The sequence below is a fragment of the Tenebrio molitor genome, chromosome 6 (assembly GCF_963966145.1).
Source record: "Tenebrio molitor chromosome 6, icTenMoli1.1, whole genome shotgun sequence".
NCBI lineage: Eukaryota > Metazoa > Arthropoda > Insecta > Coleoptera > Tenebrionidae > Tenebrio > Tenebrio molitor.
In genome coordinates this window covers 21,077,893-21,149,981 of record NC_091051.1, presented here as the reverse complement: position 1 = coordinate 21,149,981, position 72,089 = coordinate 21,077,893, and the positions used below count along the sequence as shown (strand labels likewise).

The 72,089-nt window shown below is 35.6% G+C and overlaps 1 protein-coding gene across 5 annotated transcripts; it reads left to right on the top strand.

The window, feature by feature from the left end:
- The first annotated feature begins 11,916 nt into the window (after positions 1-11,916).
- Positions 11,917-40,368, top strand: LOC138134162 (uncharacterized). Of its 5 annotated transcripts, XR_011160661.1 has the most exons (6): positions 11,917-12,006; positions 14,133-14,252; positions 27,587-31,827; positions 31,884-31,925; positions 38,881-39,091; positions 39,180-40,368. XR_011160661.1 is itself a non-coding variant. In XM_069052262.1 (4 exons), the coding sequence occupies exon 3, from the start codon at positions 28,275-28,277 to the stop codon at positions 31,806-31,808; it is 3,534 nt and encodes a 1,177-aa protein (XP_068908363.1). In that variant the 5' UTR covers positions 11,917-12,006; positions 14,133-14,252; positions 27,587-28,274; the 3' UTR covers positions 31,809-31,827; positions 31,884-40,368. The 5 variants fall into 5 exon arrangements, 1 of the variants encoding a protein (XP_068908363.1); XR_011160662.1 differs by lacking the exon at positions 38,881-39,091 and having other exon boundaries at positions 39,226-40,368; XR_011160660.1 differs by having other exon boundaries at positions 31,884-39,091; positions 39,226-40,368.
- The last annotated feature ends 31,721 nt before the right edge of the window (positions 40,369-72,089 follow it).

Here is a 72,089-nt window from a genome sequence, read left to right as displayed (position 1 = left end):
AAATCACCAACTTCCATTTCATCAACACCCAATTGATCAACGCAACACAACCCCAACGATCCAAAGGTTAGTTTCATCAACTTTATTGTATTTGTTGTGGTTAAAAACGAGAAATGTTATGTTTTAGATAAGCCAACGGGAATCTAACATGGCATCGTTTATCAAGACACAACGAGATTGTCAAAAATTACTCTTCGAAGGCTACTCTTATAATATGATTAGACGTGGTAACAACGGCCAAAGGTATTGGCGTTGCGACGAAACAAGCATCAAGTGTAAAGGTTCCGCAGTTAGTGACAAAGCTGATAACGTTAAATTAGGCACACCACACACTCATGGTCTATCTCCTACACCTATAAATGTTAAAGTGATAAAACATAATATAAAAGAAGCCGCTGCACAGGGTAACATTACACCTCGAGATGTTGTTAGTGGAGCAATAAAAGGAATAAGTGACTCTGTCAAAACAAGTCTTCCAGAGTTAAGAAATCTTCAAAAGACAGTTTGTCGTAAACGAAAAGCAATTGGAATCAGTCCAGTGATTCCGCACTCATTAGCGGAAGTAACAATACCACAGGAGCTTTGTGCCACGAAGACAGAGAGAAGAGAAAATTTTATTTTAGGGGACACTGGTCCAGCAGATCCGAATAGAATTATAATATTCAGTTGCACTACTGATATTAATCGTTTGACACAATGTAAGACATGGGTGATTGATGGTACATTCAAATGTGCTCCTGATTTGTGGTATCAATTATGGGTAATACACGGAGTTTTTCACGAAAAAACTGTTCCACTCGTTTATTCACTTCTACCGAATAAACAACAAAATACATATGAACGTGCTTTAGAAATGATCTTGAACAAAATTGATGATGTTCGTCCTGGAACAAGACCTACTTGTCTTAATATTGACTTTGAGAAAGCTGAGGAAAATGCCTTTAAACAATTAATACCAAATGTCAGAATACATGGTTGTTTTTTTCATTTTAGCCAATCCATTTGGCGGAAAATAAAAGAATTAGGCCTTGTTGAGAGATATAGAAATGATGAATATTTTAGAATGATTATGAAATCGTTTTCTGCACTTGCTTTTGTACCTTCTCAAGAAGTTATAACGACATTTGGGTCATTGGCTGATGAAATGACTGATAATTTTGGTGAAGAAGAAGCATATAATACCTTCATCGAGTATTTTGTGATGACGTGGGTAGGACGCCAATACCCTCGAAGAACCCCAAAGTTTGACATTGATATGTGGAATTGCAACAATATAACTTTGGAAGGATTACCACGTACCACCAATTCAGCGGAATCGTGGCATCATGCTTTTGCAGCAATTTTTAGTAGTCATGATCCTAATCCTTATAAATTAGTTGGAGGACTGTTGAAGGAACAAGTGAGAGTTGACTTTATTTGCACACGTTTGGAAGCTGGACAGACAATGCCCCTTTACACCAGAGTGGAATATAGACATGCGAATGAAAGGCTATTAGCTTTGATTACAGATTTTCAAAACCGAGACATTGGTGATTTCCTTCGAGCATGTAGCCATTATGTCCACTTTACAGAATAGAGAAGTTTTGTTATTTTTTAATGTTTTTGAGAAGTTTTGTTATTTTTAAGTTTTTGAGAAGTTTTGTTGTTATTTTTGAGTTTTTGAGAAGCTTTGTTGTTATTTTTATGTTTTAGAGGAGTTTTTTTTGTTGTTATTTTTAAGTTTTTTTTTGAGTTTTGTTCTTGCATTGAAATTGTTAATAGCTACCTATACACGTTATATGTTTAGAAGAATTATTGTTTTCTTCAAATTTAATATACATACTTAGTTATTTTTATAAAGAAATACAGTTTATTTTTCGAGACCTTTTTACAAAGTTTTCTACAGAGTACAAATAAATTAATTATGTTTTTGTAAAACAAATGGGCCGTATTCACAACGTTATTAAAGTTGTCGATAACTAAACTCGTGATTAGTAAACAAAAACGATATAGATTTATGCAGTTATAACCTGCCAGAAAGAGATGAATTCGTCACCAAGGTAATTAGTCATGAAATAAATTTAATAAGGGTGTCGTGATACGCCCCATTGTGCTTTTACAATTCGTTGATGAAAATGCTAATTGGTGAGTTGGGTCGTTGATATTTTAGTGAATTGATAAATTTGCTGTTGTGAAAGTGGGAGTTGACGACTTGTCTGTTGGTCAGTTGGGCTGACCCGCAAAAATAACTATTCGCCATTTCGGCATGGCCTACTAAATCTGAACTGCGCTGCGCTTATTACGGCCGTAACAAACTAGCTGAATGATTGATTCGGCTAACCTCAAAAAATCTACCCTTAACTCGCGCCATCTCTTTAAAGATATTAAATTACAAATCAACTAAATTGTCACAATAATTTAATTTTCCTTGAATTTCATCACGGTTGAAGTACTAACATGGGAAAATAATGGGGTGCATGCGGAGAAAATAACAACAGTTATTTTCAAATTCCCAGCAACCTCCAAACCAAATCCAAAATTAATAAAATTATAAAAAAAAAACTAAATGAAACATTTCACTGTGATACATGTCTCTTCTTTATTATTTACAGCAACTCCAGGACCCTTGTTACGATTAGTTTGGCTTCAAGACCGTGGGGTCGGTAAATTTGTGGGGCTTTTAAAAAACTTTGCTAATATTGCCACACAAATTTTATAATATTTAATTCCAAAAAATCCTTGTCAACCACTGGTTACTACTTTGCATCCACATTTAATACAGAATTTCATATTTACCTGTGATAAACACAAAGATAAAATTTATTATCCAATTAGTAATGAAACCAAATTTAAACATTTGTTTATAAAAAAAAAACAGATTACGATAAAAACGAAATCCATTCAGAATAAACTCACAAGTAGGAAGGTTGTAAAATTATAAACTTACGAGAAAGGTATTGTCTTCCTGCAGATAGATAGTTTTACTTTTAATTTTTCTACTGTGCTCTATCCATTTTCAGATTTTGCAATTCCATTTTATATTTAAATATCATGTTTCATAATTTGATTATTGTAATTATTAGGTATTCTTACGTTCATGAAACGTATTCGTGAAAATTTATTTTGCGTCAAAATGACAAAATAGAAAGTGTTAACCTAACAAAATAAACACGTTATGTGATTGTGATTGGATAATTTCAATTCAAATTACATTTTTCTTTTCCATTTCGCTAACAGATGGAGTTGGTTAAGGGTAGATTTTTTGAGGTTAGCGGAATCAATTGCTCCATTGAAAATCTGAGCTTTGTTACGGCCGTAATAAGCGCAGCGCAGTTCAGATTTAGTAGGCCATGATTTCGGATAAGCAACATGACCTCTGGCGGTGGAAAGTCGAATCACCGAAAATTATCGCTTAATACGTAGCTAATGGCAAAAATAACATGATGAACGGCAAAAAGAAAGTAGATAAAACCAAGTGTTGTGTCCATGGTTGTCACACACGCAGAGCGAAAGACAGAGCGACCAGCTTTCATTACTTTCCACGCTAAAATAGTTGTAAAGTGCAAATCATAAACATTTTTGGCGGCAAGGAATATGTAGACAGAAGAAAAGCTTGGGAAGGTTTTGTTATTGAGAAAACCTGCAAGGCGGCATATGCGAGTATGTGGAAAACATTTTTTACGTGAAGATTTTATAAATCGTAAGTTCCACGAATTTGAGGTTAAAAGTTTGTAGTTTATTCTACTTTTTTCAACTCCACGCAGCATTTCCCAAAAATTGCGATTGAAGGAATTTGCTGTTTCTTCTCAAAAGTTATCCAAAAGGACACACGACACAGAGAAAGTTTGCATCAAAAATTACAGGCAAAGTAGACTGTAGTGCAATTGACATAATAAGTGAGAAGGTAATTGTATTAAATAAAAAGACATTTAGTTTATTGATGTATTTTTATTGAAAACTTGTTGCTGTAAGTAAAATTTAATTGAAATTTAACGAAAAAAGTCTAAAATTACCTATACTGTATCCCATCACACTGTACCACACATCGACTGTCAGCAGAAGCCTCCAAGTATTTAAAAATTGTAGCTAACCGAAGAAAAGCCTTCCTGTAACTGAAATATCAGCATATAGTATGTTTTCCACTTTTTAAAAGACTTTCAATGTTTTGAAAACAAAATATTTAATGCACCATAACCTATCTTTACGCCTGTTTTACGAAATTACATCATAATCTTTGATGCCTACATTAAAAAATGTTACTTTAAGGAATACACTTACCTTACTGAAAAACACACTGCACACAATTAACAAATAAAAGAGTTTTGGACACATAAATTAACATGTAAACAAATGGAAAATCTCAAAAGGAGGATTTTCGATCAGCTGATTGTCAAAACAGCAGCGCCCTCGCAGTAGTCGAAATCGCGAATTATTTGTTTACGTATTTTATTATTTATTTCTTACTTACTTTAAATTTAAAATTTAAAGTAATTTAAGTTTAAAAGATACATGTAATGGATACTTTACTAATTACCAGTGTTAGGACAAAATAGTACCGGACAGTCGACCAGTACAACTTTGTGTAATCCCTCGCTCGCACATAAACACGATTCAGCTGGTTCGCTTTAAACAACATCGTTTTTATATGTGAGTGGGGTATTACGCAACGTTGCACTGGTCGACTTATCCGGGACTATTCTGTCCTAAGACTGCTAATTACACTTCTTTCTTTATTTAGTAATCTTATTTGTCAAATACATTATTTAAAATCAACTATCTCTTTACATTTTTTTGGTCACTGATTACAAAATGTGTTTTAATTTTTTTTTTACTTGTGGATATTGAAACATTATACTTCCTTTATTTTTCTTCGATGAAACTTTCCTCCCTCATTTGGTGTATTGTTGGTTGCCGCATTCCCTCGGATGAAATTTTTGTAGAAAAATACGAAACAAAAATAATGAGAAAAGAAATATTTATAGATACTACGTTGTGTTTATTTTTCATTTTGTTTAATTGGGTTCTAACGAGAGGCCGTACCTTCGGAAGGTTTTTCAAAAAATATAATTAAAACGATCGAGCACACTTCACTTAAATTTTATTTAACAAATAATCGAGTGTGGTGGCGTTTGGTCCCAACAAATGATAGAAATAAATAAATGAATTTAATAACAGAAGTTGGTGGAAAATTGACCCAATGAAATTTGACTCACGACCCACGAATTGAGATCTGACTCATGAAGAAATGACTAAGCTAGGCAAATACAGAAGTTTCTGGCGCAAATAGCATTATACGAGTTTGCGATGCGAACTATGTGATCCGATTTAGATTTGACTTGTTTCCCCAATTAAATCGAACTGAGGCGATGCCCTGGAATCTCATAGATCACCCTGGTCTACTCCGGTGGTCGAAAATAAAAGGGAAAGAAGATTCTACCAGGGCCAAAGGGTACCTCTCTTCACGTGTCAGCTGGCCTAGTTTGGTCGCTGGCCCCCTTGGGGGTGACGCGGCTAATTTTGTGCTCTTACACCGGACCACAGCTAATTGAGTGCGACGGACACTGGCGGTAGCTTCCCGAACTCGAGACTCCAAGGCATAAATAATGAATGAAAATATTTTATAATGATTGTATACTATACTAAGGACAACGTAACATTTTATCTGCCCCGCCCATTTCATTTTCTTAGTTACCAATCAAATAGGTTGTTAAGACGATCTGATTTACACAGTAAAAATTTCTGACATTCGAATTGTCTTAATGACATTTTATTTTTTAGAACCTAAAATAATAATTGTGGACTTGACAGCAAAATTCTAACCTTAACTTTTTTACGTGGCAAATGTGATGAAAAGTTGTACAGATTGAATCTGGCTTTGATTCTGATTGGTCAATTTTAGTGGGCGGAGCAGATAAAAAGTTATAACGGCAATACTATAGTTCGGTAAATGCAAGAAGAGCACATACTTCGCGATAAAGAATTTAATTCAAGATTCTAAAGAGTCACGTGGTCGTCAAATGCTCAAAGAAAATAATATAATCTCTACTTTAGGACGATAAAGAACTAAATGCTGTTTGACTAATTAAATCGCGACTACAAATAATGTACAAGAATTAGAGAAATAATTTATCTTGTAAATGTAAAGCACGTGGTCACAAAATGGCTGCTGGAAGTACTGAACTTACCTCCGGCTAATTTGGAGATCAAACTCCGAGTGAATAAAAAAAACCTTGTTTTCCGTTCCGCATTTGGTTTTATCATTTCTGGCACACCCCACTTTCGCAAACCCTACTTGACCAAAGTGACCAATCAGCTCGGTTCTACTTTACGCCGATCGCGACACCTTTTCGATATCTCTAGAACTTTTGAAATTACAGTTTCCGTTTTTCCACCATTATTTTAAATGCAACTAAATTCCATTGACCTACTACTTCTAAAAATTGTTCTACATTGGTTTGATTCCCCAAAACTGTTCTAATTAATTCGTAATTTTCATTCTCTCTCTCTCACTCACACCTCTGATTTCTACGACTACCTGGCGTTACCGTTACCGTGTTGTTAGTGTTTTCTACCGACTCCCTTTCTACTTTGCTTTGTCACTTTTCTAACTAAAAACGATTTTAGTTATTTTCTACGATAAAGCGCTCTGTTTCTAATTTGCAATTCTTGCCCTTTAATTACAAATATGCCACAAAGGAGAACGCACACTTTATATGTAATTCTAAAGACCACTCAAATGGGGATATTTTGATATCAATCGACGCGTCTTAAAATGACAAATATTTGATACCATTGTGCCAAAACGCTAACTCTATAAATAAAGCCGCAATTTATAATTGAAAATCAAAAACTTCCATTTACTTTATATGAGTGTGAAAGAGAGCGGTAGATACCCTTCTCGGGTTAGTTTTGGGACTCCATAAATAAGGATAGTTATTTACGGGGGCAATTGACTTCTTTTGAGGGTTAACAGTAGGATGTATAATTGCAAAGATGACACTGAACCAGTAAAATGCCTTTAAAAGGGAATAGCCGGATCCGTAATCCCCCATAAATTACAAATGACAGTTTTATGAAGTGTTCTGACAGAAATCAGTTGGAAAATATTTCAAGTTTTATCGATTTTGTCGCTTTATTAATCGAGTTACACATTTGGCGCAATGATATCAAATATTCGTCATTTCAAGACGCGTCGACTGATATCAAAAGATCTCCATTTGAGTGGTCTTTAGAATTACATATAAAGTGTGCGTTCTCCTTTGAGAATGCTAAGAAAAGTAAATTAACCTAATGAACATGCTAACATGCTAACGTCAAATTCATGAATTCAATTATCCTCTCATTTTAACTGGACTCCGTAAATTGTCGAACGAGTAAATTTTGCAATGTTTCTTTTCCTATGAAAACTGTTATCTTTGTGTTGTGTTCGGACTGGGCGTGTACTTGCATTTTCAGTAAAGGTTGACAGATTTCACTTAAGTAATGTGGTACCAGTCTTGCCGACAAGCATCAATAAAATTTACAACTGACCAGCATTTCCGTCACAAATGAACGGTATTTAAAACATTTCGTTGAAATTATTTTAAAATTTAAAATTCTAAATTTATCGAACCTATTCGGACCGTTACAATATTTTAACGTCTCTTCCTTTCGCTCGTCGATAAGATGGTGAAAGTACGATGTGGTACCAGTTTTATATGATCAGAGGGATTCCTACTTTACGGTACCAATACAATGAAAATTTGCCGCTTTCGTAATTTATGGTGTTTTGAGTTTACAACTTTACCCAACATTTAAAATGAATGCCGTATAATAGTGCAGTGCTTATCAGCATAATTACCGGCGTCTCGCCTCCACATTTTGACTTTGTTGTGTTTTATTGTGTTCTGTGTCAATGTTAAGGGACTTCCTCACGATATGACATGAGTAAACTCCATCCATTTTCAATATACAGTACTGTTAGGGAATTTTCTATTTTTGTATTGCAATGAAAGTGTTTTATTTTTTTCTAATATTGCACATTCAAAGCGGGCGTTTTGAATTTGTCAAAAAATTTGACACTGTTAGATTATAATTACTGAAAAAAATGCGATTAAGTAGCGATATCATGGAGGCCACAGGCAGTGTTATAAAAAGAAAATGCCTCTCTTTAGAGATCAAACAAAGTGTCACCGATGTTTTAAAAACATTTGGGAAGTAAATGGTCCAAATTTGGGGAGGATGCCAGTTTACCGAATGGTTGGGGAAATTTTTGCCGTAAGTTGATAAATCCACTTTTACGAGTAATTTAAATTTGTTTATTTAAAATGTTAGCTTCAATCTCCTACAGATATCTGAAGGAAAAGTACGGAGTAATTTCTGGATCGGGGGCACAGGCACAGAATGGAAACGACATACACATAACCTGAATTATTATCTGTGACATTGCATTTACAGTAGAAACAAGTTATATCAATGCATACTGTGCAATAATCGGAAAAAAATGTCGGTACCTGAATTTTTTTTTAATAAATTATTTTGAATAAAAAGGATTGGAAATAATGCGTTTGTTTTCATTTTATTCAGCAAATAATCAGCCGTATACACCTCGTGCAAAATTTTAATATCGGCAAATTTTTTGCTAATGAACTCAAACATACATAAATTATTCGGTCAGAAGACCAATTATTAAACTGGTCAACACTGAGTTTTTTTCCTGAAATCTAATGAGCGTTCCTGGGTACATCCAAGAGGCTGATTACGAAAATAATATTAGTTTTTTTCTAACAGCTGTACTTTTTTTAAAAACTAAATGACAAATTGTCAGCAACAAAATACATATTTTCTTTAAAAAATCATTCAGAAAATAATAGAAACATCCCTTTAGTAAATTTTCTTGAATGTTTGCTTGAGGTAGATCTCTTTGCAGACTCTAGCAGTAATTTGCCATCATGTGGATGTCCAACCTTCCTTGATAACGCTCTTCCACTGTGCGTATATCTTGGTGAAAATTTTCACCTTACCCTTCGCTGAAATCGACCAGATTTTTTGGGAAATGATCCAAATGAGAGTGCAAATAATGTAGCTTGATAGTAATGTTGCACCCTAGACCTTTTAAACTGGATAGCATGCCCTCAATTAACCGAGAATAGTCATCCGACCTATGGTTTCCCAGCACCAAAACAAATGATCTTCAGGCGTTAGATTCCAATTCATTCATCGAATTGACAAAGTTTGAGTTTTTTATTGGGTTCAATTCATTTTGATTAAAAAGTTCTGATAATTGACTAGATGAGAAATCCAAATCCCTACCCTGGTTTTTGTCGGTTATATTCTCGTATTCAATTTCCATAAGGTCTGGTTCAAAACACGTTGATGTTTCACCTGAATGTGGAATAGGTCGTTGGACCGAAACCAAGTTAAGATGTGACCATTTATTTCGATTTCCAGAATTAATGTCGTTAATGTTAATAACGCAAAAGTAGCACCTGTCATGGTGATTTTGGGGTTCTCTCCAAATCATGGGTGTTCTGAATTTGAGAGCACGTCTTTTTCAACTTGACCATTGCCGCAGACACAGAACACATTATGGAGTACCTATGGCTCGTCTTGATTGCATAATTTTTTTCCAAAGCAGTTTTAACGAAGTCCGAGATAGATTTTCTATATTTTGTAAATATATATTCGTCACAAATACACATAACAAGAACCATCTGGATTGTTTAAACAATATCTGCGTGTCGTAGCCATATCGAAAATATTAAGCAAAATTAATTATAAGCCACACAAAACATAAAAATATTCCGCCTACCGCGTCAGCAGAGCTTTTCAAAAATATCTAAAAAACTAGAGCAGTTGCGCAAAAATTAATCTCATTTTCGATATCAGCGGCCTAAGATGAAACAAAAACGATAAAAAGGAAAAAATTAAAAAATACTATTTTGTTGGGAAGTGATTATTATCAAATAAAAGCCCTCGATTTCGTCAAGTGCTCTTATTTGCTAATAATTGGTCTTCTAATCTCATTTATGGATGTTTTCGTTCATTATCAAAAAATTTTCCGATAAAAAATTTTGCACTTGGGATATACAGGTGTCCCAGAACTGGCTCCCCAGAGAAAAAAGGGAGCCTTAGGGCGAATATATTAACGTGTATTTTGAAGAAAAAAAGTCCTATCTCAAATGATAACCGAGACATTCTGAAGTTGACCAATCAGAGTTGAGCACCATTAAGGTGGAATAATTGCAATTTTGCGTTGCCTAGGTTTCCTTTTTATTCGTAAACCTCTATAATTCTGTCCATTAGATTTGGTCCACTACATTTATGAGAATGATTGTTTACATGAGTTTGACATTTGTTATAAAATTTCGCTGCAATATTTAATTCAAGTGTATCATTTAACATGTATTCTTCCTCTGAGTACGTAGATATGATTCTTACTTTTGCACGATGTGGGAATAATGCACGTGAAGCAGTAAGGTTGTACCGTGAACAATTTCCGCAAAGACAAAATCATCCGGATCAGAAAACAATCCTGAAATTAATCGCTCGTAGTCGAGAAACGGGTCAGATGCAGCCAGTTCGAAGAGAAGTTGGGGGTGCTCCAAGAAATGTGACTGTCGAAGTATCGAACACGAGGAAGCCGTATTGAATGTCTTTGAGGAAGACGGCACCCGGAGTATTCGAACAGTTTCTCGTTTATCCAAGAGTTCGGTGCAGAGAGTTCTAGCTGATAATAGGAGGCATCCGTACCACGACTACAACATCTTCTGCCAGAGGATTATCCAATTAGGCGAGAATTTTGTCTATGGTTAATAAACCAAAACGATGCTGATCCACACTTCTTGTCACGGATACTGTTTTCTGATGAGTCGCTATTCTGCAGGGACGGTTGTTCCAATCAATTATCACAACCTTCATATCTGGGCAGAGAGAATTATTTCCCAGAGGATTTCAACATAGGTTTTCTGTTAATATGTGGACTGGGCTATTGGGCGATCGTTTGGCAAGTATAAGTGTGGTGGATCCTTCCATTTGTTAAAATTCCGAATCTCCCGCTCTAGATTGGACCGCAAGATTAACGGGGGCAAGATATGCTCAGTTCATTGGCACGGAGCTACCTGATCTACTTGAAATTGTACCTCTTGCTTATCGCATAAATGACTGGTTCCAACATGATGGTGCTCCACCACATTTTAGCAGAAACTTTCGGGAAATTTTGGATAACCAATATCCACAGCACTGGATCGGTCGAGGGGGACCGCATCATTGGCCTGCCACGTCTCCAGATCTGAATCCACTAGATTTTTTCTCTGGATTTTTTCTCTGGGGTCATTTGAAATCTCTCATTTATCGGCGGCCCATAAATTCAGAGGCTAATCTGAGAGTTCGAATTCAGGAGGCTTTTGTTTCAGTTACTGAAGAAATGATAACTAACGCTACTACAAGAAGTTTGTTACGTATAGAGCACAATTATTGTGCATACAAATGAATGGTGGTCATTTCGAACATCTGCTTTAACATTATTACCTATTTAAATAAATGGTACTTTTTAAAATCGCCATTGTTATTGTTTTATGTCGAAGTTATTATCTTTTACAATTGTCAAGTCTTGATGTTGATGACAATTAAATGTCAACGAATTTTTATATCGGAAAACGTCAAAATTCCAGTTGCCTAAACATTTTATTGATTTTTGCGATATCAGATATTTTTTGTTGTTGTTTAGTAACCGATCGGATTTTTTAGTATACCTGAGGACGACCTTCCGGGATTGGTGAAATTAAAAACTTTATAACTCGGTAATTTGAGCTAGCAGAAAATTTATTTTAGTCAATTTAGAGTCTCTTTTGATGTCGGCACATGCCTGTTTTCTCTTGGGAGCCAGTTCTGGGACATCCTGTATGTAATATGTGATCAAAACCATAATTTTTATCTTATCCGATAAGACTATTTTTTAAATATAAATAATGATATAAAATGAACGGCAAGTTCTATTCAGAAGTATTTTGTTTTAGTAATTAGTGTTAAAATAAAAATAAATAAATGGTAAGTGATAAGTAAACATTACTAACTATAGCAACAGACTAGTTTGAATGATGTCTTTAGGTGAATTAAAGATTAAGTCATTGATAATTATTCGTTTGATATTATTGATATTATCCCAATTCTTCTGAAATTGTGGAATTGTTGGTCTTTCGTTCTCATTTTTAACATCCCAGACTACTAAAGCTTCATCATAATGGTGAATAATAAGCTCATTATCCTTTGAATTTAATAATAGAGAAACAAGTTTTTTAACATCATGAATTGAAGATAGGAAAGTAGGGAGGCAAATATTGGAAATGCGGCGAAGTTCCAGTCCACCAAATCTAATCGGTAAAGTGGACTGACACCATTGTAATTGTTATTTTCACATGAGTAGCGCTGTCAGATCACTTTTCAGGAATGAGGCCGAAATTTGAAGCACGAGGCGTTAGCCAAGTGCTGCAAAACAAGCCGAATACCTGAAAACTGACAGCGCACGAATATTGAATAACACATTTCGTGTTCGTTTGGGCAAAGTCTTAAAAAACATTGATTTATTGTAAATTTTGAGGTTATCTTTGACAGATGTCAAGTTAGGTATATAACCGGGAAAGTTTATATATTTAGTTATATACCACTTTCCCGGTTATATATCTCAAGAAACGAACACGAAAATCAGTTAAACGTAAATTAAGTATTCTTTCTAAAGAAGACTTTAAAGAAGAATCAATTGAATTAATATACAGTGATCGGCAAAAGTATGGAATAAATTTCTTAAAAATTAAACAAAATTTTTTTCAAAAAAAATCTTTGGACAGGTCAATTTTAGTTTATAAAAATACATGTTTTAGTACCAAAGAAAATTCCAAGCAGTCATTTGTTTTCGAGTTATGACGTCATCGATAGATTTTTAAAATGGAAATCCCCTATTTTTTTTCTTGATTCTGATAGCCCTTTTAATTGTCTAAATGACAGTATAAAAATTTTGTTGTCTTACACTCACTGTGTTCGGCAGCCAATCTACCAGCCGCAGCACATAAAACTTCATTTTTGCTCCTCATAACATAATATACTATTTCGCTTGGTTTAGCTAAAAACAGCTAAGTAAATCCCGCGCCATCTGTTGACCGAGAATCTCACTAAAACCTCATCCCGATTCGCCTTAACATCAGAATTAGAACCTCTGTACATCATAAAATATATTTTACAGTAGATTTTACCAATGTCATTTTTCAAATTCATTTGTAAACTTTTACATTTGATAATTACAGAAAAGTGTTATTATGAAGTCTTAGTTGTTAAAATGCATCTAATAATAATAAAAAATTAGATACTGTCGCGAGCAAAAAAAACTGGTCGTCAAAATCATGCTTTGACGCAATGGAAAATGCTCCATTGTAAAACGGTCGTAAATATCATAACCAGAGATCGGATTCAAATAGGCGTTAAGTAGGAAGCGGAGTATCGGTTCCTAATATAATTGCATGCAAAAACGCTAACCAAGTAGCCCCAAGTACTAATCGCTCACAATCGATGTGGTTTCATATTATAAATACAATCAGCGTACGGAATAATGCTAGTTAATCCGACTTGCGATGGTGTTTATTGCTGAACAGGTCGACTGTATGGTTTTTGCCGAGTTTTTGTTCCGTTTTTATTCAGCGTGAGTCGGAAGCAATGTCCGGTGGCGTCCCAAGTGTTTAGCGAATTTATTTGAATTAAATTCGATAAGGTTGTAAAGTAAAAAATAAATTATCAAATAATAATGGAAACAATATTCAAACCATAAGACGCCAGGTAATCTGTCGAGTCAAGTACTGCTTCAAAAAACAGACAAACCATTATTAAATCGTGAAATTACATTGAGCCCGACGGCCTGCAAGTACGTTCATGAAATCGTCCCTCACTACTTAAATCGCCTAAATTTGTCCGAAGACTGATCATAACCTATCATCATGTTGTATGACATTAGTTGTCATTTTTTTCTCATTTTTTTTTGACACTTTGTTGACCTGGGCATAATCAGACAGGGAAATTTTTTAATTTGTGACAATCTAACCAAATTTTGGAATGACATTGACGACCAGAATTTTTTGCTCGCGACAGTACTTCATATTCAACTTAAAAGAAATGTTATATATTCCTAGGATGCAGAAAGAATACCTTTTCACAAACTTCAGTGGTAGTTCCGGACATCTTCTGAAATGGCTGATAATCTTGGAAAACAAAGTTGTCCTGATACCGCTACGAAAACTTCTTCTGAAAAGGTAAGAGGAATAATCTATAGATTAATACGTGAAGGAAAACCTTTGTACCCCTTTTTAAGCAAATTACGCGGACGGAGGAGTGTGAGATTTGGCATAGTTAAAGTTTATGTGGAGAAGGAGTGCAGAAAGATAAAATTTATGTATAATATACAGGGCGTCCCCAAAAAAAGAGACAAATCCATAGCTCCCTTATTTATCGGACGATTTTAATTATCTATACACCAAATTAAATGGTTGTGAATAAGCTACAAAATGGCATACTAAATTTACGTAAAACCCAAAGTGCTTCAAGGTTAAACTGTCAAAATATATTTTTTTAAATACGGACATATACTTTTTTTAGTAATTCAGATAGAGATTTTTATTCTAAAAACAACAATGTATGACATGTGTAACCTCATATAAGAAAAAACCTAAAAAAATAGCACTACATTTTGAAACAAATGACGAGCACGAGAAGCTATCAAAATTCATTGCGTTACAATGTAATAAATTAACCAAATTAAGTTAGTTGGAAAAACAAATGACAAATATGTAATAACTAATAACATTTGGGATTGCACGTACAGAGCGCAGTTTAAGCATCGACGACAGTAGCATTTTAAAACTTTTTTTTGTATTTTGGGTAGGTAAGTGTACACTTGTGATACAATGTTCTTTTTAGAATAAAAATTTCTATGAGAAGTGTTAAAAAAATTATGTGTTAGCATTTGAAAAAAATATTTTGACAGTTTAGCCCTAAAGCCCTTGGACCTATATGTGAATTTATTAGGGCTTTTTATAAGCTATTTAGAGCCATTTAATATGGTGCATAAATCATTAAAATCCTTCGATAAATAAAGGAGTTCTTTTTCGGGGAAACCTGTGTGTTACAAATATCAAAACATTCATTGTTTACGTTCATACACTGTAACAAATTAGTGAAGTAAATGCGGAGTGAATTTGGAGCGAATGCGGAGTGGATGATTTGTAATTGATTTAATCCCCCCGCAGTGAAATCCACTCCAAGAGGGAGTTTATTTAGATTATTCATAAAAAAAAACTCTTCGGAGTGAAATACAAAATTCTTTGACTATTAGTGGTGTGCCACCACATAAGTTAGTATTGAAAGTTAATTGCACGTTTTACTGATCAGAAACTTAAATACAAAGGAAGCATTAGTCTATGGAACAAGAATAGGCATCAAGTTTATGCATCGCAATGCTATTGATTGCGAAGTTTTTGACTGGAACCGAACGCAATAAGAGAATTTTAATTCAAAGAAGTCAATTTCTAATCATAGCTGCATTTGCGATGATAATAAATAAGTCTTAAAAACAAACATTCGTAAAAATTGCAATTTTATTGAGGCAGCCAGTTTTCAATTGTACGTCGCAGCAAGTAGAGTTCGATCATTCAATGGTTTGAGATTTTATATTTCCGAATGTAACGGCCAAAGGCATTTAGCAAACGATGAAATTTTATTTTAAGTTCAACGGAAAACATTTAATTTTTTTAACCGCCGGAGTTTTTTGTTTCAATAAAAAATATAGGTATAAAAATACGAAACACGTGTTCTTTATTTCATTTTTCATTTTTTGTATTAATTTTTTATTTCAATTTTATATAATTTGAAAAAGATAAGATAAGAAAAAGATTAACTGTGCAGCCTTGGCGAAACCTGGCCAGTATAGCAATAAAAAACCTAAGGAAATGTCAAAAAACGCGTTATTGTTTTTAAATATGGCATAGCCAAACTATACCTCATTTTCCCTATCGTTCGTATTTTTCAAATTACTCGAAAATTAGTGCATAATGACGTATTTGTAAACGGTCGCAGCTGACGTAATAGAACAAAATTAAAAAAAAATTATATGTGATTATTATGATTGATAAAAAAAATCTTAGTAAGGTTCAAACTTAAAAATTTAATGAAAACGGTCGAATTTCGACCGCTGGGCGACCTCTAGTCTAAATAAAATAGCTAACGCAGAAAATAATAATTTGACAAATACACACTTATAAAATGATGAGAATTTGAAAAAGCGCTGAAATAACAAAGTTAGGAAATTTAAAAAGCTTTATTTGAAAATAGAAAAATACGATGTCATCAAATATTTTTTATTCGGAATCGTATTATAATATGCGAAATCTTAACCTTATACGAGGGCGGAAAGTTAATCATTCCTTTTTATTTTTACTTCCCTCTTGGTCAGTAATAGGCCACTTCTCGCCCTCTTAAAAGTTTTTTCCAGTTGGGTACAGGAGTTGTCCATAGGGACCAGGAATCTCATTTTAATGATACACAGTGAGCGGCAAAAGTATGGAATAAATTCATTAAAAATTAAACAAAATTTTTTTCAAAAAAATCTTTGGACAGGTCGATTTTAGTTTATAAAAATACATATAAAAATACAATACCTTTAATTGTCTAAATGACAGTATAAAAATTTTGTTATCTTACATAAGGAAATTTTTGAGAAAAAAAAATAATAAAGTTGGAAAAAATAAATTTTATAATGAACAAAAACAAGTCAAAAAATCAAGTAGGTAAATGAAACAGTCAAATGATATGTCAATTTCATTCGTATGTTTGTTTTACAAAACGTTTTAGAAAATGACTCATTTAACAGAAACACAACGTATAGAAATTTTCATTTTGATTGGATACGATAGATAAAACTGAAACGGGGAATTTCTTCATAAACTTGCTTATTGTCAACAAACTGGGGGATGGCAATTCGAACATTTAATTCCATAATTTTAAGTACTTAGTAACACAGTTTTTGACTTGTTTTTGTTTGTTATAAAATTTATTTTTTCCAACTTAATTACATTTTTTTTTTCAAAATTTTCCTTATGTAAGATAACAACATTTTTATACTGGCGTTTAGACAATTAAAATGGTTATCAGAATCAAGAAAAAAAATAGGGGGTTTCCATTTAAAAAAACTGTCGATGACGTCATAACTCGAAAACAAATGACTGCTTGGAATTTTATTTTGTATTAGAATATGTATTTTTATAAACTAAAATTGACCTGTCCAAAGATTTATTCCATACTTTTGCCGCTCACTGTATATATATATATATATAATGTTTTCTGGATCCTCGTGGAGTGCAAATAAATAATAACGATATTGTGTTTCTCTGTAACAAGAGCATTTTTATTGACACCTAACAATTTTGCTTAATCTACCCATCACCAAATTTATTTACAATATAAAACAGTCTTACCTGTAGCAAGAGAAACGGCATTATAGTAACGAGTTTTATAAGGGTTGATTTGGCGCACGAGTCCCAGGTGTAGAAAACGACCCATAGGGGAGTTTTCTATGGGACGAGTGCGCCAATACCCTTATAAAACCAGTTTTTTATGTTATTTTTTAGAATTGGCACCCATGTTTTAATTTTTCAATAAAAAAAAAAAATTTCAAATTCTAGGGAATTTCGTATTAATTGGTAATTCAAGGTAACGGATGCAACTACATCTGCAACAGATGTTAAAAAGTAGAGTTTGAACATTAATATTGGAAGTTTTTTGGTGTAATACCACAGATTACTTATAAGTATAGGCACAGATTACTTATACCAGATCGGACACTCTTGTCGGAACCTTTGATGAATTGCATTCGCCATCAATGACCTCCACTAGCGTGGCCCTTTAAACGGGTTACTGCTGCTGTTACCATATTGAACAATATGTCAGCGATACAGTGTTGCAATGGTCGCAGATTTAAAATAAAAAAAATGAAAAAAAAACCTAAAGTCTAATTCCACAGGTTTATTTGAAACGTCGCGTCGGAGTGTTAAAAGACAGGTTTAAAAATATTTTTTAATCAAAATATGCTTAGACAATAGCGAGAAAGAGTCCTCCCTCCTTAACATTTTAAACTTATATACCCCCATTCTCAATATTTCACCCCCGTGGCCACGTACACAAAAATGTTGCCAGGCCAGGGAGATGACCATTATTTATGGCCATAACAACTATCACACCACCGTGTTTTCCACCACTTGGGCCGGAAGGGGTGAGGTGTTTTCGCATCATCTTCCACGTGGACATCCACGTCGACTTGATGACGACGACGAATTGTGTTGCATTAGTCGAAGATTTTCTTACAGATATGCTAAACAAAAGTGCGAATACTGCGATAAAGCAAGGATAGATCGAAATTGTCGTCAGACACCGACGGTTTTTCTCGCTACGGATTTTCACATAGCACATGATCCGAACATGCACGATGTACTCGTATATTATTTTGGGACAAGCGGCAGTGTTGCGCATGCCTACGGGACTTTTAAATTGGTTAATATTCTATCCTTTACAAATTTCTTAACATCTCTCTCGAGTGTCCGATCTGGTATAAGTAATCTGTGGTAATCAGTGTTCGGACAAATTTAGGCGATTTAAGTAGTGGGGGACGATTTCATGAACGTACTTGCAGGGCGTCGGGCTCAATGTAATTTTACGATTTAATAATGGTTTGTCTGTTTTTTGAAGCAGTACTTGACTCGACAGATTACCTGGCGTCTTATGGTTTGAATATTGTTTCCATTATTATTTGATAATTTATTTTTTACTTTACAACCTTATCGAATTTTATTCAAATAAATTCGCTAAACACTTGGGACGCCACCGGACATTGCTTCCGACTCACGCTGAATAAAAACGGAACAAAAACTCGGCAAAAACCATACAGTCGACCTGTTCAGCAATAAACACCATCGCAAGTCGGATTAACTAGCATTATTCCGTACGCTGATTGTATTTATAATATGAAACCACATCGATTGTGAGCGATTAGTACTTGGGGCTACTTGGTTAGCGTTTTTGCATGCAATTATATTAGGAACCGATTCTCCGCTTCCTACTTAACGCCTATTTGAATCCGATCTCTGGTGGTAATACACTGAAATATTGATAAAAATTTCATTAAAGTACAGTGTACTTTTATAAAGCCATAAACGACTCCTACTGACTGACGTTTATAGACGTATTATAAACGCAAATACTAAAAAAGCTATTATCGGCTTTGTTTGGTTTGGAACAATCTCGAAGGCTGGACACCCCTCTCTTGTTACAGGCTAACAACGACACGCCACCATCTTTGTCATCACATGCCGCGCGCGCCAAATTAAAACTAACTAAAAATGAACTAAAAAGAAGTACGACGAACTTTTTACATATATTGGCATTTGTTTCCAACGCTTACCTAGTTAGTGGGAATCGAAAAACGGTAGAAATGAAACTGCATCAAACTAATTGTTTATTTACTAAAAATGTAATGATTCCGAATAAAATAGAATATAAACCTCGGTGGGAATGTGTTTCATTCCTGTCTCGAGCATTAGCCCACCTCGGCTAAGCCTGGGTAAACTATCTTAGCTCTCGACAGGAATGAACCATTTCCCACCTAGGTATGTAATCTACTATTAAATGGATCCCCATACTTTTTTTACATCATTAAAACCCTAACCGTCAAGGTTCGTGACAATGTGTTACTTGTCAGAAAAAAATCAAAAACCATAGTACAAATTGGAAATTTAATAGTATATTTCAAACCAAGGTAAGAAAGTGGTTTCTTGCAGACCGCAGGCAAAGATTATAAACCGAGTCGTAGACGAGGTTTGTAAGTGCCTAAGGTCTGCAAGGACACTTTCTTAACAAGGTTTGAATACAATTTTTTTCCCTACCGGCACAACTTTGTTGAAAAAAGTAAAAAAAAATGGTTATATTCGTGATTAAAACGAAAATTTTGAGAATTGAATAGTAGCCTGTGTTATTTGTTTAATTAACTTGTCATCGCATTTGAAGATTTGAGGTTTGTTCGAAAATTTGATATAAACAGGGTAAAGTAATCTACCTACCTAGCTTATCTGTTTATTTTCCAGATTATATGATTGACCTACCAACTTACTTCATTGAATTGGCTTTCATTTATCAATAACTTATTTCACTTTTGACACTTTTGACATTTGTATTTTGGTACAGTTTTACCATAAACATTTCATGATTCACTTTCTTACCTTAGCGAGAAAGTTGAATTTTCTCACCTCAAATGAGGTATCCACAGCCTACATTTCTAACCGGTAGGGAGAAAAAGTCATTTTTTATTATTTTGAAATTTCACTAAGAAAGCTCTGCAGAAATATTAAAAAACTGTTAGTGTTGTCTAATACAATATTATTAACGTGCTGAAATTAAAAGTTTAAAAATAACATCCTTATTTTACCTTCAATTTCCTAGTTTTTTTATAAAAAAATACCACTTTAATAATTGTAAAATTTTTAATAAATTCGAGCTCGAATCCGATCTTTCAAATCATCTTTTTATTCGAATATTTGGTCAGTTTATGTACTGTCAACTTTTCACTAAATTTGACACATTTTGTTTGTATGTGGGGTGGGATACTTGGTGGTGGGCTTAAGGTCTTTTCAGCCTTGGGAATTAAAGATTTCATTTGACTATTCCATTCACCTGTCATTTGTTAAAAATGGACCAATAAAAACACAATTTTACACATTTGTTACCATGGTTTCAAAAAATTGGACCGAATATTCCCACTCGTGGAAATTGTATCGGTACCTAATACCACTAGTGATCCCAGCGATAATTTTTAACAAATGAATGCAGCCTTGAGAATTGCTTCCAAATGGACTCACGTGTCTTTTTTGTGTTGTTAGAAACATTTTCTTCGATTTCTGCGTTAATTTCTTCTTCCCATTTGCTGCCAAATTGCCAAAGTTGGTTCATGGAGTAGTCCTCCGAATACAACTCGTAGTCCAAATTATGTAGACTATTTTTCAAACTGGTTTCACTCATTCAATTGTGTTTGGGAATCTCACTAGTGCTGACGCACTCGTGGATTCATTCCCAAGCACAATTGATAATTCGTGACCGGTTTGAAAAATAATCGACATCATTTGGACTACTCGTGGTATTATAAATGACAATTGTCGATCTTAATATGACTAACAATACTAAAAATAAAAAAATTATAAGAATATAATGTGTTTGGTATGTTTTTCCCTGTTCTCTGCTTTCTTCTTGTTTTTCCTTCATGGGTCTTCGTCGGGGGCGATTGCTATCCGATATGACATTTTAGAAAAATCATAATTCGAAAACAACCGGACCATTTAACGTCAAATTTTGCAGATGAACTTTTATGAAGAAGGCATTCACTTACGTTTATTAGAAATGACCAAGACCAACTATTTATTAATATTCCCTTGTATTTTGACATTCCATACCCAAGTTCGCAAATAGTTATTTACATTAGAGTACGATAGGTGTATCAAAATAAATGTCAAAATTTTTGACATACAGAGCTGCCAACCAGATAGGTTATATTTTCTTTATTCGTATCCCACCTCCACCCGGCGGCACGGCAATTTTGCCGGAGTACATACACTATTACGGATATTACTATCAAGTAATAGTGCAGTGCTTATCAACATAATTACAGGCGTCTCGCCTCCGCATTTTGACTTTGTTGTGTATTATGTTCTGTGTCAATGTTAAGGAACTTACTCACGATGTGACATGAGTATAATAATATACCTTTTTGAATTTCAACTACCAATTTGTTATCTAAATCCAGAATTTTTAAATTTTTAAAAAGAGATTGCGGTACTATTCCCGTTGCTGAAATTACAAGTGATAAAATCGAAATTTTTTCTAAACACCAAAGATTTCTCATAGCAACGGAGAGCTCTAAATATTTATTGATTTTTGTGTTATATGTCTGTGTTATATTATGTGAATTTGGAACAGCTATATCTAAAAGATATGCTTGCTTTTGTTGTTTATTTAAAATTATAATGTCTGGTCTGTTATGCTTAATATGAATGTCAGTTAAAATTGTTCTATCAAAATATAACTTGTAACTGTCATTTTCCAAACAACTTTCTGGTGTATAACTATAATGTGGTTGTGTATTCTTTAATAAATTGAATTTAACAGCTAAATTCATGTGTATAATTTTAGCGACAATATATCGTGACGTTTTTTATATTCGCTTTGAGCCAAAACGGTGCAAGAAGAAATGATGTGTTCAATTGTTTCCCCTTCAGTTCCGCAAATCCTACATTTATCAATTATCGATTGTAAACCACATATGTGTTTTTTATAATTTCTTGTATTTATAACACGATCTTGTATTGCAAATATAAAACCCTCAGTCTCAGGATGAATATTTGATTTTTTAAGCCATGCATGAGAAGCTTGAATATTAATTTCTGGTTGTTCTAGTTCTTTAAAATATCTCCCATGTAAAGACTTTTGTTTTATATTTGCTATAGTGTCAGGTATATTTGGCTCAACAATATCTGAAATTATTTTATCGCTTAAATTTAAAGGTGTGTAACCTTTATCCGCTGAAACCAAAGCATTAAAAAAAGTGTTATCACGAGCTCTATTGAGGAAATAATTTTTTAGTGAAGCAATTTGATTTTTTAACAGTATTTCTAGATTTGAAAAACCCCTACCTCCGTTTTCGCGTGGTAAATTAAATCTTTCAATAGCAGATTTAGGATGGTGTTTACTAAATTTGGTAAAAAGAACTCTAGTTTTAATGTTTATGTTTTGTAAATTAGTTTTGGACCATTTTATAACACCGAAAGAATAGGTCAGTAATGGAACAGCATATGTATTAACTGCTTTAATTAAATTATTACCGTTTAATTTTGATTTTAAAATAGATTTAATTCTTAAATAAAATTGCTTTTCTTAATTTTCTTTTATAATTGAGTGTTGAATATGATTTGATTGATTAATACCTAAATATTTATAAAATTCTCCTTTATTTAAATTTTTAATGATTTCTCCTTCTTGAGTTATATATTCCAAATGTTCGTAATGACCGCGACATATTGACTGCATTTTACACTGATCAATACCAAAACTCATCCCAATATCATTTGAGAAATTTTCAGTTATTGTTAGTAAAGATAAAATGTGATTCTTTTTTGATGCATAAAGTTTTATGTCATCCATATAAAGAAGGTGATTTAATTTGGATAGTGTGGTATTATTAAGTCTAATATTCAAACCATATCCAGTGCTATTTAATAGATTTGTCAAATGATTAATGGCTAGACAAAACCATAAAGGACTTAAAGAATCTCCTTGATAAATTCCCCGTTTAATTTGAATAGGCTCGGATTTTAATTTAGTATTGTTTATTGATAAATTTAAAGTAGTTCTCCAAAATGTCATAACATGAGATAAAAAGTTAATCAAATCCAAATTAATTTTATAAATTTTAAGAATTTTAATTAACCATGAATGTGGTACTGAATCATAGGCCTTTTTGTAGTCTATGAATGCGGTATAAATATTTCTATTATTTTTTCTAGCTTGTTCCATTATTACCGTATCTATTATGAGTTGTTCTTTACAACCAAAACACTCTTTAACACAACCTTTTTGTTCTTCATTAAGTATATTTAATTTTTGACAATGGTCGTAAATTATTACTTTAATGCAAGATGTCATAATTTTATAAATTGTAGGTAGACATGTGATTGGCCTATATTCTAATGTATTTTTAGTATCGGAATCTTTTGGTTTCAGATATGTTATACCATGGGCCAAAAACTCTGGAAATGTGTTAGGTTCCCTAATAAATCCGTTAAAGTGATCAAGTAAGCATTTATGAATACAAGTAAATTTTTTTAACCAAAAGTTATGAATTTGGTCACCTCCAGGAGATTTCCAATTATGTGAACTATTAATATCTAAAATTTCAAGGCTAATTTGAATATGATGTCGATTATTACTATCTGGTATATCATTTCCTAAATGAGGAATCCATTCTGCCTGATTATTAAATTGAACTTCATTTGACCATATGTTTGACCAGAATTCTTTAATTTCGTTTATATTTGGTGTACCATTATTAGTTTGAGTTTTATTATCTGTTAAATTTTTGTAAAACAACTTCTCATTATTTCTAAATAGTTTGTTTTCAAATTTCCGTTGTTTATTATTTTTATATCTTTTGAGTCGTTTAGAATAAATATTTAACTTCTGTAATAAAGTGTCTTTGATTTCTATTAATGTTTTATTATATTAATTATATTTTAAACAATGTATTCGGTTGTTATTTAAAATGGATTGAATACAATTATTTAGATGATTAGAATTTATACCCTTTAAATATTGAGTTATTCTACCTAAATCTCGTCTGATATTGTTAATGCGTTTATTTAGTCTTCGTTCCCATTTTGGTAATTCTTTAGCCTTTATATTATTTGTCTGGTCAATTTCTTTTGAACCATTTAATCTGATAATTGTTAAAGCTCCACTATATATAATACTGTGTAATTTTTTAAAACTTGTCGTGTTATTTACAAATTTAGGTAAAATGAATTGATTTAAAATTTCAATCATTGCAAAGAATTTTTTGGAGCTTTGTTGTTTAGGTAATAGTGGTCTATTAAATGGTTCTATATGTTCAAATTCGTTCAGAGTTCTATTAAATTCATCTTCAATTTGTTCTTTAAAATTTTGATGGTAGTAAAAATTTTGATTAATAACATGTATATCATTATAACTCAAGTCTAAATTATTTATGTCGTTTTGTATCGTGTTGTTTGGTGTTGAATTATTTTGATAACAGAAAGAGTCATTATGATTTGGTAAACTTTGTAAACTTTGCGGTTCAACAGAATTTTCAACTAAATTATTAGAAACTTCATTATTGTCAATAGTAATACAACGAGTGGGTACGAAATTGCCGGAAATTTTCGACCTCAGATACGAGTATTTGTTTCTTAAGACAATTTTCACGAGTGAGCGAAGCGAAGCGAGAGAAAATTTCCGACAATTTCGTACCCACGAGTTTGTATTCGGCATGACAATTCACTGAGCGAAGATTGAAAAATTCTATGAAAGAAATACTTGAATAGTCGTTCGTGATTTAAAAAAGATTGTTATTGTACAATTCGTCAATAAATAGTGAAAATGTCAAAAAATTTCCGGCGGCAATTTTCACTAGTGAAAATTTCCGCGGCAATTTTTTTAAAACAAGCGTGATTGGTCCGTACTGACCAATTTCGTAAATCTGATTGGTCGAGAGAATGTGAGTTGAATTGTCAGAATAATTAATTGACAATTCTAACTTTACATCATTTTTGATCTTTTCTAAAAGTTTTTCTTCATAGTTCTTCATAGTTTTTCTTCATAATGGCTCTCCTCTGGTCAGCTAAATTTTGAATAGTAACAGGAAACTGGGGGTACTTACTTTGGAACGCTCTAAATAAATCAAGCCTGTAAGTACTCACAACATCCTGTAGTTTTGTGATCCGAAAATATTCCCGTATAATGAAAATATTCATTTCCATAGTCCATTTTTTGCGTTTTCTAACTTCCGTAGCACCATTGGATTGCAGTGACGCACTTGCAACAACATTTGGCGCATTTTTATTAGAGAGCGAATTTATTGACATTTAGACAGTTGTCACGGCACTCCTATTATTATTAATAAAAATAATAGTCACAATAATTCTTTATTATGACTATGATTATTTATTAGTCAATAAAAATTTAAGAAAGCATTTATCGGAAAAATAATACATCTAAATGTGTTTTTTTACACTAAATTAAAGTAACGTATGAACACTTTAATTTTAAAGCAACTGTGCAAAGAAAAAATTAACCGTGCGTTCTACCTCACTCTCCCAGAAATTTATAGCATCTGTCGGTAAATGGCAGCAACGTTAACCTAAATTAAAAGGTAAAGGTGTGTTTTACAGTTAGGGAAGCGGAAATAGTATTTTATTTCATAGTGTCCGGTAGATATTCGATTACATTATCAATTTGAGTCCGGTAGGTAGGTAAGTTATACTTATAAGTTAGGTATTTATAACAGTATCAGAGCTGGGAAGTGCCGCTAAGCAACATCGGACTTCTGAATCAAATCTGACATTGAAAAGTGAAAAAGTCAAAAAATATGATATGTAAAAAACGATACCAACAGCCGTTGCCACAGGAAAAAAGGTGATGCGATTTTCACAATAGTATAATGTGATTTTTGAATTTTTGAAATTAAATTATGATACAGAACAGTAAAGTAAGGAACAAGATTCATAAGCGCGTTATCTGATATTTTTAAGAAAATCGCTCAGACACGTTAATTTTATTTTGAAAAATGCGCAGTTTGTTTGAATGACATCATTGGTTTTTGCACAATGACATCACTAGCAATTTTTTTTTAAATGACAACCCCCCTTTGTTTTCTCTCTTTCTGATAGACCTTCCCACTAGCTAAACGATGAATGAAACTAAAATGGTACCTTACATACAAAAATTGTATTTAATTTTTAATGTAAAAATTTTAATTGACCTTAAACAAGAACAAATAAACATCTCAGGTTAATAATAAAATTGAACGCAAATGCTGAAATTGCCCCTTCGCCAACCATTTGGCACTCACCCGCTCAATAATGCCAGGGCTTATTTGTTCCATTTCAGCGTGAATTCTCTTCCGTAAGTAAATCTTCTAAATTGTTTGATCTATTAAAAAATATCTTCTATTTTAAATAAACCCATACAATAGTAGTTTATTTCACGAGTTCGTGTGTAAATACAAGGTTTTTTTGTTCGACAAGTCCCTTAAAGACTCCAAATCGCTTAAAATTAGCTTGAGGTTTCGTTTTGACATTTATCAAAATCCGCCCACACAGGAGAAATTTCTCAAATTCTGACAGTGTCGAACAAAAAAAAATTTTTACATGAAAAAGTGTTTACATAGTACACTTCTTTTCAAAAAACAGCGTGCAAGTGCTGAGAACGATTTTTGTAATATTTTCCTGGTGTAAATGGCCCGCTATAAACTGTTTCTAGGCAACATAAATTTCATACGCTACCTTCCTTCTAGTTTAGTGATGATTCGGAATCAAAAATACTATGTGTAATTCGTACGGGTGTCTGTTATTGCCCACTCGCTTTCTGCTCTCGTGGGCAATAGGCAACTTCCCGCACTTATTGCACAATACAATACAATTAACTTAATAAAACTCATCAAGAGCAACAACTTTTCTAAAAAAAAAGTTTTTTTGTAAACGTTCTCGTTAATGAGTTAAAGTTGTTTACAATTTTCAACAAATTTCCCTACCCGCCACTGGAGATTACGCTGCCTGATCGACAGGGAAAGCCGACTAAACAAAAACTGACAAACAATTTACAATAGAAAAATCTTGGTGTTTCCAAATTCATGGCCGCCACTGTACATAGAAAAATTGTTAATCATGATGAATTCTGTTACTGGTTAAAATTAATGTACTTATTTCTGTGACACCTTGTATATTATAATTGAGGGTAATGCATGGATTTGTCGTTATTATTTCAGAAATTTCTAAAGCGGCAGGGCACAACTGATCTAGGAAAAATGTACGAAGAATTAGTCGCAGCCAATTTTATTTTAAAGCTACTTACTGACGAGAAAGTAAATAATTTTAATTTATCATCAAATGATGCAAATTTTGGACAATTTGACGATATTGTTCTTGAAATAAATACCGACCACAAGGAGACATACGCTATCCAACTTAAACATAACAACAAACGTAAACCGTTGACAGCAGACCATTTGACAGCGCTCGAAGGAAATTTTAGTATTAAAAAATATTTCGACTCATTTAAACAACTATCGATGACTGATACTTGTAAATTTATACTATACACCAACAGACAATTTAATGAAGGTAATCACGAAGTAAGGATGAATAACGTTACTCTTAAAATAATCAAATGTGATCCGATAGAAATTTTAAATACTTCTCAAAACAACTGCTGTTATAAATTTGACATAGAAGAATGCAGCAGCGACGAAAAAACACAGGAATTTAGGAAGTTTCTGCAAATTTTTTTTCTTTATACTAATCAAGCGGACGCAAAAGACATTGAAAAGATGGTTAAGAATAGATTTCAGGAAAAGTTTTTTTTGTGACGGTGACTTGGAGTATCAGAAATACTTGAAATTCATAACTAAGTGGAGTCATCGTGAGGGTAAAAAACTAAAGCTTGAAAGGACATTCATGCAGCAGGTGACAGCACTTTGTATATTAACACCATTTATTCAACAATTTTCAATTGGCCCACTAAATGACAAAATGAAAGTTTTTCGTCAAGCTATTTCTGCGTTTGATATCACGTTTTTTGAGGAAAATGTTTTAGACCACGTTAAGAAAATTTGGGGTGACATGAAAAGTGAACTTTCTAACATGGAAGTAGTCGAGGATATCAGAAAAACTTATTGGGATCTTAGTGAGTTCAGCGACGAAATGTGTTATTGGTTAATGGATAAAAGTCCTTTAATTGTCTTTGAAAATAAGTCCACATATGAAGCAATTCGACTATGTAGAAAGAAAAAATTCGTTATAATTGTAAAGAAGTCCGACCAAAATGACGAAAGTGATGATAAACAGCTAGAAGAGTTTTCGGTATTTAGAACGTTATCGGATTTGAACCCCGATTTAGAAGTCTATAAAGAGATGAAAAGGACACTTAAATGTTCGATACAGGAAAAAAACGATATTACTTTAGAAACATTAATTCAAGAAAGCGAAGAGTTTGAATCAATTGTAACAACAAACGATTTAGTAAAGATGTTGGAAGATTCATATCAAATTGGTGATATAAAAGAAATAATTCCACACCCATACATCGATCGGTACTTTGCGAGAAATCTAATTGACATTAAATATTTTGAGAAACTCAACGATAATACATTAATTGTACTTGATTGTGTAGACAAAATTGATTTAATTAAGAACCGAATAGGTAATTTTAATTTAATGAGGGTTGACGTTTATTTACAAAACGAAGCTGTTAAAAGTAAAGAATTTAATTATGAAAACAACATAAATTCCAGCCATCACATTTCACTTTTTCACTCAAGCCTCGACTTGAAAAAATATGTCACAGGACCTGATCTTTTTGTAAGTGATACTGAATGTTCGAAGGAGGATTTTATCAAAATATGTAAGAACCATTCGGAATCACATATATGCCATCTTTTTCGAATTGTGAATAATGAAACCTTAGAATGGATACGAAGTGATAGTGACATTACTGATCTACAACGGTTTCGCAGAGAAAATCAATTTGTCAAAGAGACAGAATTCTACAGTACTCAACCAGACAATAATATAAATTTAATAATTGGGGATCCTGGGATGGGCAAGTCTGAATTACTAAAAAACGTTAAAAACAATGTACTTCCAACGTTTTGGTGTGTCATTTTTTACCCGAAAGATATTTCGTCTTTATGTCGACATCTTGATGGAAAATTTTCTGATTGGGATAAATTTGTTGAATTTCTTTTAGATGTAAAATATAATAACCTGAAACATTTCGACAAGGAAATTTTAAAGATATTAATTAAAAATAAGAAAGTGATCTATTTCTGGGACGCACTCGATGAAGTATCTACCACTGAAATGGAATTTGCAATTAATTTTATAAACCACTTTTCCAGAAAAGGATTAGTACAATGGATATCCAGCCGTTGTCATTTACAACAAAAATTAGAAAAAGAATTCAGAGTACTTTCAAGAAATATGCGTCAGTTTAATGATGAAGAACAAAGTGACTTTATTCATCAGCGTCTTGAAGGCTTGTATTCTGAGGAAGAAATCAATGGAGTAATCGACAAAATTAAAAAAACTGTTACCCTACTTAAGTATAATGATGTTCTGGGAATTCCTCTGCAAGTTTTTATGGTCACTGAATTATTTCGTCAAAATAAAGACAAATATCTGAATTTATTGAATGTATTAAAGATATTTTCTCTAACTGACCTCTATCATCACATAATAGAAGAGAAATTTAATTTCTACTTTGAAAAGAAAGCAGAAATCCAATCTCCAAATCGAGCTTTATCAAATATTCTTGAGGAATACAAAAGAAACATGTTCGAAAAATACGAAAAAGCAGCAATGAAAACATTAATCACAAATGAAGTTTTAAGAAAATTCAATATCAATTGCGACGATTTCTTGAAAGAAATTCAAGGCAGAGATGATTGTATCGGCCTTGTAACAGAAGTCACCAACAATTTTCCTCAGTTTCTTCACAATTCGTATGCCGAATATTTTGTTGCAATGTATTTCAAAGATCATTACACGGAAATAAACGATTTTGACTCAATAATTCTGGACAGAAGATATGTCAATATACGATTCTTTTTTGATTTACTGACAGCAAAGGACTCTTCTGCGCACATTGCAGTTTTATACAAGAATCTTGAACTACTAAAAGAACAGGGACCAGGTCTGAAAGACTGTAAAGATGCAAGTGGAAGGAATGTTTTACAGTTGGCATGTTCGTGGGGTCAGAGATATCCCGTTTTATCTGTTCAGAATAATGCCGGAAATTTTATTATCGACGATGAAAATGATGATTCGGTTGTAGGCGAAACACCTGAATACGCGGAGATGTTACAGTACTTGCTAGAAAATTGCGATGCTTCAGAATCTGAAAGTGCATTGCCATATGCTGAAAAAATGAAATGTCAACTGGTCAGGCTGAAAATTTTACAATATCAGGGTTTAAAATTTGGCAAATTACACAATGACAGTAGCGACCTTAACCTTTTGTATTACTCAGCAAAACTTGGATACTACCAGGTTCTGGATTTGTTTCATGAGTTACCATTGATCAAAACCAAGAAAGACAACTTCTCGCTATTACATCTAGCTGTGGTACATGGGCAAGAAAAGTATTTGCAAAAACTGCTAAATTTTGATGTTTATATAAAATCAGTCGATGATCGAGACAAATCGGGAAGGACGTCGCTTTACATCGCTTGTCAAGATGGAAATGAAAAGATTGTTAATTTGTTGCTACAATCTGGAGCAAATGTTAACATTGCTGCCAACAATGGCTCCACACCGCTTCATGCAGCTTCTTTGAATTCTTATGTTACACTTGTGCAGTTGTTGCTAAAAAGAGGGGCCAAAATTAACGCAGCAGCAAGTCATGGTATTACACCTCTTCATTCGGCATGTTGGAATGGACACGATGAAGTCGTTGAAGAGTTAATTCGTTGCGAAGCCAACCTCAATGTGCTTGCCAATGACGGATGCACCTCACTCTATGTAGCATCTAGAAACAACCACAATAGAGTGGTTAAGTTGTTACTGGATGCTGGAGCAGACAAGAATATTGCTCAAGAAGATGGTGTTACACCATTGTTAATCGCAAGTCAAAAAGGTCACAAGAAGAACGTTGAGATGTTACTGAAATTTAAAGCCGATGTCAACATTGCGTCAGCGAGTGGTGAAACAGCTCTGTATGTAGCTTGTCAAAATGGACACGCTGAAGTCGCTCAGAACCTGATTGAGGCCGGAGCTGACATTAACGCTGCCACAAACAGAAATTGGACACCTCTACTTGTAGCTTCTCAGCAAGGACATGCTGAGATTGTTGAACTGTTATTACGATATGGTGCTGACGTTAATAAAAAGGTCGATCCAACACCCTTCAGTGTAGCTACCTTTCATGGTCATGATAACATATTTCGGTTGTTAGTCGAATACGAGGCTATGCAGCAACAAAATATAGAATGATTACCCAAGTAATTACAAGGTAAGTAGGTATCAAATTAAGGGAGAAATTATAAAATTAGATTTTTATTTTTACAGAACTCGTTACACTGTCAACACAAAACTGCTCTACCAAAAAGAGTGAGTATTCATCATTTTATCTCTCTCTGTCTAATTCTCATGGGGTGGTGGCCACTGCGACGTCATGTATTATATCTTCCCATGTTATTCCGTCTTGTGCTCCTATATTCAGTGTACGAGTCTAACATAAGCTTTCCACTAATTGTGATTACTTCATCTATTCATCTGGTTGTTCTCTTTCTTTCCTCCCACTTTCTCTGGTGTAACTAGTCTTTCTATATTGCCCGGTTCTTTTCTCATGATATGTCAAAAATATTTTAGACTCTTGAGCTATATTTCGAGTAATAATCATTTCTTTATTTCATCCTGTGTCAAATTTCAATACTTTACATCATCAGTTTGAATCCGGGAAAACGCAAAAAACGGCCGGACGCCGGTTAAGTGTTGCTATTGGAAACACAAAAGTAACAATCGCAATAACAATTATTCAGGTTTAAGAAATGTTTTATTCAAAACTACATCTAAATGCAAATTAACAATTTAACTATTTCGGCCACAAAGAAGATGCACTTACTTTCTCAGACTAAAAACATTAGTTCACAAATAAAATAATACAACCATTTAAACCAAATCTAAAAAATAGGCCAGCTAGTATAACCTCTTCCGTAATTTTCTTCACATTATTTTCTGATTTCCATTTACAAAAATGGCTGAATTGTTTTTGATTCCTTTCACCAGACTTGCTAGGTATTAATTCAGCACAGGCTTCTGCAGATTTTCTTACAATTTCTGGAGGATTTGCTTTAGAAGTCATTTTGACGCACAAAATTATTTCAACAAAATAAACAATTGCCAAACAGCCGTTGCTAATCATGTTCCAAAAATGTGACTAGATTTGGAGCTTTTGTTGAATTATTTTGAAATTAATTTCATTGTTTCTTTCAAACGAAATTTGAGGCAGGATGGAATAAAATACATAACGACATTCGTCCGTGAACTCTTTTTACAGTACTCGTTTCGAGTTTCAAGACTCGGCTCCTTCGTCGCCTCGTCCTTAAACGTCTAACTCGTACTGTAAACTATGAGTTCCCGGACTTATAACGTTAATTACCAGTGTCCGGACGAAATAGTACCGGACAAGTCGACCAGTACAACTTTGCGTAATCCCTTGCTCGCACATAAACACGATTCAGCTGGTTCCCTGTTATTGAAAACGAACCAGCTGAATCGTGTTTATATGTGAGTGGGGTATTACGCAAAGTTGTACTGGTCGACTTGTCCGGTACTATTTCGTCCGGACACTGTTAATTACTATTATATCCGTTAAATATCGTAAAATTAATAGTAGTTTATTTTACAAGTTCGTATCTAAATTGGGCTTTTTGGCATGAGTGGGCCAAAAAAAAGCCCAATTGTGTGGAAATTTTTTTTTTTTTGGCATGAGTGGACCAAAAAAAGCCCAATTTACACACGAACAAGTTGAATACAACGTTTTTTTGTTCGACGAGCCCCTTAAAGGCTCCAAATCACTTAAAATCTTTAAAATTAGCTTGACGTTTCGTTTTGACTTGTTGACACTTTTTTTGTGACATTTATCAAACTCCATTCACACAGGAGAAAATTCTCAAATTCTGGCAGTGTCGAACAAAAAAATAGCGGAAAATTTCTGCGGCATCCATTTTCATTCTTCCTTTCTGTCTGATAGTCATTGACCTTGACATTGCATAATTTCCTTTTTTGTTCGACACTGTCAGAATTTGAGAATTTTCTCCTGTGTGAAGGGAATTTGATAAATGTCACCACTTGTCAAAACGAAACGTCAAGCTAATTTTAAAGATTTTAAGCGATTTGGAGCCTTTAAGGGGCTCGTCGAACAAAAAAACGTTATATTCAATTCGTTCGTATGTCAATTGGGCTTTTTCGGCACTCGTGGGCCTTTTAAACTGGCCCACTCGTGCCAAAAAACTCCAATTTACACACGAACTCGTTAAATAAACTACAATTGTCCCTTGGATAAGTTTTTATCTTTCCATATTCGTGTCGTTCTACTAATTTCACATGTTTTTTGTTGATTCTGTTTCGTATCTGTTTATGTGGTATATGTATCACGGGTCTATTACCATTCTAGTCTCATTTGCAGATTAACTCCTATGTGTTCTATGATGTCTGGTGTTTCTTCTTTGCTGTTTGCTGTTTTTTAATTTTATGGTCCATTAATTGAGATACCGCCTTACCAATTTTCGGTGGCTCGTTTAATGAAACGATAATGATCCAGGGTATTTCACGAGTGATAATGAGCCCGGCGGAATTGAAAATACAACCCAAAAACATTTCCAAAGTTAACGTGGCTATTTTAAATATCGTATTGTTTTAAAATGAAATCGTGAATCCATGATAGCTTTGCTTCCAATAATTTGATTTATGACGACTGACATTTACGAAAAAGTTAAAATACGACGATTAAAATGTTGTATTCGAACGATGAGAAAACAGATATGATCCTGATTTAAGGCAAATGTAATAAAAATGCTTCTGCCGTTGCGGGTTTATGCAGACAATAAAGATTTTTCCAAAAACTCTTTGTTTATTCCAAATTTCATTTAACCAAGCGAATATGACATTTATGTCAAAATTTACGAAACTGCACAGTTAACTATGTTTTCGTTACGTTTCTTAAATCAAAAAACAAATATCCACGTTAACTTTGCAAATGTATTGTGAGTTGCATTATCAATTCCGTTGGGCGCATTAGCACTCGAGAAATTTCCTGTATATTCTCTATATACAGTGTGTCCAAAAAGTCTGGAAACACCTCAATAAAATAGAAACGAATGATTTTCGAGAAAAACGCAAAATCAAGTAAACTAGCGTTTTCATAAAGTTTTCTGTTGATGGCATCTGTTTGCTGTTTTTGATAACCTTGAAAGAGTTACGATGTCATCAGAGGTTTTTTTAAATGGCAACGTTCCATTTTTACTACCGTTTTTAACAGATCTTTAACAGGTCTACCTAACCTACCCGACCTAATTTTTTTTATATGATACTTTATAATAACTTTTTCAAGGTCATCGAAAAGACAAAAAAAAAATATCAGCAGAAATGTTTTTTTTTTAATTAATTTTTTTTTCAAAAATTATGCCTTACGTTTTCATTTGGGTGTTTCTAGTCTTTTTGGACACACTGTATAGTCCATTTTTTTAAAAATCAATTGTCAATGTCAAAATTACCTCAAAGACCAGGCTGTACCACCCTAAAACCTTTCGTTTCGGGACACGACACCTCTATCGTAAAATCTCCCTAGATCAGGTTTCAGGTTATATCAGTAATTTATATGATTCTGCGGAAGAGGAATGTCCTCAATTGGTAGATTTCCCATCAATTTTTTCCAGTCCTCTCTAACCAGTTCCTCGCAGTGACGAGCATACACTTCTTTTCCAACGTGTACCGACCAATGACCGAGGGTGGATGGAGTTTAATAATGGCGCGAATTAAAAAAAAAATTAATGTGTTTCATTTAAAAACGTGAGCATTGCTGCTATCACTGACAATTAATAAAAAATAAATTTTTAGATGGATGTTTAAAAAAAAATGGGAGTCAGAAAAAACACAAATTTCATCACAAACTGCAGTAGAACTTTATATGTAAAACCAAAAAAATGTTAAATATGGTTAATTTATTTTTATTCTTGACTTCATTTGATAAGGGAGTCGGATCTGTCCCTCCACCAACCCAACTGAGACCATTTTTGCTCATTATTATACTAGAAATTTAGAAATGAAATATGTATGTATCTTCAAGAATTTTGCAAAATACTCCCTACTCATTTCTTGTTAGGATAATACAATTGCTTCTCTATTTTTCTTTTTCTGCATACCTAATTGATTATTATTTGTTTCTTTCTCAATATTTTTCTTGCACTCTATTATCATCCCTTTCACTTTATCAAATGCTTCTCCCTCTAGATTCTTCCCCCAATTAACAAAATCTGCTAGTACAATCTGTAAATATCTTTTACAGATAAATAACATTACTTCTAGTCCATACACTTTTAACGTACTTCCTTTGTCCTTTCAGAACTAATCAACTCGTTTCCTTTATTTTTTAGATAATTCATTTTACTTGTTGAATACAATACTCAATACATAAATCTTCCTCAGAATTTTTTTCTTGTAACTGCTCGACTATCAGTGTCTGTTCCTTCTGAGACAAACGTTTCGTTCTTAATTCATCTTCATGACCCACATGTGTTTTAATACATTTCACATTTATCGTTCCTTAAAAGTTTAACAGTAACATACATTTTAATTATTAGGTAATACATACTAGAAAAGACTTATTAAAAGTTAACATTTCCAGAGATTTTAGCACATATTCTTGATGGGCATATTCCCCAAATCCGAATGCTACCACCAGTCTTCATAGCTCTCTTAGTACAATTACTTTTTTTGTTCGACACTGTCAGAATTTGAGAATTTTCTCCTATGTGAACGGATTTTGATAAATGTCACAACTTGTCAAAACAAAACGTCAAGCTAATTTTAAAGGTTTTACGCGATTTAAAATGGCCCACGCGTGCCAAAAAAGGTCCAAATTACACAAGAACGAGTTGAATACAACGTTTTTTTGTTCGACGAGCCCCCCCGAAGGCTCCAAATCGCTGAAAATCTTTAAAATTAGCTTGACGTTTCGTTTTGACAAGTTATCAAATTTATCAAAATCCGTTCACAGGAGAAAATTCTCAAATTCTGACAGTGTCGAACAAAAATTTTTTTTAATTACTTATTGTCGTTGAAAATTGATAAATCCCAACCTTTTGAGTTAGTGCTTATTCACAATGGACATAACTTGACATAAGACATAAGAAATACATAAGAGATACCTAAGAATAATTTGTAAATTTGGGCAATTGGAAAATAATGAATGTGTCCATATAACTCGAATATGATTCTTCATGCCTTTTTGTACACAACAATAATGTTCACTGAGGTCACTTCTCATAAGTTACGTAAAAATTAATAGTATATCCACTGAATTTCTTATGCCTTATGTCAAGCTTATGTCCATTGTGAATAAGCACATACTACGATTACAATTGTAATATACCTATAGACTTTTCACCATTAGGACGGTTTACACTTGTAGTATAAGCATAATCCACTTCTCTACCTTCCTGTGTTCTCCAAGCTTCGAATTCTTCCATATTCCTAAAACTGGAATTATATTGTTCGATACTTACACTGTGTACCTTCGTTATATGTTGAATAAGGCTATCATGATTTGCTAAAAGTTCCTTTCTCTCATCAGAGCACATTGGGCACTTAATGTGTTGCGATTTTCTTTCTTCTACCTACTTTCTCATTATGCATTGTCTTCAAATGTCGATTCTTTGTTGAAACGCAAACAAATTTCTTCTGACATATATGGCAAATTAGTTTATTTTCACTGAAATAAAAACTATAATGTTTAAACGCTTCTTTTGTAGATTAAAGTTAAATTCACTTACCTCTCCATGACCCTGCTGTAACATAACCTTAAAACGAATAGGTATTATAAAAGTTATTACAAATCAAATGAAAGTTTGCAATGAAAATTGCAAATCAAAATAAGTCGTGAAACGTTAGGATGAAGCCAAAAACCAGCAAAGTACTGTAAAAAACAGCAAAACACTGTAAGTCAAGGCGTCAAGTAAAATGTCAAACGACAAGTGAATTGTGGTAACGGTTTCTTTCCAACGTTCCTTTCGTAATTCGAATTCCTAAATTGGCGCCATTATTAAACTCCACCCACCCTCGGTCATTGGTCGGTACGCGTTGGAAAAGAAGTGTATACTGCAGTGACGCACCCATATATTAAAAGAAAATACCTCGAATATGATGTGTGCATCTTTACTGCAATTTAGCATGGTCGGTTTTTCTGTCTGCATTTCTTCACATAATCTAATCATAGCCAATTTTTCTCGTTGTGTTAGATCCTTGTTTTCGGAAACTCATTTAACTTTTCAATAGCGCAAGCGCCTTCACATCAAAATAACTGACATACAGTTGACATTTTACGTTGCCAATCTAATAAATAACTATCAAATAACCAGTGGCTTATACCAACATGACAACATTTTGACAATTGATTTTAAAAAAATGGACCATATGTAAGTTGAAAAGTTGAGGAGACATGATATATCCTTGTCTAGTACAATACTTATAGTATTGCCATTATAACTTTTTATCTGCTCCGCCCACTAAAATTGACCAATCAGAATCAAAGCCAGATTCAATCTGTACACTTTAAAAAAAACGCGAACTGAAATTTGACCTAATGTGAATTGGAAATTTAATTTGTCAATTTATGTCAATTTGTGTTTGTTTGACAGTAGTATTTCTGACACATAAGTGCAGTTTTTTAACCTAAATTCTAAAAAGCCGTTTCAAACTATAAAAATTTAATAAAATCTGACAGAACTTTTTTCTGACAGTTCCCGTTTTTTTTGAAGCCAACTGTACAACTTTTCATCATATTTGCCACGTAAAAATCTTAAGGTTAGAATTTTGCTGTCAAGTCCACAATTATTGTTTTAGGTTCTAAAAGATAAAATGTCATTAAGACAATTCGAATATCAGAAATTTTTACTGTGTAAATCAGATCGTCTTAACAACCTATTTGATTGGTAACTAAGAAAATGAAATGGGCGGGGCAGATAAAATGTTACGTTGTCCTTAGTATAGTATCGCGCGTTCAGATGAAATCCTGGGCTGAATAGGCCTTGGAAAAAGTAAACCGTTTAGAACAGTGTAAATTTTGAATTTCCCGCCGTTTGCCACGATGACATTGGTTTATGTTTAATTCAGGACATAATTGAACCTGTTTGTTTTCCGCAAAGATAGATATTTGATTCGAGCAGAGATAACGTAGAGATCGGCAAGTGGATAGAGGATTTTGTCCGCAAGTCAACAAAATATTGTATGCTTGCTCTCTCTGTCACTAGCATGGAATTTACCTATTTCGATCTCCCTCCCACAGTTGCAGTCCACGCGTAGGTGGCAGCACCGTAGCTGTTTACGTCTGACGTCAACTACATTTGACAGTGACAAGTAAATGACAATCCACAACAACAATTTTGACATCTGTTAACACCTGTGCTAAATTTTCAACAAATTACTGCTCGTCTACGTTAACAACATTTTGATTTTGTTTCTCGTGTGCATCAAGTGATCAAGTGCTTTCATTATCCGTAAGTAGACTTATCTAAAAGTTATTATTGTGTAACGGTTGAAAATATGCACGTGATAAAATAGTATTCGTTTATTTCCTTAAACTAGAAACAACGTAGACAAATGTGTTTAATAAAGTCTATTCTTATTTTAGTTAAGATGCCGTCTTCGCGATTTTGTCTGGTCTGTGAGTCATCACAGGATGAAGTGCAGAGTATGCATCGTTTCCCTACCAAGATGGGACAGGTACCTAATTATAGTATTGGAGTTGCATGTCTAATATACATACTATGACAATGACAAAATATGGCAGGAAAACTTGGGCATTGAATACTGGTGATTGGTAATGGGTTTATACAGGGCCTTCATAAATGGTTCGTGTCACAAGAATGCTGTGTCGCCATTTTAATACATGAAGTCACAGCCATCTGATGTATGAACCATTTATCTACTCTGAAGGGTGTGCTTATTCCTTTCCTACCCATAGTATGTATAATCAGAAAGCAAGGTAACTGGTGGTTGTTCACTCCAGCTCATATTGTTAGACATCTGCTTTAAATTATTATCATTAATATACGCTTTCATTGGCTCTTTCCTTAATAAATGTAATAAGTTATGTTGTACAAATTGCAAGAGTAATTCCATTAGAATTATTTTATTTGGTAATTTTGAAAAGTTATACCTCAATTTTTTTTTTTTTATCCAACAAATATAACCATGGAAGTTTGTGCGCCCCAAATGGCTATATCTGCAATGCACTCCTTGCTCCCAGCACACCGAAAGGGTCTGTTCCACAAAATTTATTTAAAGGAATGAAGGATATATCCCGAGCAACTGCTGCGCCAAGGAAATTGAAGCTAATGGATACGATATGCAGAAAAGAAGATCACGTGAGCAAATTGAAGAAGATATGCAAGAAAATGTAATGACTTCAAAGCCTTATGTGCCTTTGACAAGTCTCAAGTGGTACAGAAACTATTTACGGGTATAGCTATGACCACAGTGAATTTTCTTGTGTCAGAGTTGAGGAATGCACGGCGCGAACCCAGGGGACGACGATGGACCATAGAGGAAAAAGTTGTGGCCTTAGTTCTAATGAAGAGAAGTCGCAAGGTGCTTCAGATTTTTGAGCAAAATCGTCACCATGCCAAAATCAACAGCGGTTGCGTGAGCGAAGACACCAGGGCTGAAAAGACGAAGCTTAAAAAAATGGCTCATAAATGAACATATGTATACTTTTCACCTTATTTGATAACGTTTAACAATAACACTAATAAATTATCTGTGTCACTATTGATGAGGCTGAGTTTTATTTTATATTTAGTTATTTCATCCATATGGTAACATCAAATCAATCAAAATTTTTGATAAATCGTGCAGATTGAGCTGTTCTTAATTTGGACGATTTTTCAAATTTTTTGGTTGATCGATGTTACCAGTTTAAATTACGATATTTAGAACTCAACATTTTAAATTTGGCGCCCCCTATCCCACGCTCGTGGCGCGTGGCTAAAGTTACATATGCAGTTATTGTATTAACTTTAGCCACACGCCGTGATCGGGCGCCCTCTACACGTGGATCATTCTTTCCAGTCGCCCAATTTAGTAGTTCGGATAGTATTTTACCACGTACTTGACCATCTCTACGTTATCTCTGATTCGAGAATAGGAATTGTTAAGTTATTTTATTTTTAATGTAAAACATTGCAAAGAAAGAAAAAAGAAAGATTTTTTGGCTCTAAATTAGGTTAGCTGTCAACATGCTCCAACTAATCTGCACTTTAAAAAAGCACAACAATTGACGGTTTCCAACGGCTTCCCAGCCCAGGATTTCATTTGAACGCGCGATAGTTTTAGAATAAACCCTCTTACAATGAATTTTTACTAATGATACTATTGCAAAAGTGAAATGTGCAAGTTAGGAAGCAAATAATAATTTTTTCTGCTAATTGTTTTTACCAAGGAGCCGGGTGCCCTAATTTACTTTTTTATAACTGTTTATTTTTTTATTTCATCCTGTGTCAAATTTCAATACTTTACGTCATCAGTTTGAATCCGGGAAAACGCAAAAAACGGCCGGACGCCGGTTAAGTGTTGCTATTGGAAACACAAAAGTAACAATCGCAATAACAATTATTCAGGTTTAAGAAATGTTTTATTCAAAACTACATCTAAATGCAAATTAACAATTTAACTATTTCGGCCACAAAGAAGATGCACTTACTTTCTCAGACTAAAAACGTTAGTTCACAAATAAAATAATACAACCATTTAAACCAAATCTAAAAAATAGGCCAGCCAGCACAACCTCTTCCGTAATTTTCTGCACATTATTTCTTGATTTCCATTTACAAAAATGGCTGAATTGTTTTTGATACCTTTCACCAGACTTGCTAGGTATTAATTCAGCACAGGCTTCTGCAGATTTTCTTACAATTTCTGGAGGATTTGCTTTAGAAGTCATTTTGACGCACAAAATTATTTCAACAAAATAAACAATTGCCAAACAGCCGTTGCTAATCATGTTCCAAAAATGTGACTAGATTTTGAGTTTTTGTTGAATTATTTTTAAATTAATTTCAATGTTTCTTTCAAACGAAATTTGAGCCAGGATGAAATAAAATACATAGCGACATTCGTCCGTGAACGCTTTTTACAGTACTCGTTTCGAATTTCAAGACTCGGCTCCTTCGTCGCCTCGTCCTTAAACGTCTCATTCGTACTGTAAACTGTGAGTTCCCGGACTTATAACGTTAATTACTATAATTGTAATTCAGCTTACTGTTTTCAGAAAATAATGATATGCACCCTTTTACGGCCACAAAATACCTGAACAAAGTTGACAATAAATGGAAAAAGAAGGAATACATATTATTATCAAATTATGCATTACATTCACATGGATTGCAGTTTTTCAGTGTAGTTAGTTTTCTTATAGGTATAAAGTGTGTAGTTAGGTATTGATTTTCCAATAATTTGTTACTTAGTTATTTGATAATTTGAAATTACTTACATATTTCGAAAGTTCTGTGGTATTTTTATTAGTTTCAAGTATTTCATGTTTTGTTAAAATAACTGCCATAGGTATTATATAAAAACCAATAGAGAACCATAATTCGTATAAGGTTAATTAAGTAGGTACCTTACAAAGTTTATGTAATTACTAATTACGTAGATATGTACCATGGCGGACAAAAATTTTTAGCCGTCACTACTTTGACATTCACATACCTAAAGTGTAAATAACCCTTTAGGAATGGTAACCCCACTTTCGATTCTTGTCATTTTGACAAGGATATTGTTATTCTGTCAATCAATTTAAACCGTTTAAAGCTCAGATACTCCAAAAATCTGACATGAATGAACAAAATTAGAGCAGTCGTAGGTACATAGATAACCTGAGATAAACGTTCTGTGTAGTAGACAATGACAAAATAATTTCGAGTTTTGAAATTTACCACCCAAAAAATACCAATCAGTAATCATAATCAAGACGGTGATCATAATGAGAATAAAGTATGGATTACAATTTTTTGTGTGCAACCGTACGCGAAATGAGCCCTTCGCGTGCATAGATCAGGCCGCGAAATTGAATTTCGCAGCCGTTGCCTTGATAAAACTAGAAATCATTTTAATATTTATAATTTATTATTTTTGCTTTTATTAATTTTACTTGTTCATTTTATAATTACAAATTTTCGGTTGCACACAAAATGTTGTGTACACCTTGGCTTCGATCTCGAGATTGTCATGCCTCGGCCGCAAGCGACCTCGGCGACAATTTTGTCTGTTTGATATACAAATAGCTATTTTTAAATGACAGAAAACGATGGCTAAACTTTTTTGGCCGCCATTGTAATGTTAACATTCGTGATGATGTACCTAACACTGCAGATTTCAAATGCAGGATTTACCTCTATAATTTTTGCCAAAACGAAGTAACCACCAACAATGCATTATACCCAAAAAATCAACCGGCAACGTTGTGTACTTAGATTTGATTGGTCTAGGATTCTAGTAATATCAAAATTGCTATTAGGTATACACTTAGTGTAATTTTGTTTTCACTAACTTAATTCAACAGGTGGTGGTTATTTGGTTTTGGCACGGCGTATAAGTCGCAGTAATCCGGGCGATAGAGGTTATTTCAACCCTGCGTTCTACATGACACGATCAGTTTTTTTTTTGATGATATACCGTGAGATCGTTTAATTAAAGCAGGCTAAGGGTTTTAAATTAGATTGGCAACACTGTTGAAAACTTGATTTGAATTGTTAAAGTGACGCTTCAAAATTCAATACAAAATATGAAACGACGAGTTAACAGTTGCATCCAAACCGGGGGAGCACACTGAACATTTTCTATGATTGTCAATAAAACTAAGTTTTATTTCCTAGTGCTTCATTTCTTTTAAATTAAAATCCTAAACGTCAACATCGTTGTCAATCTAATTTAAAAGTGATAGCCTACTTTAAGTATAAATTTAACTGATCTCAGGGTATTTTGGTATTGTGTGGAAAACTGAATTTTTGGAAAAGTTATTACAAATTGTAATTTGTGCATGTTTGCTTTTATTTTATTAAGTATATGTATAACTTTAATTAATATGTAGAAATGATTAGAAATGATCATCCATTGCATTTTTTAAATCATTTATTTTCTTTGTTCTTTAAGACTAAACTTATTTTTTTATAACATATTCAAATTTATTTGGTCTAAATATTTTTTAGTTGTGATGCTTTTACACAAATAATTAGTGCAATTCTGTTTCAAAATTTAGCAATATTGTTATTGAACAACATTGATTTTGCATAGATCCAACCAATCAACAGCTTCATATCATATACTATTTTCAAACTAGGAAGTCTGGTCAGTTGTTAAAATGTCAAAACACCAAAAGGACTAATCAGGGTGCAGGGTGGAGGTGGGTTCGGTTTTCCGTAAGAACAGTGGTAAACGAAAGTCAAACTTACAGCCACTGGTTGTAAAATCTACAATTCAATACAGTCGATCCTTATGGCAAAAGTGGTCATGAATATCTCAGAAGTTTAAAAGACAGAAGTTCCAAAACAAAAATGTTTTTTTTAATCTAACAGCAGTATTTGTTATGTATGATATGTAGTACAAAAATATTATATCATATCAACAACACATATGTACCTACAATATTTACAATGAGATGCAACCATACTTGTACCTGTACTACCGAAAAAGGCAGATTAACTTAATCTTTTCCAAACCCTTTAAGAAAAGGCAAATTTCTTTTCGAGACAGTAGGCTTTCAAATCAACTTAATCTTTTCCTAATTATTTAATTTTAAGAAAAGATGAATTTATGGTCATAACGGTGAAAATAGTGTGGGGATGAAAGTGTAAAGTCCATTTGTTACATCGTTGGAAGAAGAAGACTCCGACGAGTATTATTCAGACTCCGAAGATGAAAATTAATTTTATTAACTTTTATAAAATTCAAAGAAAACCTATATTAAACTTACTTTAAATTTTAATTTTTAAACTTCAACTTGATCTACTGTTGGGTGCCGCTGAAATAACTCGGGGCGCTTTCTAATGTACCTGGCTTCAACCCACCCACGATGGCCAAACTTCAACTGCAGGCCCTCCGTAAGATCCGTAGCAACGAAAAGTGGACTCTATTGTTAAAAATATAAGGTATACAATGTTTTCAAAATTCAGCTTATGGGAATTTGCCCCTCCTTGATGGCTTTACAATATATCGGACTTCCTTGGTTGAAAATACTATAGCAACTACAACCTTGTTATAAGTATAGCAATATTGATAAATTTTAAAACAGAATCGCACCAATTAGTTGAAATTGTAGGAAGATTGTTATCATTATTGTCATTGCTTAATATTGCTACACAAGAGAAATCGAGATCTTTCAATGTTACAATTTTATAAAATCTTTGCATTGATAGCTTAAAAACGTCAGCCATATTTTTTATAAGTACATATTGAAGAAGTTTATTCATTTAGTATTTTTAGTTCTTTTAAAATTTGTTATCTAAATATGTATTAACATTATCATTGTAATCATATGGGTATTTTGTATAAATTATATTTTTGTGTTAAATTGGATGAAATAACATTTTTAATTTACAATGCGAAAATTTCCGATAATAATGCCGAATCTGGAAAAGTGCCCCAAATGCTTGCAGCGTTTCCACATTGAATGGCAAGGGAAATCCTCTCAAAAAGGAATTTCTTACATTTGGAATCCCCTGATTCCGCGATAAGTCGGTCTCCGATGACATTAATGAAATCTATTGTTTCTTTGCACCAATGGCCTAAGGTTTCAAAGGCTAAACCTTTAAATATGTAGTTTGACGAAATAATTGAACTATATTTGTTATGTTTGCGTTTGCAAGCCATTTCGGCGGCAAAACCTGAGACTTCAGATGTTTTCAATACGTAACTGTCTGCAAGTGTATCTACGACAGTAACGTCCCAAACCAAAGGTTGACCTTTAATCCACGGTACTAAAGTCATCCCATCAGGGCGTTTTCCGTTATCACGAGATAGTCCGTTTGGTTCTAAAGTTGAATTAACATGAATAGAAGTCAAAGACCGGTTGATAATAGAATTAATTTCAGTGTGTCTTGAAAATCTACCACTGCTTTTGGAACAACTTAGACCGTGAATACCAATTTCATCAACTTTCGCATTGCATTTGCAAATATGAGGTGTACAAAGATTACAACCCAATCTTAAACCAATACAAACTTGGAAGGAAGTGTTATCTAAAAGAGTACCAATATTAGGAGAAGGTATTGCATGTAACCAAGATCCTGATTCTCTGCATTGCAAAGCCTTAAAACGAGCCAAGTCCCTAAATGAATTAAAGATTAAGTCATTGTCAATTATTCTTTTGATATTGATATTATCCCAATTCTTCTGAAATTGTGGAATTGTTGGTCTTTCGTTCTCATTTTCTACATCCCAGACTGCTAAAGCTTCATCATAATGGTGAATAATAAGCTCATTATCCTTTGAATTTAGTAATTGAGAAACAAGCTTTTTAACACCATAAACTGAAGATAGGAAAGCAGGGAGGCAAATATCTGAAATGCGGCGAATTCCCAGTCCACCAAATCTAATCGGTAAAGTGGACTGACACCATTGTAAATCAGTTAAACGTAAATTAAGTATTTTTTCTAAAGAAGACTTTAAAGAAGAATCAATGGAATTAACGTAATTAGAAAATTTCCAAAAAGGAGTTGTTCTTAATAAAAAATTAAATTTTGGTATGAAAAGACAGTTCTTGATTAAGCTATAAGCCACGTGTCTGCTAAGAAATTCAGCTTTATTTAAAAGATTTTCAACTGTAATAATAGTTTTTTCGACCGTGTTTTTGAAGCCTTGGCCAAAGATTGGAGAGCCTAAAAGAGATAAACTTCCTCGGTCACAAATTTTAATACCTGGTGCTAAATTTTGAAATTTCTTTATGACTTTTAAATCTGTGTCTCCAGAACAGCAAAAGATCTCGCATTTGTTAAAGTTTAATTCAAGACCAATTTTTCTGGATAAATTGATAACTTTCTTAAAGTCGGACAAAACTACTTCTGGGTAATCAGCTAGGGTTCCATCATCTAAATACCAAATATTCAGTTCAGAATTCAAAGATAAAATAATTGGTTGAATGGCAAGACTAAAAATCATAGGACCACAAGGATCTCCTTGTTGAGCTCCAACAGAAGAAGAAATTAAATGATCACCAAAAAATAAAGTTGAAGGATTCCTATAGCATTGATAAAGATAAGGGTAAAGAAGTGGGGTATGACATTGGACTTCTTTTAGAATACAATCTCGTTCGACTGAGTTAAATGCGTTTTTGAAATCTAATTTAAGAAGAACTTTGCCACGGTTTTGGTCGTAATTCACAAAGGTACGTGTAGTATGAATTGCTGCTTCGCATCCTAGCTTAGTTGCCACTCCAAGTTGGTGTGGAGATAAATACGAATTTACAATATTACGACTTTAAAAACAAGCAAGCTTTGAAGTCAATCTTCGTAAACAGTTTCCTATAGCGATCGGTCTAATTCCTCCATCTTTCTTATGAAGGGCGCATAAAGACGCACCATATAATAAATGACAAATTTCTGAAGGAAGTTGGCCAGACAATAAAAAATTGCACAGTTTTGTTAAAGCTCTTAGTGCCCGCTGACCTGCTTCGCCCGCTGATAAAGATATAATATCTTTTAAATATTGTGGTCTCATGCCATCTAAGCCTGGTGAAGAACCGGCAGGAAAGGAATTGATAGCTTCTCGAACGTTTTGCTCATTAACTATTAAAGAAAAGTCTCCCGTTTTGAAAGCGTCTGGAAAAAAAAGTTCGCGAGATGGTGAAGGATGCTTTTTTTTTAATTCTTCAGCAACATCTTCATTGAATGAAGCTAATGAGCCATCCGAGGACAATAATTTAACAGCTCCTTTGATATCAAAATCGGCTACTTTTGCTTCCACTTTCTTAGCTAGTGATAAATGTGTTCGTCTCTTAGAAGATGTTCGTATTTGAGGTACTTCAAAATTAGAAAATTTTCTTTTATATGCTTATTCCACGACCTGCTGTATTATAACCGGCCTGTTCAAAAGTGTAAATTGAGTGATCCCCGCAGAGCGCTAGTGTACGGGCGCTTTTTGGGGATATTATTCATCTTAAGTTTTTGTCACCGAGAGTTTTTCTCGTTCAAATGACATTCGAATTTAAAATCAAAAACACAAAAATACGGTTGTATTCAGTATTGTTTTAGAAAGAAAATATGAACTTACTGTGCTCAATCTTAACTCTAAAATCATGTCTAAACCTATTTTTCCGCATTTTTATTCTTCAGAAGCGCCCGTACTGTGGCGCCCTCATCGGCGAAAATTGGCTCTTTCTCGGAAACATTTTCACAATGCTTTTTTAATGAAATGAACAGGCCGGTTATTATACAGCAGGTCGTGGCTTATTCAATGATTTATCAGATTTCTCGGCTACATTGAAAGCTCTATAAGAGAATAGCAAAAGATCCTCAAATGAAGAGATTGATTTAGTCGAAAGACAATTATTAATAATTGAACTTAATTTATCTGCAGCTAAATGTCTACAAGCTTTAGGCAATCTTCTAATAGTTCGTAGCTGCTGTTTTAAATTAATAAGCAATTTTGTGATAGAATTGGATGAAAAACAATAAAACAAAAAAATTATTTCAATGGCGACGAGAGATTTTTTATATTTTTATTTAATTGGAGATTAGAAAAAAATGTCTGTTTCTCCTTTTCAAATTTGTAGGTACTATCGCGGCCACCCAAAAATGAACGGTTTTTTTTATAGTTTGATTTTTACTTTAAATCATAGGCGTCCTAAAATGTCAAAATTTGACACTAGCGTTAAAAAAATTATTTAAACTATTTTTTTAAATGCGACATCTCACTCTGATTCAGACAGCTAGGGCTTTTGCAAAGCTAGAAGAAAATTGGTCGTTGGCTGCTGTTGCGAGAGAATTACATTGCAGTAGGACTTGCATCTTCAATATAAAGAGGCGTAGGCAAGAAAACAGGCTTGAGAGGCTAATACGAATAGGTGTTGTAAAGGTTTCTTTACTAAAGTTTACTTTCATTTTAATAATGTATTAATTACTTTTCAGCCTCATTTTTATTAAAAATTATTTATTTATTTATTACAACTTTTTATTATTAAAATAGTAACGCCTGCTGCACGAACGTCAATGAATACAGCCTGATTTAATCTAACGAAAAATACGGAAATTTTCGCAAACTATCGTTCACTTTTGGATAGTCGCGATGGTACTTAGTAGGCCAAACATTTCAAAGTTTTACAATGTTATCTAGTGTTACTTATCTGTGTTGGGAATTTTGTCTGACCCGGGTGACTTTTTCACCTTCAGAAGTCCGATAATTGTGATTGGGGTGTCATGCTGTCCCGAAAGAATGTCTTCGACTTCGTGCTCGATCTCCTCGATGTGATCCAGGTTGGCGTCGACGATGTTTGGTCTGCATTGCAGTTCCAAACTATTGGCGAACGCCTCCGCTTTTTCATCATTCGAGAAGACGAGTCCGTGTGTTCCGTGTATTGGTGGGATCGGTTTCGCGCTTTCGCCATTATCCAGATCGAAGTCGTAAGTGACTCGAGTTTTGGTTCCCATCGATCATTCCGATCCAAGCAAGGCGCCGGGCACGATTTTTCGCTCGAATTAGATCGATGATCCATTGCGGCAAAGTCTCTTTTTGTCACGGCTCGACCCGGGTTCGAGTTGAGTTTGTCATGGCGGTTATGATTTTTTCCTCGAGAGCGCCGGCTGCGTTTTCGAGGTCTTCGACCGATTCAATCCGACGAATCGGTCCGAAGTCGGTTTCCAGAATTTCCGCGAAGAGCGGCCAATTTGTGCATTGAACTTGTGTGTTTAAGTTCTCGTCATTTGCCTCGTCACCGATGTGCATCAGTACGGGCAAGTGGCCTGAATTGAGCGCGTTCACGACGCGAAGTCTCCTTTGAAAGGGGACGTTCTTTGAAAGATCAATGTCGAGTGTGTTGGCGCGGTGGCCACGAGGGTCGTGGTATGTTGGCTCTGGTAGAGCCTCAACCAAGAGATCGATCGCGTCCACGAGCTCGTGCAAAATTCGGCCGTTGCGGTTGGCCACACGGCTACCCCAGCTTGGTGCTTCGCGTTGAAGTCACCAGCGGCGATGACCGAGATGCCGGTATCTAAGATTTCGGTGAAGTCATTTTCCCGCAGCTGAAGTCGCGGTGGCTTCCAAGCTCTGGAGAGCGGGAAGCGCGATCTGATAGTGTGGGGTTGTACATAAATGGCTGTTCCTCCTCCAGGATCGCGATCGCGGTCGCTGCGATAGAGCACGAACCCCCTGATTTTGTGGTCCGCGACACCGGCTTGCAGTTTGGTCTCTCCGACCAAAATCAAGTCGAGGTCGCGGTCGTCTGCGAAGGTCTCCTGCTCGTTGCGGCAGCCTCGCAGACCGTTCGCATTAATAAACGTTTCCTGCAGCGACCTAACCCTCTCTTGTACTGGCATTTAACAGTCCGAGAGAAGATAGGGAATGATCGCGAGCACCTTCTTGAGGATCTCCTCGGTGGAGTTCGACGATTGAATCGCGTCCAACAAGTCGAAGATGATTTTTTTGATCGCGGGATTGCGATTTTTCGGGGGTTTTTGCGTGGTTTCCCGGGGGGTTTTCTTGCCCAGGTATCCTCTTGGGAACCTGGGGCAAACTCGGTAACTGGCCGTGTGGGGGCCGCCACAGTTGGCGCATTTGGCCGCGGCATCACGGGTCTTTTGACAGGCCTGAGACTCGTGGCTCTCACCGCACTTCACTCACTTCGGTTGGGCGTGGCAGTGACGTTGAGTGATGAAATCGCTGGCACTTGTGGCACTGACTGGGGGTCCTTTTCTTGTGGGGCCGCTCAACGGAGATAAGGAGGTGGCAAACCGTTCTCAACTGGAAAATCTGCCCCTTGTCCTTAGGCACCTCAACGAGGACCAATGGCAGGGGCTTCTATGTCCTGGTGAAGATCATCCTGGACACCTTGATCGGTTCCAGGCCTTGGTCCACCAGGTCAGACTGGACATCCTCGAGACCGATCTCGACAGGGACGGTTCTCAGAACGGCTCTGAGTGTTTTCGCCTCGGAGAGAGCGGAAGAGTGAAAGGACACTTTCCTCTCCTCGAGCAGGAGGCTCAGGGCTCGGAGGTCGTCGGAGGTACCCGGGTTCACCCGGATACCATCCACGCATGGCTTCGCCTTCGTGAAGGCCACTTTGACGCGTCGCGAATGACGATGGGCGGAATTTTGTTTTCCGCCGGGGGTTTCTGCTGCGCCACTGGTTTGGCGGGCGCGGACCCGGGTGGCTGAGCTTGAGGGGCCGGGGATTGTCGCGTTTGACCTTCTTGGGTGCCTCCGCTGATGGATGCTCCCTGCTGGGACCAGACTTGGCCGTCTGGATCTGGGGGTGGAAGGAGAGGTACGACGCTTTCGGTACTTACATCTGACTTCCTTGAAAGGGGGCTTCGGTGCAGGCACGACTTCCTCCTCCACCTCAATAGAGGATTCAGCCTGTTCCGGGTGGGCTGGGGCTGGTGAATTCGGGGGGAGATATCAGTCACCTTTTGTCCCTCCTCGAGGCAGTGGATTCTCGCGTCCGAGATATTAAGGTAGTGGTGGTACTCATCCTACTCCTGGCGGAGAGTACGTACCTCCTGTCTGAGTGCTGCCACCTAATTAAGCAGATTCTGCAGGTCCTCCTGCGAAAGCTGGATAATGGTTGGGGCTTTGGTTGCCATTTCAGGCGCCCGAAACATTTGGAAACACACCGAAAAAGTCGGGCTCCCGGGCCAAATCCGCCAAAAGACGGACTCCGCTCGCGGACCAATCAGGACGACGAATGACGGTCTTGAATCTGAGTTATGCATATATAAGCCACGCTCGGCGCGGACGGACGACTAAACACTAAACCAGCGGGGTCGAAGTGTTACCCCCGCGACGACGGGGCCTCCGTTAATACTTAAACAGGTAGTCTCGCGACACCCGCTGGGCGGGCGGCGCTTAACAACAAACAGATAAAAGCAACCAGCGGCGGTCGTAATGACAGTTGAGTCCAGGCTGTCTGAAAGGGAAGACGTGTTTTCTTTTCCTCTCCCTGTTCTTATCAGAGCCAACTCCAAGCAATTACCTCTGACTCTTCGACGACGGTCCACCGGGTCCACCAGGTTCAGCTTCCTCCCGTCACACCGGATCATTACGGTCGTCCGGCCCGTAAGCCCCGAGGTGACAAATTGGACCCAACGTGGGGCCCGACTTCGACAAGGCATCGAGAGAGCCCTTCAAGAAGCCCCCTGATTGGAAGCGTCGATGATCACAAGAGCCCGTTCCCGTCAATTGGTAGGAGTTGTGGAAGAGCTCGCCATGGACAACGCTCAACCGATACAGACCAGCACTGAAGGTGAGTCAAGTCACAATTTGCAAGTAACCCCGCAGCCAGTAGTAAACGGGTGAAGGCGAAGATCGCCCATCGACAACTGCGTGGGCAAACCGCTCGGGTAAACAAATTCTTCGCCACTCGAGACTGATGCCTCAGCGACCTGGAGACACGTCTGAGGGAGGAGTTCGGCGTGGAGGCCAACTTCACCAGCCTCTACCAACAATTCCAGAGAGGGAATCTGGGATGGGAAGAGCCGGTGGAAGTGTTTTTCGCTAGGCAAGCGGCCCTCTACCAGCGATAGTTCCCGGAAGCACCAAAGGTCCGGTTGGTGAAAGAACTCATCGGACAGATGCCGACTCAGGCATGACCCATTTTGGCCGGTCAAGGCCTCCAGAGTTGGCTGCTAGTTGGCTACCAAAGAGGTCATCACATATTTCAAGCCAGCAGCCAAAAAGCTGTAGCATGAAAAAATGCCATTGGCCGGTGTAGGAGGCCCAAGAGATCATATAAACGCTTGCGGGACCGTAACAAGGCTGCTCAAACACCTGCAGCTACCATCGAGAGCAGAAAAGGCATCGACGACAACGTCTGACGCGCCCACCTTCCGTGACATTTTTGCGTCGCTCATTTCACTTCCGTTCAAGTTCTTTTCGTCTGTTCAGCCAGATCTTTGTGGAAACTGTGCCAGCCACGGGGCGGCGGGAAGAACACGTGTTTGCCCGATAACGAAAGCGGAGGTGGCTGCACGCCTCTGGGTTGTCTACCTGCGGCCCATCTTTTTATCGTCCCCATTTTCTCCTTCTTCTTTCTCTTTTCTCAATTCTTCCTTCACAGCTCAGATGCCCGAACGACAAAGTTAGTCCCTTTTCCCTTTTGTAACTTGTCGGGAACTTATCTTCTTCCTTTCTCTAACTTTTTTCCTTTCTCTGTGTCTTACCTTTTACGAGCCTGCGGAAAACGACTGTTACCATCTGACGCAAAATGCACGCGGACTCACCGACGCTGTACCGAAAGACCATCTGTAAATTTCCCGGTCGGTGAAATCGAAAGGTAAACAAACCGACGCCATGATGAATCACCTGTCAATCGAGAGCGCACGTGTAGTACCGCCGGAAATCGTCATTTTGATCCGTCGTACTTTCGAACGGTTCCATGACAAATCGGCGCTGCCAAATCAGCGCCCGACAATTTAGCGCATGACAATTCGGCGCTACGACAAATCGGCGCAATGACAACTCGGCGCAAAGACAAATCGGCGCAACGACAAATCGGCGCTAATGTCGAATAATCAAAATATCGAATATCAGCAGAGTGCACAAAATGATGAAGCGCGTTTTCTCGCAAGTCAGTCAGCATCAAAATTACAAGTCTTGTAATAGCAGAAAGTGAGGTTACGAATACCGCTACACTTATTTCCATTGGTTTAACTCATCGAAGTTATTTTACCTAACGGTCAACATCTTTGTTGTCTCACAGGACGCAGAATTCCTTTACGCAGTGACGTCACTGTGCGACAAAGACCATCCTTATTTGTAAAGGTCCATTACCAATCGTTCCTATATTTCGGTACATCTTATGAAGATGCCTATATTATAATTCAGAATAAGTGGCATGGCGGTAGGCGTTGGAAATTCAAATTTACGTTGGCAGCAAGACCCTCGCTAATAATACCCTAGTTTCGACGCTGTTGGTATCCTTCGCTGTCAATTTGGTTTTGACATTATCGTTGGAATCGTTTTGTGTTTATTTTCTTGTTATAGTATTTGGAATTTCTTTGTTTCATTTACGAAAACTCTATGATTTTTCTGTGGGTTAGCTCTGCTGTGGATCAAAACCATGTCAAAATAATGTGACGCAGAACCTCAAAATAAAGTACCTAATGAAGGTTTCACATGTTTAGTTAATTTTTTGACATAATATAAAGCTCACTTTAGATAATCCACGCCTACCGCGATGCCACTTATTCTGAATTATACTATAATTAATTTTTAAAATGTCAGCATAACGCATAACCTAACTTTTTTAACGTTAAAAGACTGCTGTCATTCTGCCAAACAAAATTCCCCGAAACTGATGTCTTCCTCGTCGCACTTACGACATTTGCATTTGTTATCTTTGTTTCACAATAAACTCACGCCAGAAATGTAATGGCGCTACCTTAACACGTACTGTGTTGATCTAGTGACCTTAGTGCGCCGATATGTCTTAGCGCCGATTTGTCTTTGCGCCGAATTGACGTAGCGCCGATATGTCAGCGCCGAAACGACGTGCGCCGAATCATCCGCGCCGAAATGACGTGATACCTGTTAGGTTACGTCACGTTACGTAATTGGTTACGTAAAGCTATGGGAATGGTATTGGTCCCGCACCGTACCGTTGGAATTTGATTTTGCTGCGTATCGTACCGTCTTGGTCGGATCTTCCGTCTGCGACTCCGTGACTCCCTCGAACGTCCGGATTTTGGGAAGCGATCGTTCATCGCAGCATCACCAGTTAAGCGAGGACACCGCCGAGGATTCATCCCCATTCATAATTCATTTTATCGTTTTTCGAATCGTACGACGCGGCAGCGACGTATATGTAGGACACGCAATTCCAGTTTCCACGCCGAATAATTGTTAAATTAGTTAATTCATAAGCATAATCATTAAGTTACTGGTTACCTGTGAAAGGAAAGAGTTTCTTAAACACCAAATAAGTATATTTTTCATTCTCATATGAACTCGTTCGAGTACTTTCATTTTACTTAAATTCTTCTTCCAATGAACCAGTTCATAAAAATTAATACGCATTTTTCATTTTAATTCATTTAGAAAATTCATTTCTCTTTCTAAAGTTTTAATCCTTGTACAAACAATTCATTCATTAAAGAACATCATTTTATTTCAACACGAAATAAGTTTTTGAAGTGAAAACTTCTTTAGACGGGCTACATACATTTTATTCCCGGGCAGTGAATTAGTTTCATGCGACACGGTAAAATCGTTCGCAGCACAAGCCAAAATCGCTCGCAGCACAAGCAAAAATCGTTCGCAGCTCAGCGACAATCGTTCGCAGCAGGACACAGCAAGCTGAAATGAAGGGAGTCGAGTTTTTACCGGAGCGAGCGAAAAACAATCACCTGTGCGTCACTTGTCAATTTTAAATTTTCATTGTACGTTGTGTTGTGACCTGACTGACCTCAGTGCAGAGCTGCAGGAGTAACTGTATGTACATACAGGATATTTCACTAGTGATAATGAGCCTGACGTAATTTAAAATGCAACCCACACTATATTTCCGAAATAAGCTGGCTACTGAAAGTAAAATGTCCGGCTTTTTTGAAAATGTATTGTGGGTTGAATTTATTATTCCGTCAGGCTCATTATCACTCGTGGAATAGCCTGTATACATCGTGTTATTGAAATGCGTTAAGAAAATTTAAACGGTGATAGAACTCATCAAAACAAATTACTTTTCTATTTACAATTTTTTCGAAAACTCAAATTTATACTTACATTTATTTTCACCGTATTCCGTGTCATCGAGTCGTTTATGGATGGCAAGGTTAACGCAAAAAAAGTAAATACGGCAAAAACCCAGGCGGATAGGTCTTGCAAAAACTTACTGACACAATTTAGTCACGTCCTTCGCCTGCATGCGGCCGTGTTTACAATTTATTGGAAAGTGAATTTCCAGTAATTATCGTCAAAAATGGTGCAGTACACTAATCCGGAGTTAACAGACATGGTGCTGATCTACGGGGAAGCTTTATCGAATGCTGGTGCAGCCAGGCGTTTGTACATGGAGAGATTTCCCGGTCGCCAAGTTCCCTGTGAACGTACCTTTGTGAATGCTGTCCAGCATTTAAGGGATTATGGTACTTTTAGTCCTGTCAACCGAAATCGAGGCCGTTCAAGATCTCGTCGTGTCTTGGACTTGGAGCCTGAAATTCTGCAAGCTGTTTAGGAAGAACCAAATGTTAGTTGCCGACGACTTGCATTACGAATGGGTGTTTCCAGTTTCACAATTTGGAGAACGCTGCACGAACAAGGATTACATCCTTATCATCTTCAACGTGTCCAACACTTAGAATCAGAAGATCCACCACGTCGAATTGCATTTTGTCAATTGCTTCTTCAAAAAATTGACGAAGAACCCAATTTTTTAAGCATCATCTTAACCACAGATGAAGCAGGATTTACTCGAGATGGAGTTTTCAATTCCCATAATACCCACATCTGGTCAGAAGAAAATCCACACCAAATCCGAGAACGTGGTTTCCAACAAAGATTTTCGATTAACGTGTGGGCAGGTACAATTGGGAATCGTTTGATCGGACCACATGTCTTACCTCCACATTTAAATGGTGAAGGATATTTAAATGTTTTACAAAATGAGCTGAGTGACCTTTTGGATGACGTGCCGTTGCAAGTCGGAGGGATATGTGGTACTTACATGACGGAGCGCCCGCTCATAGTGCACGAGGTGTTAAAAATTGGTTGGACGCTAATTTAGAAAATCGGTGGATAAGTCGTAATGGACCAGTTTTATGGCCAGCTCGTTCACCGGACTTAAATCCTTGTGACTTTTTCCTATGGGGCCATTTAAAACAGATTGTGTATGAGACTCCAGTTAACACCGTCGAAGAATTAACTGTTCGTGTGAATAATGCTGCCGAGTCAATTCGACGAAATGTTGGTGAGAACTCAAGCTTCTATGGCTCGAAGGGCACAAGCGTGCATCGATAACGGAGGGCGTCATTTCGAACATTTAATTTGAAGGTTAGTGCCCTTGATCAAGTGTGGTGCGTAACTTGAATGTCACTCTCACTTACTACGAATAAAGAATTGGTTTTTGCTTGACTATCTAAGTTTTTATCTTCTTTGGCTTTTAATGTACGCAGGGAGACATTGGCGGGTACTAGAATTTACGATCAAACTAATTAAAATTTTATCTGGGTTTAGAAAGTTTTTCGAAAAAATGGTAAATAGAAAAGACTTGTGCGAAGTGTATATGCGTGTATACGTGTATGTGTACGCCCTGCAAGTTTAATGGTTTTTAAAGGGATCAACAGTGTTTTTGGTTCCTGTTCTGTTGAAATAGTGTGGACAAATCGTACGTTAACTAATTTCAGGTTTTTTTTTTATATACCTTTTTATTTTTGTGTTTTTTTTTCTTGTGCTGGATTGACTTTTACGGTTATCGAGTGGGTGAGTTGTTTTTACCACTGCTGATAGTACGTGCTATCGCAGTGGCATCACTTCTTTTGCCGCCATAAAAATGGGACGAAAATGCATGAATTGTAACAAAACTATCGCTCGTTCTGATGATTATTTAAGATGCAGTAAAGACTGTGCGGGTGTTTTTCACTTGGCATGTGTCCGAATTTCAAAGGCTTTATTTGCAGTTATGAAAACTGAGGACAAAGTTCGCAGTTGGGTATGTGTAGGTTGCTCTTCAGACGTAACCTCACCTATTCCTAATATAGAGCAGTCTGTTGACAATATGTTTAACCTTACTTCTACCGTTTCGTCTGATACTGCTGGTAATACAATAAAAACCGACGTCTTACTACCACCTTTCCTGCCTGACAGTAACACTTTAAACAATGCTCCTGACGCCTTCAAAAATGTTTTCAGTGAATTCTCTGGAACTATTTATAAATATTTTGAAATTTTCGGTGCATCTATGAGGAATCATTTTAATTCTTTAAACGGACAACTTGCGGATCTAAGAAAAGAGAATTCTCTACTACGAACTGAAATTCAGAAACTAACTGATAAATTATCCCAGAAGGAATTGCTGCAGAATAAATCTCAAGATTTACCCTTATCCAACGTATTATCTTATGCTGACACTATTAAGCGATGTGCATCTGTGGTTATGATGCCAAAAGAATCTTCTCAAGCAGTCTCTAAAACCAAATCTGACATAATTAACAAAATTGATCCTTCTAAATCAAATGTTGATATATCGGGTGTACGTTCAACGAAAAATGGCGGTCTTATTCTGAAATGCCATGATCCTTCCGAGTTCAAAAAATTTGCTTTGGATAATAAATTAGTGGACTCGTACGAAATTAAAGACTTAAAAACCATTTCGCCTAGATTACGCATTTCAGGGGTTTCTAGTGATTTAGGAAAAGAACATATTATATCATTTTTGGTAAAGCAGAATAGCTCTGTATTTAGTAATCCTTCTCAGCTGAAAATCCTTAAATATTTTCCCACTAAGAAGAAACCTGATGTTTTTCAGTTCATCTTGCAAGTTGACGTCAATACTTATATTAAAGCTTTAAATTCGAAACACTGTTTGATTGGATTAGACAACTGTTATATATTTGATGCTATTGATGTAATTCGCTGTTATCGCTGCAACGGCTATCACCACTCTCATACTTTTTGCAAACGTAATCTTAGTTGTCCTAGATGTGGTGAATCCCATGAGGTAAAGGAGTGCAAATCTACTGTTTTAAGATGCATAAACTGTGTCTTCCTCAATTCAAAGACCAATCTGACTGGTGTAAACGCTGCTCATGCATGTTGGGACACTAACTAATGTCAGTATTATTTAAATCTAATAGCTAATATAAAGAAAGATTTATTTGGTGATGTTACTTTACCTTCATAGCAACTAAATTCGGATTCACTATTATATCAAGAGGCAGTTAATATTGAATCGTTGTCTTTGTTTGTTGATAGTAATATCACCCTAACTGGAGGTGACCGTCTGATAAGTCCTTTAGACCTTGGCTCCTCTGTTGCGTCTGCCTCCAATAGTGTACGTAAGCCTGAGCAGATCTCATTCTTGGTTCAGTACCTAAATGCCGGTGGTATGAATACTAAGATATCTGATTTTTTTGAATCAACTGGTGGTTCTCAGAGTGACGTCATTGCCGTGTCCGAGACTTGGCTATCTGATAATGTTTCATCCTTGGAAATTGCTGATAATAGCATTTACGACATCTACAGAAAGGACAGAAACTTTACTGATCTTGGCCTCGTGCGTGGTGGTGGCGTTTTGCTGCTAATTCACAAATCTTATCGGGTCTTTCAATTGAATCTTGACCATATTATTGCCCATTTGCCTATTATTGATATAATAGGTTGTAAAGTTGTATTGAATTCCCAATCTTTTGTGTTCGTTTTTGTTATTTATATACCACCTCAAACCTCTGTTGATGACTTTGCCACCCTGATGGAGTTTTTGGAGGTCTTGGATTACTTGTATGAACACGATGTACTGTTTATAGGTGATTTTAATGTGCCTAATTATATCAATAATAATGGTTGCAGAATAGACTCTAAAAACGAACTTTTACTTAATTTTTGTAGTATTTTAAATCTTAAACAATTCAATTATATTACGAATTGTGATAATCGTTGTTTAGATCTAATACTATCAAGTTTTGATTGCAGTGTTATGCTCGATTCCGCTCCCCTGTTAATTGGAAGTGCGCTTCATCCTCCTTTATTTTGTATTTGTTCTCTGAAGTCGCCTTGTCGCAAGTTTTTCAAAAGTTCCAAAAGTTGCCGCGGGGAAGAACGATTTAATTTCCGTAAAGCTAACCTGTTGGGTCTCTACGATTGTATTGCGAATTGTGACTGGAGTTTTCTGCATGCTGTGAACGATGTGAATGTGGCAGTCGGTTTATTTTATGAAAAGTTATATGACATGTTTCGGCAGTTTGTACCGCTGAACAGAGCGAATTCTTCACTTATCCGGTCTGGTATACAACCGACATTATTAGGAAATTAAAACACAAGTTTAAGGTTTTTAAAAAATACAAAAAAACTAAGTCACGCTCTACATTAATTGAATTTAGGACCTTGAGACGTGATCTTAAGATCAGCATTAATGCAGCATACCATGAGTACATTTCTACGGTTGAACAGCAACTAACTCACGACCCTCGTTGTTTTTGGTCATTTGTGAACCATAAAAGGAAATCTAGTACTATTCCTTCAGTTATGCAATTAGATGAGGTCGAGTACTCCACCCCGCATACTATCGCTAACGCCTTTCTATCCCACTTCGAAAAGAATTTTTCGTCACCATCAATGACGGATTTTCAGTTTAATAATCCTTGTAACAACAATTATATTCATTTGCCAAGTATTTCTACTGATGATATCCTAAGGCATCTTTTAAAACTGAAGCCGTCTTCTGCCAGCGGTGATGATGCCCTTCCTGGTTTTATCCTTAAGGATTGTGCTCAAATACTGGTTACGCCTTTGCATTTTTTATACAATTTAATTTTAACAACCTCAGTTTATCCGTGCTTATGGAAGGTTGGTAAGATTTGTCCTATATTCAAGTCGGGTAAGAAGAATATCATCTCAAATTATAGACCTGTCACCATTCTACCGCATATTTCCAAGGTATTTGAGTCTATTATTTACTCTTATATATATACTAATGTACAAAATGTTATCTCTGAACATCAGCATGGATTTTTTAGGGGTAGGTCTACGTCCACCAATTTATCTTGCATCTCGCATTTCATTTCAGCTGCGTTGGATAAAAATACTCAGGTTGATGTCATCTACATCGACTTTTCAAAAGCATTTGATCGCATCGATCATAATATCTTATTAAATAAACTCAGACACTTCGGGTTCAGTGACTCTCTTTTAAATCTATTCGAGTCTTATTTATTGGATTTGTTACGTAAATGTTTTAGGTTTCTATTCTTCTCGGCTAGTTGTAAATTCAGGTGTTCCCCAAGGGTCTAATTTAGGTCCCTTGCTTTTCCTTTTGTTTATTAACGATATTGTTGAAATATTTAGTTTAAATGTGCTTTTGTTTGCCGATGATGTTAAGCTGTATTCTACTATTAGAGATATTTCTGACTGTATGCGTTTGCAATCAAATGTTGATGTGCTTTATGGTTGGTGTCGCAGTAATGGTCTCCCCTTGAATCGTGACAAATGCTACATTCTCTCGTTCTCTCGTAAGACCAAGCCGCTTATGTTCGATTATAGAATTGGGAATGCTTCATTGACTAGGTGTTTCACTTTCAAGGATTTAGGCGTTACATTTGACGCTCAATTCACCTCCAACGAACATGTTGATATTATTGTGGCATCATCAGTCAAAACTTTAGGTTTCATCTTTCGATCGTGCAAACGATTCAGGTCTGAGAGTTGCTTAAGGGCACTTTATTTTATCTTGGTCAGATCTAAATTGGAGTACTGTTCAATTGTATGGTCGCCGATCTATCGAAGAGGTGTTGATGCTTTGGAGTCGGTTCAGAGGAAGTTTGCCAAGTATCTTCTGTTCAAGTTAATTGCTGAATTTCCTCCAAGAGGTACTCCTAATTCTGTTCTTTATGATATGGCAAATCTGCGTTCTCTCAATATGAGACGTAATGATAGTTTTCTGATATTTCTATATAAGATCATACACGGCATTATTAATTCTCCCTTCTTGTTATTCCAAATTTATTTCAATGTGCCTCGGGCAAATCTTAGATCTGGTCGTTTTTTTTATGTTCCGCGAGCAGTTACTAATATACTGCATCGTTCCCCTCTTTATACTGCCTGCACATTATTCAATAGCAACTGTAGTGAGTGCGATATTTTTGTGATTAGTCTTGGACAATTTCAGAGATTGATTACCTGCATTTCAGAGGTTTAATTGAGCGTTTCCCGTAACGAGTACACAGTCGCTTTTTGAGCTGTTGCATTGTATAACGCTGTTTACTGTTGGTTTTTGTTTGGGTGTACAACCTGTTAACCAACATACCAAATAATAATAATAATAATAATAATAATAATAATTTGTTTTGATGAGTTCTATCACCCTTTAAATTTTCTTAACGCATTTCAATAACATACTGTAGTTTTATATAATATAAACGATAAAGACACGACAAATATTGTAATGTAGGATTTAATACGTAATTCTCAATTATATGGCTTCAACAATTCATCTATTGGAAAAATGTGTGTAGCAAAATGTGAAGAGGAAAATGGACAAATTATTATAATACAGGGTACTGCTATGAAAACTTCTGTTGTGTTCAATATCATCGTCAAGAAAATATAGTATATTAAAGTAAAAGTGGATATTATAGTTATTTAATAAACTAGTTTGTTAATGAAGGAACTGTTTAAAGCACGAACGAGTGTAGCGAGTGAGTGCCTTAATAGTTGATATTATTAATCGCCCGTTAACAAACGAGTTGATTACAAAAATTTTTCGTTGACCGCAAACTTTTTTTTTTGTGACAAAATTTCAAATTAAAGCCAAATCAAAACCAATTTCATCTTTTTCGATAAAGATGAGACCTTATAATGCTTTTTTTGTCCTCAGGGTAGGCCATTTTTAAATTTTTCAATACTTTCTCTTCACTTTTCCACAAAGAGTGTCAGAAGACGTCAACTCTATTCACATTCAATTTCACGTAAAAATCACGGTTGCTAAGAAAACTTAGTTACCTTTGAAAAATATGACATGCGAATTATAACCAAAAAGGTCGGCTTTTGAAAAAGTGAATTCGTAATTGTGCAGTAATGGAGCTATAAAATATAGAAAACCCTACTGCACTACCTGCTGCAGTGTTGGTAAGTGCAAACAATGCATGTTCGAGGTTGTTTATACTTCAAAATTTCATCAAAACGTCAAAATCACAAAAATCGTTGATTAATGAAAAATAGTGTATTAATGAGGTCCATTAATACACTATATTTTAGACAAAATAATTCATTAATATTGAAATTAACATGCGGTCAACGGAAAAGGTCTTTAAAACACGCGCGATTTTTCGAGCACGACGACGCAGCCGGAGTGTTCGAAATAGAGCAAGTGTTTTAAAGACCAGTTATCCACGAATACTTTACGATATTTTTTTTTTATGTTAAATGAGAACATTTAGACTTTTCTACGGCCCTCTCGGGTTTGGTGATGTTTCCATGAAAAACGCGCGATGTTGCCATGGAAAAGAGCGTTTTTTAAAGTTCGATTTAAACACGCTCAGGCGTGTTTTAAATGAGCAAAATTGGTTGCCAATAAAAAAAAAACTTAAACATCCAAACCTAACCTCACAAATTTTGCCAGAGTGTACCTCTATAAGCGGACGTATTTGCAGTTTCTATTGAAAAATACAGATTTTTGATGTTTATTTAAAAACAGCATTGGATTTTAATAATATTAATTATTTATGCCTTGCTTCTTATTCCTCCAAGTACTATCATCCATAATGATATATTTTTTATAGAATAGATATACAGAGTGATCACAAAAAAACGCCCCAGCTTATATCTTTCTTATTTGACATCCGATTTCAACGAGTAATACATCAAATTAAAGAATTCAAAAAGTACTATAAACTGGATATAAAATGTTGCCCTTAGCAACAGTTAGATTCATTATGTTTTTCTGAGTTCAAAAATATAGTACACCCTATATATTTAAATGTCATTCTAATTTCTAATTATAATGGAACAGTAGAACTTTATTCGTAACAGGCCATGAATTACTTATGAACACATTTTTGTAGTCATGGAAACAATATTTATTAAGTAATACAAACAATAAAATAACAATAATTTTTTTTCAACTGATCTGTTCAAACTGAGCACCATTTTGTTCGAGACACTTCGCGTGGCATTCAGAAGGCTTTCAGGTGGGGTTTCTCTGCAAGTAGTAATTTCTATTATTTCCGAAATATGCTTGCAACATATCCACAATTTCATTATTGTTCATTTTATTTCACAACACTAAATTGGAGAAACAAAATTAAACAAAAATTACGACAAATAGAGTTTATTTTCAAAATAAATGTTTATTTTTTTGTGTTTCCGTGGCTACAAGAATATCTTAAGTAATTCATGGCTTGTTACGAATAAAGTTCTACTTATTCCTAATGATTTGTAATTGAATTTTATTTATTTCTTATGTTAGAATAACATTTAAATATACAGGCTGTGCTATATTTTTTAACTTAGAAAAACATAATGAATCTAACTGTACCAAAAAAATTATATGTTGCTATTTAAAAAATTTAAGTTGACCCGTGACCCTTGTAAGATAGGGTTGCTAAGGGCAACATTTTATATCCAGTATGTATAGTACATTTTGAACCCTTGTGTGTTTTGTACCACTCGTTGAAATCGAATTTCAAATAAGAAAGATATAAGCTGGGGCGTTTTTTGTGATCACTCTGCATATTAGGTACTTAAAATCAGTAACGAGCATCATAGAAGTTTTCACTTCTGTCGTGCGGTCTTAAGCACGACAGCTCCCAAAATATAGTTGCCTGGCGCCCATTAAACGTACCCACACCAGTGCCCCGAATAAAACCTGAGAGCCCGGTGCAGTCAATGTCCCATTTTGGGTCTAAAGCAGACCCAGGAAAACAGGCGCAGGACCGACGGGAGAACCCCACCGCGGTCCGAGCCAACCGCTTAAGCACCACCACTTCCCCGGGTCGAGGTCCGCATTGGCCAGCGGACCTTCCAGGCGATCTTGGACTCGGGGTCATCAGCGAACTTCGTCTCCGGTCGCATCTTCCAAGTAGAAGAAGTTACCAGGCAGCAGCTGGAACCGGCAAGTCGGGAAGCGACCGTCGAAACTTCCGGAAGGATCGTCGCCACCCTCCACATCGGAGAAGCCTGCTACGAGAATGTGCTATTCCTGGTCGTCAACGAGCTAAGGGATGAGGTCATCCTCCAACACCAATGGCTGCGGGACGCAAGAGCAACGATGGACTTCACCTTGGGCTGCGTCCACCACGGCGCCAGAACCAGGAGAACCACCTACTGGAACCAGCGACAGCCAGAAACAATTAAGACCTGCAGGAAAGAAGACGAAGTGCGCCACGGGTTTCCGTCGTCATGTGCCCGCGAATTTTTGGACGTTCTGCGCGAGTTCGCGGGAGTGATGAACGATGAGAGTGTGACCGGGACACTTAGTGCGGTAAGTCACACTACATATTGGGTTAGTTAGAGACGAACCATTCCGCATTCGGCCGTACCACCTATCAGAGGACAAAAAGCGCGCCCTGTTTGAGTGCGTTCGAGATATGCTCGCGTCGGGCGTGATCCAGCGGTCGGACAGTGTATACTGCTCGCCGGTAATGTTGGTGCGGAAGAAGGGCGGCACAGACGGTTGAACCAAAACACCAGGGACGAGGCGGCGCCGTTGCCCCGTATTCAAGAAGTGCTTCGCGACTTTGGGACTGTCCAAGTGTATTCGTCGATGGACTTGAAATCCGGCTACTGGCAGATCCCGATGGACCCGGCGTTCAAACACCTCACCGCGTTAGCGACGCCCGACGGGGCAACATATCAGTACCGAGTGATGCCATTCGGGCTAAAAAACGCGCCGGCCACGTTCCAAAAACGTATGACACGGGTGTTGGCAAGACTTCTGGGGAGGTGAGTTCATGTGTACCTAGACGACATCATCGTGTACTCTAGGACGCATGAAGAGCATTTCTCACACTTGCGCCAAGACTCCACGAGTACGGACTTCGGTGCGCGGTCGGAAAATGCCAGTTCAGAGTGCGCGAACTGCCATACCTGTAAAATTAATCCATCGGGAACTTCGGAATGATGGTAACCAGTTAGAAGACATTACAAGTCATGATATTGATTGCATCCGCAAAAACATGTATAGAACGAGACAAGCACAATTGCCACGAATGCCTAAATCGCAAGAGGAAGTTTTCGACTGTGTGAATAAACTAGATTTAGTTACAAATAAGGAAGAACCATTTTTACAAGTATCTGACGAAGCAAATAGAATAATTATTATTTCTTGTTACACCAATTGAAGTTTTTTGTGTTCCGTAGATTCTGTATTTATGGATGGCACATTTGATTTTTGTACAAAATTTTTTACTCATTTTTTTACTATGCAAGGTTACAAAAATGGCCATTATGTACCGTTAGTATTTTCTTTACTACCTAATAAGTGTAAAGATACATATTTCACATTTTTTAACTTATTGACAAAATCGGTGTGAGCAAATTAATTTAAGTATGTTTTAAACCGAAAACTATTATTATTGATTTTGAAATAGCTGTCCATGCTTCTGTGACTATAAAAATAAAATTTTATACACCCTATAAAATTTTATTTTTATAGGGTGTAGGTTTCATTTAGGTCAAAGTTGGTTTCGAAAAATTCAATCGTTCGGTTTAACTGCCGAGTACAAAAATAGTTATTTATGATGTAAGTGTTAAAAGTGAGATGTTATTTTGTAAGTGGGGTAAATTGGGAAACGAGCGCAGCGAGTTGACCAACCCCACGAACAAAATAAAATCACTTTTAACACATCCATCATACATCTATTTTTTATACAACTGGTTTGCATTGCATTAAAAAACACAGTCGTATTTTTGATGTTTATTTTAATTTCTGCGGCAAAAATCAGGTAGCTAGTCTTGTATTGACATTTGTTTATTAGAAACGTCAAAAAAGTTTTCGTTAGGTTTTGTAAAACACTTTCAATTCCACATTATGGCATTCGTAAACATGGAATGCAAAGAAAACGACGTTAACGATGCCGATATCGACGACAGATTTCCCGCAGATATTGAAAAAGCGGCAAATAGAGCCACTTTAACATTTATAAATAAATAAAAAATAATTAGTGTTAAAAATACTTTTAACACGGTAAGTTATAAAGAGCAATTTTTAATCAAATTAGCTTCCACTAAAAACGTCACTTTTAATGTCAGTTGTATAAAATAGTATATTATGCAACAAGATTTATAAATGGCACTTTAGACACGCGTTTTATGTTAGGCACGAGCGAAGCGTAGCGGAGCGAGTGTTTAATAAACAAGTGTCTAGAGAAGTTTATAAACGAGTTGAATACTAGGTATACTTTTTCTACGACCAAATTAACAAATGGAACACAGAAACGAAACAAGCAACTTTTTTATTAAACGTTAATTTAAACATACAAACTAAATGAACATACCAAATAGGAATATATATATTTCTCAGGATACAAACTGTTGGTGGCTTCAGGTCCATATTTGAAAAATACAACGAATTATTCCACTGCAATGACGTTTTCTTTTACGCTGGATGCGAAACTGATAAACGTCAAAATACCAACTTGATCTAGAGCTAAATATGTCCAAAAAATTCAAGCCGTGTTTAAAGAAACTTCGAGCGTGTTTAATATCCTGAAAACGCCCGAATGGACACCAAGTTGTGACTAATGAACAATCGTTTTTAAAGTGACGTTTTGTACACTATTTGTCAGTGCAAAATGTGACACTTCAGAGAAGTAGAAAAAAATTTTTTTTTGGACTTCAATTTTTAAATCCTAGTGAAGTATGCGATTCATTTGCATTTGACCTTGTTGAATCATTGGGGGATGATGATAGAGTTCAAAAGTTTCGTGACTATTTAGTAGAAAATGATATCAGCGAAGATGCTTTGTTCCTACCGTACATATGGGCTAGTGAGACAGCATCGTTAAGCAGAACCACAAATGCTTGCGAATCATTTCATTCGCATTTTAGTACCAACTTTTACAAGGCTCATCCAAATATTTACCAGTTTACGGAAATATTACTAAATTTTCAAGGCGAGACTTACGTAAAAATTAATACGCCTAATAAGTTTGTTAAAAAGTTACGGCCGCAAGTGAAACAAAGGCAAAATCTTGTTTTAGAAAAAATAAAAGAGCGAAATGAAAATCGCATGAGTAAACTCCATCCATTTTCAATATACACAACTAAATCTAGTGATTTTAGTAACTTTTGTGGTGTAATAGGATACAACTTTTTTCTACTGTAAATGCAATGTCAGATAATAATTCAGGTTATGTGTATTTTGAAGAGGTTATAATGTACGATTATTGTCATTTTTGACAAATCTCTAATCGAGTTCCGCAATCAAGTAAAGTAAACTAGTTTTGAATATTTTACTTAAAGGAGCTGTGAGCTCGATGCAGTGTCGATTTCCGAGCGTGCTATTACGTCATACGTGCGGGAGTCAGTTTATACCCGTCAAGCGCTGTTGTGTTTTCTTTATTATTTTATAGTTATTTAAGTGACAAGTGATCGTCGAGCGTGGTGATAATTGTGAGTTAATGATGAATAAAAAAGACAAAATAACGCCATATGCCTTTGAACCCAATTATTCTGAATATGGGAGACATTTAGCCGAAAACGTAGAAGATACCAGCACAATTCCCGACACTAGAATCGGAAATACCGATTGGTGTGCATGTGGGCATTGTCCACAAATGACAATTGAACATGAATCATACTGTTGCACAGAATCAGAAAATGTTAGGAATTTAAAAGGTGGCTTAACCTGCATTACACACCATGAGTCTTTTCCAAGTGTTATTTTAAATAAAGATACCCTGCAAGGAGCACGTTATCAAATGATGCTTCATGCAGATAACGCTGCTAGAAGGGAGACTTTGAAGAAAATAAGCAATAGATTATGGCGACACATCGCATACAAACAGTTTGTATACTGGGTAAATGCCTGGGTCCCCTTGGGAAAAAAGAAGAGAAAAGTTATACCAGCCTGTGTTATTGCCAAAATCAGGGAAGAGTATGGTGAAGAGGATGATTCCTATGTTGGATTTCAATCTGCAGAAGGCGAAGATCCTGATTATTTTGATTGAATTTTAAAAATAATCTTTTTAGGTACTAATTTACAACGTCAAATTAATGTTCTTATTGTTCGCAGCTGTCACCAATTGTAAAATTTTGCCTTTGTAAACGGTCTTTGGCAATTTTAAAACACTTGTCAAAACAAACGTCAAACTATTTTTAAGAGATTTTGGAACTTGGAGGGCCTTGTCGCCCCTTTTCGAATAAATCTGTGTTATTTCGTGTGTTGGAGTGTTCAGATATTAATGATAAAATAAATAAAGATTTACAATGTTTCATGTTTTATTGTAAACTCGAAACAAAAATGTAAAAATTCACAATAATTTGTGAACAAACTGTTCATGGTTGAAACAAATAAAATAAACGTATTATTTTTATTAAAAGTTATTCAATTATACATTGAATCGTGAAAAATGTTTCTGTCGAGCTTCACTCATAGAAGGACGCTCAGTTGGAGCAATATTTGCAGGAACTTCCGCATAGTACTCATCTTCGTTATCAGTAGAAAATGAAACATCTTTGTGTTTTACGAAGCTGCGAATTTCTGTAAGTAAATTTTGGCGCCACTCGTTGGATTTGGCTGCAGGAAGTTTTTTGTAAATCCATTTCTTCTGTGCTTCAGACCACTGCAGTTTTTCTTTTATTTTTAATCTCTTTACATTAGCATTATGATCTAATACAGCAAGTATTCCGCGAGCCACCATTCCATCATAACTGAAATGACTTCTTTTTGGTAAGTATTTTAACCGTACATTATGCTAACATTCTAGTGTGACAGTATTTATTGATATGGGTCAAATCCTTCAACCATCTTTTATCCTCTATAACATCCTTTAGGTATCTGTAATCAGCAGATCCCGGAGATATCCACATTTTTTCCCTGCTTTCGCTGTCCGAGATAGGGTGTCCCTTTCCGACCGAAGATTTTGAACAGGACCGTTCAAAGGGGGGCAGGAATGTACAGGACCGACCTGTAGCGTTAGTTGAGGTACCTCACCAGGGAGGACCGCACCCCACCACCCTCTCTTAAAAGCGAGACGCATCCCACAGGATAGAACAGATACGACAGATACATCAGATCAGTCAAACAAATTCAAACAGACATAACCATTTTTATACAATCATTTACTTATACTTTGTTAATGTTATTGTTTGGAAGTTATTAAATATTTAAAAATCAACAATTCTTTTCCTGCGGTACAACGCCGCAACATAGGGGGATGGTCAGACTTTTGAAAATGTTTATTTCCTTCCCACGAATGAACATTTGATATGTGATTCAACACAGATTTAAATTTTTCTAACAATACTTCCGCATCTCCGTTGCAAGTTGCAGCAGACCACCACAAATGGTTGACAATACTGTATCTCCACGCCCCCAACAAGGGTGCTTTTTTGTCTACACTTTTAAGTCTTTTTACTAAACTCTTTGCAAGATGCCATACATCAAATTGGTGTTCGATATGTGAATATTTTTGTTTCATCATACACCTAATGCCGATATGTCTATCCGAAAGAAAAAGTTTAAATTTTACCCCTTTTGCCTCAAATTTTGATAATAGTCGGTCACATGCTTGCTTTTCCAATTCTCCATCCACCTGTCCTCTTTGCAAAACTATGAAATCTAAAATTTTGTCGGTCTCTAAATCCATTAGTGAGTATGTTACATATTTAGCGGAAAAACCAGGAGAATCGAATTGACCATCACCAGCTACAGCGCAAGTGTTACTTGATTTTATATTTGCCAACAGTGCATTTCTTTGAACGTTCCAGGTATGCTTTATGCAGGGAATGGCAAGGTTTTTTATAATTCGATAATATGTATGATTTGAGAACAGCTGAATACCAGCTGTTTTGCATAAAGTTTCAAATTTGCTAAAATTTAGGCCACATAGATACATCGCAGCAGACAGTTGTACATTTCCACTGGAATAATAATTTTCCGTGGACTGTGATTTCCAGGTGAGAGAATGGTTATTTTGACATAAGAAAGTGGCTAGCAACATAGACCCCCTGGAACAAGTCTTTTGTAATTTGAAAGTACTTCCGCAGTCAAAACATCGCAACAAATCGAATAATTTTGCAAGTTGATCAAAAGGAACTAAATAAATTGTATTATTATTGTTTGTACTTCCAGTTTCACAATTAGAGGGTGGATTTTCAGAATCTGCACTGGAATCTGAATCTAATTCATCGTCACTAAGCGCCTCAAACTCACAATCAAACTTTTCTTCATCGCTCATATCCAGCTCTTCATCTTTTATAAAATGACTAATATTTCGTAATACTTCTTGGCCTAACTCGCACTGTAAACCAATTCCTGTCTCCACATCTGTTATGTTTTCCTCCAAATCTAATGTACTATTGTGAATTCCGATTTCTTCGAAAATAATCTAAATAACGAACGATACATTTATAATGAAGACGTAAGAAAATATGAAAAGAATATACCTGTTGCTGACTTGTGGAGGCAATGGCATTGTCTACAATTTCCTTTCTGCTCTTCTTTTCTTGGTAAAGAGAATGTCTGTTTGATTCATTTTCATTATTACCAGGTAATCGCAATGTTGGGATGGCATCATTTTTAAGAAATAACTTAGTCTTTCTGTGGGCAGATAATAATTGTTTTTTCAATAGAGCACTGTATTCATAATCACTTTCTTTAAAATGAGAAGAACAAACTCGACTATGTTTGGACGGAGTAAATTTCGACCTTTGCACTTTAGCACTAACAGCTAATACTGGATAAAGTAGGTACACAAAACCATATATATCAACTTCTGTGGTTTTGTTTTATCGTGCAATTTTGCAGATATTTATGAAATAACAATTGTCAAACTTTTTGACATATACAGCTCCCAACCCAATAGGTTGCATTTTCCCTGTTACGATTATGATTATTTGTTGGTCGATATAAATTAAACAAACACATTTATCGGAAAAATTATACAGGGAAATGTGTTTTTTTACACTAAATAAAGTAACGTATGGACACTTTAATTTTAAAGTAACTGTGAAAAGAATAAATTAACGGTGTCCGCATATTTTTCCCGTACAGATTTTTCCCACACTCCACTAGAAATTTTTGACATTGTTCGGGAAATCGCAGCTCCCTTGACCTAAAATGTAAGGTAACGCTATATTTCCCAGATTGGGAGGCCGAAAATAGTATATTATGTTATGAGGAGCAAAAATGGAGTTTTATGTGCTGCGGCTGCGGCTGCGACAAACCAGCCAAAGACATAAAACCATTTTTGCTCCGAATAACATATACTATTTTTTCTTCAAACCTTCATAACAAATTATTTAAGAAATATTAAAAAACAGATAGAAGATCGTGTAGACTGATAAATTAATGTAGTTCGTTTTGGAAAGCGTTACTGTGATTATGACTAGTATAAACAACGCTGTGAACAAAATCCAATTTTTCTTTAATAATTGACAGGCGCTCAAAACGTTTCAATTTGGATAGATTTTGTAAGTATG

Excerpts from the sequence above, each read along its gene's own strand:
- LOC138134162 (XM_069052262.1), top strand. The coding sequence starts at position 28,275 with ATGCAGCAGGTGACAGCACTTTGTATATTAACACCATTTATTCAACAA.